The sequence below is a fragment of the Aethalodelphis obliquidens genome, unplaced genomic scaffold (genome assembly GCF_003676395.1).
Source record: "Aethalodelphis obliquidens isolate GAN/ISIS:26980383/991018 unplaced genomic scaffold, ASM367639v1 scaffold17, whole genome shotgun sequence".
In the NCBI taxonomy this organism is placed as follows: domain Eukaryota; kingdom Metazoa; phylum Chordata; class Mammalia; order Artiodactyla; family Delphinidae; genus Aethalodelphis; species Aethalodelphis obliquidens.
Window position 1 is genome coordinate 16,412,760 of NW_020837961.1, and position 72,089 is coordinate 16,484,848.

The 72,089-nt window shown below is 40.0% G+C and overlaps 1 long non-coding RNA gene and 1 other non-coding gene across 2 annotated transcripts; one reads left to right on the forward strand and one right to left on the reverse strand.

Annotated features, from left to right (window-relative positions):
- Window positions 1–24,676: 24,676 nt before the first annotated feature.
- Window positions 24,677–59,347, reverse strand: LOC113625986 (uncharacterized). Its single transcript, XR_003434982.1, has 3 exons — window positions 56,617–59,347; window positions 36,729–36,890; window positions 24,677–25,716 (listed from the first exon to the last, which is right to left on the reverse strand). It is a non-coding gene; the product is annotated as an uncharacterized LOC113625986 (long non-coding RNA).
- On the forward strand, window positions 38,351–38,457 carry LOC113626139 (U6 spliceosomal RNA). Its single transcript, XR_003435049.1, has one exon. It is a non-coding gene; the product is annotated as a U6 spliceosomal RNA (small nuclear RNA).
- Window positions 59,348–72,089: the final 12,742 nt, after the last annotated feature.

A 72,089-nucleotide genomic window follows, 5' to 3' on the forward strand; every position in this document is an offset into this window, starting at 1 on the left:
AAGTACGTGTGTCCTGCTGCCCCAATCCAACAGCTGCCCTCACACACCGAGCACTGAAGAATCTTGCCGGTTGAGGACATGTGTGTGCAGGTCTCCAGGATGTTCTTCAGGTTGGAACCGAGGCCCTCCTTTCTCTCCAGGATTCTGTGAAAGGCCCTTAGCATTCCCAGCAGGTAAGACAGACCCTCTCCAGGGTTATCTCTGGTTGAGGATCAAACATCTGCTCACCACTGTCTCAGCAGAATAAAACGCTTCTACTGAAGCAAAATTGACACAGTGGCACAAAACAGATAAGCGTGCGTTGGGCTGTGAGAGGCATGGTTATCTGGAGTACTGTTCCTTACCCAAGAGAGAAGTATTTATCTGAGGAGTACTGTAACCGTGTCCTTTGAGATAACAAAATTTTCTAGGGAACCCTTCGTATCAGCAGCGATTCTCCATCCACCCCCCCAAAAAAAATGGTACATATTTCTTTGCCGTATATGGCTAAGAGGAAGCGTACGAGTGTAGGCAGAGAGGAGGATTTCCAAGAGGTTGTCCGCTGTGTGTTCTGGTCCGCGAGCTGAGCACAGAAAAAGGGCGAGCCATGAGAGATGTCGGCGGGAACTGCCTCACAATGGGAGGCAGAGATGAGGTCTGGCTTGAGGGCCCTGAAAAACTACCCCCCTGTTCCCTCCTCCCAAAAGGGAGTTCCCTGGTGATACTGCCTTCAATTCCCTCATTAATGGCTCTTGTGGGCTAATGCAGCAGGTTTCACTCTGGGCTGCATGCAGCTCTAGGGGTTCCAGGACAAGCAAGGCCAGGAGAGGTGGTGTTGTACCCTTTCCCTCACCTTTAAATAGGGGCGCTCCTAATTCCTCTATGTTACATATCAGGCTTCCCTTTGAGATTCCATTTAAAAAAAATCTTTTTTCTCCTTAGTAAGTAGGACGGTTAATTTTATGTGTCAACTTGGCTGGACCACAGTACCCAGATATTTGGTAAATCGCCAGTCTAGATGTCACTATGAAGGTGTTTTTTAGATGAGATTAACATTTAAATCAGCAGACTTTGAGGAAAGCAGATGACCCTCCCCAGTGTGGGTGGGCCCCATCCAATCAGCTGAAGGCCTTAAGAGAAGAAGACTGAGGTCCGGGATTCTGTCTCAAGTTGTGACATGAACTCTTCCCTGAGCCTTCAGCCTGCCAGCCTGCTCTGCAGATCTTGGCCTCGCCCGCCTCCGCAACCTCGTGTACCAACTTCTTTACATAAGTCTCTATTTCTTCACACCCGATTTGTTCTGTTTCTCTGGGGAACCCTAACTAATATAGTAGATCTGTTCAATTTAGGGGTATGGGTGAAACAATTTGGGAAATATTTTAGATGTAATACAGAATTGAGCAAAAGAATAAACGTGTTGGTCTTGTTGGGTTCTCGCTGTGCAAGAAGGGCCGTACAAAAATGGAATGGGGCAAGGCCAGAAAGAATGCTCTGGGGATGGGTGGGAACGGGAGGTACTGTGCTAACTCAGGATTTCTGAAATACATATACGAGTATGTATATACACCTGTAGATGTCTACGTATGGGTGTTAACGTGTGTGCATGTGTAGGCACGAGTGCATCTACGTGCTTATATTTCTTTAGTTCTCCCTGATGAAAATCTCAAGAAGCAAATACACCCCAGCAGCAGCAATGAGCACACTTAGTGCCCAGATAGTGGTCTCTCATATTCCCCACCAAAACTGACCAGGACTACACAGAAAAATTGTTGATTCTAAGGCTAGGGCAGGGTGGGTACAAGATGAGTCTGGAACATATTGTTAAGCCAGAAAGAAAAGAAGTGCACACAAAAAATAATGCAGCATGTTACAAGGACTTGGGAGGCAGCTCAAAGGCTTCCCACAGGCCAAATCAGGTACAACTGGAGCACGAGGACATTAAGCACAATAATAAACTCTTGAAAAAGCAATCCATATCACTGTTTTAAAAGACATATGCGGACTTCCCTGGTGGCACAGTGGTTAAGAATCTGCCTACCAATGCAGGGGACACGGGTTTGAGCCCTGGCCCGGGAAGATCCCACATGCCGCGGAGCAACTAAGCCCATGCGCCACAACTACTGAGCGTGTGCTCTAGAGCCCACCAGCCACAACTACTGAGCCCGTGTGCCGCAACTACTGAAGCCCACGCGCCTAGAGCCCATGCTCCACAACAAGAGAAGCCACCGCAATGAGAAGGCTGTGCACCACAACAAAGAGTAGCCCCCGCTCGCCGCAACTAGAGAAAGCCCGCACGCAGCAACAAAGACCCAACACACCCAAAAATAAATGAATAAAATAAATACATAAACAAATACATAAATTTAAAAAAAGACATATGCATAAATAGAGGAGAAGGTTATTCTGCTTATAGTAGAATGCTAAGGGCCAAACAGCCAATGTGCAGGGAGTGCTGGAGAGGGAAAATCATCATTTTGCAGCTACAGAGTAGAGAGTAGGTCAGCAAGAAACACCGATGGATGCTAAATCCAGGGGGAGATTTTGAAGAGGAACAGGATACATGCCTTAAAGTGTCTCCTCGCAGACTGCTTATGAGTTCAAGGGAGAAAATAAAACCTAATAATTATTTAGCAGCGATCAGAATTACCTTCACCAGTGCATAGTGTGTGTCTCCTGACGCACCACCCTGTGAAGGACACAACTTCACCTGTGCGGCATTATGGCCAGCAACACATAACCCCAGTAGAATCATCAGACAGACAAAACATCAGGACTGTTCTGTTTTCTAAAAGAAAGGTACATGTATGGGAGGGGGGACTCTATTTTTCAAAATGTCAATGTCACAAAAGACAATGAAAGGCTGTGGAAGTGTTTCAGATTAAAGGAGACCAAAAGAGCGTGACAACTAAATGCAGTACCCAACTCTGCACTGAATCCTGTGCTGGAAGAGAATGAAGTGCTGAAAAGAACATTATTACATCAACTGACAAAATCAGGATACGGCTGCCAGATTAGATGAAGGTATTCCATCAATGTAAATTTATGAAGTTGATAACTGTACTATGGTTATGTAAGAGAATATTCTATTCTGAGGTAATACACACTGAAGTATTTAAAGGGAAAATACCATATGCAATTTACCTTCAACTGGTTCAGAAAAAAGAATTCTGTATTCACACACATATGTGTGTGTGTCTCTATATACACACAGATGCATGGATGGATGGATGGATAGATAGATAGATGATAGAGACAGATAGAGGGAGGGAGGGAGGGAGGGAAACAGGGAGGGAGAGAGAGAGAGAAAGAACAAAGTTCCTTGGGGAAAGAGAGAGCTCTGGGGGAAGAGAGACATTTGTTCCCTGTGCCTGTAGCGCATATTAAGGCTGGATGAACTAGTCCTCTGGCCTGAAGAAATGACCAAAAATATACGAAGTGAATTTGGGGCACTGGTTAGAATCAGATTTAGACTCAAGTGAATACACCTAATGCACTAGCTCCCTTTCAGTGTCCATGTGCTATGGTACATTATATACAACTCTAGCTTAATCACTGTACCAGTCAACTTTCCAGCAGGAAACAGATGGCAGGCTGAAACTAGATAATCCAGGACAGTTTAATAAAGGATATTTACCAAAGTGGGGGACAGAATTAGAGAAACCAACAAGGGAAGGTGCAGCTCCCCATGAAAAGCAGCAGTGAGGAGCCAGTGCTGTCAGAATAAATGAAGGGAGAGAGCAGTTCCCTGAACTCGAAGCCCAGAGAAAAGCTGTGTGGAGACCTGGTCTGGCCACTTGACAGGAGCTGTGGTCTCTGGTAGAGGGATGCACCTGACTCTGCAGCCAACCCTCAGCAACCCAGCAGGGAGGGAGCTATAGGGAACAAACACCCCGACTGTACTTTCCTTGCACCCTCTGGTCTCCTGCCAGGGTCTCCCATTGGCTGAATCCCCCTGGCAGCCGGCAGGGAAGAGAGCCTACACACGTCAATCTCCCAGGGCTATACTGGGTGATTGTAGGGTGGAGGAGGGTAGAGAGTGAATCTTACAGGGGAGATGGATTTAGCAGTGATTTGGGGCTGCAATGAATGTTTAACTTTGTAGAAGCACAGAGAGCTGACATTCAACATCACCAAGCAAAAGAGTTCTGATTGTATGGAGAAGATTCTTGGAACTGGAGTAGTTAAAGAGTTTGATAGGAAAGTTGAAAAAAAAAAGTGCTGTTTTCCTGATTTTTGGAAATAGGATTTTTTCAGTCCTTACTTTCTCTCAAAAAGTAATTTTCTAAATTGTCAACCATGGCCAGTAGGAAGATAAACATAGGAGAATTCATTAACAACGTAGCAGTTACATTCAATCTGGATGGAGAAATTCTCCCATTAATTTTTCCTGGAAGTAGAATACCTATTGGATTTGACAAAGTGCTAAGTTTCTGGAATGCTCCACCAAAGTGTGGCCCAGCATAGGTGGTATATTCAGTGGGGGTCTCTGCAGAGGGCAGGAGGACAAGGCAGGATGTTAACAGCACGGGTTGTTCCCAAAGGAGATTCAAGGGGCAAGATGAAACTAACGACTGAAAGATGAATCATAAAATGAGAAGCTGGGAGGTCTGGAGGAAGAGCAGGGGGTGTGGCATATGACAACACCTGGCCAGTGATTTGGGACAGGGTTGTGAGAGGCCAGTGCTGAAGTGTCGTTAGCTGTTTGTTTTGGAGGCAGGACTCACTGTGGAGAAGAGAAGAGGACAGACCTCACTGCAGGACGACTAAGACCAAGCTGACTCTTCCCAGCCCATCACGTCCTCTTTTGGGAGACACCAAACCCAGCCACGATTTCCCGATACACAAAACTACACTGAGTTCTGTCTTTCCAGCCCCACGTCCCACCACTCCCTAACTCCTTTCTCCATGCTCCAGTCACAAGGATTTCCCTGAACATATCGTGTTGTTTCACACTACTGTCTTTGAGCATTACATTAGACTTCAGGTTAAACTGCTGTAACAAAGAGAGAAAAAAATAGAGGACACTAAATTAAGTTTTTCTCCCTATGAATGGCAGCGCTGCTCCCATTTAAGGAACCAGGTTCCTAACATCCTGTTATATCATCATCTCCTGGGGTACTGCCATCATCCACAGAGTTGAAGTGGGCTTTACCTTCATGTCTGGCAAAGAGAGAGTCCAGGAAAAGTAACTTTCTCTCTAAAGAGATGGCTCAGAAGTTACACACGTAACTTTTGCTCACTCTCTATTGACCTGAACCTAGTTACATAGTTATTTCTAGCTGCAAGGGAGTCTGGAAAGTATACCCTCTACCTGGTGGCCCTGTGCTCTACCCAAACATATCACATTCTTTCATGAAAGGGGGACTAAATGGAGGATGTCACCAGAACTTGGGTGACAGGTCAAAGGGGACCCACTGGCCCCCAAATTGCATACAGTTGGAGCACTAAAATATTAAGGACAATAATAAACTATTTTAAAATGGGAATGCATCAGACCATATCAATGATTTGAAAAGGTACATAAATAAATAGGGGAGACGGGAGGGTTCTTGTTAATGGTACCCATCTGCCACCAGTCTGCCATTTTCTCAGGAATGGACTTTGCTCACCTTCATCACATCCCTGAACCTCCCTTTCTGCCCTTTTTTGACTTAGTTAAAATTAAACTTTCCCTACTCCCCAACCCCAGCATTTTGTTATCTCCTCTCTGTTATAATTATCTGTGTACAACTTAGACTGTGAGCTGAAGAAATCAGCAATAAATTACCAAAATCACTCCCAAAATAGAACAATTTTTATAGAGTCTATAAAAGTCAGTTATTGCAGTCTTCACTTGGTCACCCTTCCTAACAGTATTGTTGTTGAAGGAAAATGGTTTCCAATCCTGATCATACTCTTTCATATACTCTCAAAGTGAAATATCTTCTGTGACCAGGAAACGGTCTCTCAGGCAGTGACTATACTATTCCTCTTAGTTGTTGTCTCTTGCAGCAAGTTGTGTCCCCCTCTCCACGGTCCTACAATAGGACCTGCTCAACTTTACAGACCAGACATTACTGTAATCATAAGCTGCTCTCATCCGTATCAAAATAAAACTTATGCATTGACCAAAATCTAACAGCTCATTTGTGAAAAGTTTGTGCTGTAGAGAGCTGAGGTCTTTTGATGAAAGATCACGGAAGTAGGCACTCACTGAGTATTAACTGAATGAATGATTCATTCATTGAACAAATGAACAAATAAGTGAAAGAACAAAGTTGGTCAATATTTGATCCAAAAGCTAGTTATAAAAAACTTTAATTTGAAAAGATACATGCACCCCAATGTTCACAGCAGCACTATTTACAATAGCCAAGACATGGAAGCAACCTAAGTGTCTATCAACAGAGGAATGAATAAAGAAGATGTGGTATATATATATATACATACACATACATACACACACACACACATATACACACAATGGAATATTACTCAGCCATAAAGAAGAATGAAATAATACCATTTGCAGCAACATGGATGGACCTAGAGATTATCATACTAAATGAAGTAAGTCAAAGACAGATATATGATATCGCTTATCTGCGGAATCGAAAAAAAAATGATACAAATGAACTTATGTACAAAACAAAAATAGACCCACAGACATAGAAAACAAACTTACAGTTACCAAAGAGGAAAGGTGGGGAGGGCAGATAAATTAGGAATTTGGGATTAACAGGTACACACTACTATTTATAAAATAAACAAGGACCTACTTTATAACACAGGGAACTATATTCAATATCTTGTAATAACCTATGATGGAAAAGAATCTGAAAAAGAATATATATATATATACTTATAACTGAATCACTTTGCTGTACACCTGAAACTAACACAACATTGTAAATAAACTACACTTTAATTTTAGAAAAAGTTAGTTACAAAGAGTCTGGTTCTTTCAGTTGTCTTTTTTTTTTTTTTTTTTTTGCGGTACGCGGGCCTCTCACTGTTGTGGCCTCTCCCGTTGCGGAACACGGGCTCCGGACGCACAGGCTCAGCGGCCATGGCTCACGGGCCCAGCCGCTCCGCGGCATGTGGGATCTTCCCGGACCGGGGCACGAACCCGTGTCCCCTGCATCGGCAGGCGGACTCTCAACCACTGCGCCACCAGGGAAGCCCCTTTCAGTTGTCTTAATCATCAAATGGCATTTGCAGGTCACGTGAAAGCAATTGTATTGCCTAGAATCTGATCTTGATGAAGGGTGGTACCAAGTTTCATGATTTCTAGAAGTCTTGGAAATTAAAAGGAATAAATTCTGTTGGACTGCTGGTGTAGAAGGTGGTCTAGGTAGAATCTGCTTTTTCAGGCTTGCAGGACAGTCCTGCTATGGCTTTCCCCCAACCCTTTTGATACAGTCCTTATTTAAGGTGGAGCAATGACAGCAGAACACACAGCCCTCCTGTCACTTCAGAACCCACCCAGGGCTCCTGCATGTGGTGGGAGATCCCAGTAGCCATCAGAATTATAGGCTGGCAGCTCTATGCAAAACAGGCTTGCTTGAGCCTGAAGGTTTAGGACGACAAGATAAGTAAGAAAAATGATCTAACATCAAGGATTTATATTTAAAGACAAAACAACCCACCAGCTACATCTTGGGATCAATAAACATTCAGCCCTGTCTCCATTAATATCCAACAGACTCCATGAAAAGCATTGGTTCCGGTAATGACATAGCTCAGGCGCTGTAAGACCCCAAATCATCCTAGATCCAACCATGTTCAGAGTCCTATACTTCCCAAACATTGGAATATGAGCTTATAGAGTCTAAATCAAAATTTCACTTTTACTCTATCCCCGGAGTTTCCTGAGTTCATTTTATTAATGAAACCTGTTTCTTCCCAAACAAAATAGGGTCTGGAACCTGCCAACGTCCTAAACCCCTAAAATCTAGAGAAATTCCAAGCTACTTGGTACAGTCCCTTATCAAACTAGATGTTTGGTGTGTTTTCTCCTAAGAGTAACAAGAAACATCCTAAAACAGGAGTTTAAGTTTTTTACGACCACCCTAAAAACTAATTACAACCTTTGAATAACTACAAAAGTATCAACTGAACTATAAGAATTTATGTCACACTTTTAACAGGGGGAGAAAATGCCTTTGCAGACTAATACTGGGGAGACTGTCACATAAATAGAAGTACAATAAAGTTTAATGAAAGTGAAGGGAAAGGTTGTTGACAAGAAGGCCAAATATTCTTGTACAGGCAGACCTCGAAGACATTGCAGCTTCAGTTCCAGACCAGCACGATAAAGCAAATATTGCAATAAAGTGAGTCACACAAATTTTGGGGCTTCCCAGTGCATACAAAAGTTATGTTTACATTATACTTCAGTCTATTAAGTGTGCAATAGCACACATCTAAAAAAACAATGTATATTCCTTAATTTAAAAATACTTCATTGCTAAAAAAATGTCAGTCATCTGAATATTCAGTGAGTTGTAGTAGTAACATCAAAGATCACTGATCACAGATCACCATAACAAATATAATAATAATTAAAAAGTTTGAAATGTTGCCAAAATGTGACAGAGACACGAAGTGAGCAAACGCTATTGGAGAAATGGCACCAATAGACTTACTCGATATACGGTTGCCATAAACCTTCAGTTTGTAAAAAAACACAATATCTGCGAAGCACAGTAAAACAAAGCACAATAAAATGAGGTCCGCCTGTAATGAGATTTCCGAACAGATAAAATACTATGTCCTATTACAGGATACTATAGCTGATGTCTGACGTAGGACCCAAATGGGATTCAAACACATCTAATGTAACTGTTGAGTAGTAGGCAGTCCTTAGAGTTAATAATTTACATAAGAAGACCGAGAGTCTGTCATACAGAGTGAAGTAAGTCAGAAAGAGAAAAACAAATACCATATGCTAACACATATATATGGAATCTAAAAAAAAAAAAAAAAGGTTCTGAAGAACCTAGGGACAGGACAGGAATAAAGATGCAAACGTAGAGACTGGACTTGAAGACACAGGGAGGGAGGAAGGGTAAGCTGGGATGAAGTGAGACAGTGGCACTGACATATACACACTACCAAATGTAAAATAGATAGCTAGTGGGAAGCAGCTGCATAGCACAGGGAGACCAGCTTGGTGCTTTGTGACCACCTAAAGGGGTGGGATAGGGAGGGTGGGAGGATACGCAAGAGGGAGGAGATATGGGGATATATGTATATATACAGCTGATTCATTTTGTTATAAAGCAGAAACGAACACACCACTGTAAAGCAATTATACTCCGATAAAGATGTTAAAAAAATTTACATAAGAAGAACTGTGTGTGGCTGAAGGAGTGAAGAGGGGCTGGGGCACACGTGCCTGGGAGTGCATGATGTCAGTGCCCCAAACAGCTGGTCAGACATGAGACTCAGAAGACACCATTTAGTGAAATGGACATACTACAAGGAGAAAGCAAAGTGTATATGAAACATTCTGGGCTGCAAACCTGGCCTCTAATCTATCTTTGCCTCGGTGTCATTTCTCCAGGATTCCTTTTCCTCACGTGCCATGTATTTGGCTTGGGCTAGATGATGTCTGTGGACCTTCCAGTTACAGTGTTCTCCGACTCTAAGGAGAACCGTGACCAAAAAGTTAATAAAATAAAATAAGATGGTATGGTATAGTAAGTATCAAAGTCAGTAAAGAAATGGCAGGCAGAAAGGCATGGAAAAGAAGTGGCCAGGAATGTCTCCTTTATCAAATGGAAGAAGGATCTGAAATCCACTTCTTTGGACACAGACAGAGGGCAGCAATAGCAGCGGAGTCATAGATTTCTGTCGTGTCTACAAATCCCAACAAATTCTTGTTTCCATGGGAATGAGGAAACAAGGCTGCTTCCTAACAGATTGGTGATTTTAAAATCCCATCTCTTCTGAAACTTTCCTTCCATCTGTTTCTGCTGTGCTGCACTCTGCTTTGGTAGCATGAAAATGGAAAGACAAGTTGCACCTGAAAGAAAAAGAAATTGTCCCCTCCTACTCTTCCAGTACATTCTATTCAAAAGATGGGCAATGGGGAAAAATGAAACCAAATAAAATGATACTGAAAATTCTGAATGTTATTTTTTTTCATACTCCATGTGAGTTCACAAATCTGTTATAATTGTCAATCAAATCCTTAACATTTTTATCTCCTTTCAATCTCTTCTCACTCCCTATATTTTAGTACTATTTTGTGAATTCTCCTACCATGCTCTTGCCCTTGAGATTTTCTCAATACCCTTTTACCTACAAAAAAAGAAATATATAGCACAGTGATGAAAGGAATGGTATGGACAGACAATGAGGGAAAAAGATGGTCCAAAAATACCCCAGCAATACTAAATTCTTATCTGCAGTTGTCTCTTGCTAATGACAGTCGGGTGGAAATGGAAGGTGGTAGAGAGAAAGCAAAACACACTTTCTTCACCCTTTGCTCAGCTACTATGTGTGTCACTTATTATGAGACCCAATTCTTTCAAGGAAAATACAGAGTGGAGAGTCTGCTCTCTGACATTCCTAGATTATTTTGCTCTAAGATGACTGACATGCCCTAAAAGTAAGTAGATGTGGAAGAAGATGATTAGTGTAACTTACTGGTGAATTATTTGAAGAATTAAATGAAGATAATAGCAATAATTAAGGGTAATGTTGTATATTGATTGCACTAATGAGCCAATCCTTCATGCCTTCTTATATCCATGCTCTTGGTAGTGCCCTATACACACTGACTTTCTGTCACATAACTTGCTTTGGTCAGTTGGGTTGTAGCAATGTTGATTCAAGTAAGGGCTTTGAAAAAATCCTCTCATGTTTCCACCTCCTCTCTTGTTCTCTGTCATCATCATGAGAACTAGTCTGCTGGTGGATGAAACTCATGTGGTAAACCCAACCATGGTCTATCATGATAGCTGAGGCCATCATAGATTAGATGACAGGCAGATGATCCCCATACATGTGAGTGAGCCCAGCGCAGCCCTGATCAAAAGAGATACCAGACAACCCATAGACTTGTGAGAAACAACTGTTGTTTTAAGCCACGATAGCTGTGTAGGGTGATTTGTTACATAGCAATAGCTAACTGATACAGATAACAATAATAATTTTTTGAGTATTCACAATATGCCAGGGACTCTTTCATGCTTCTTTCAAAAATCATTTGATCCTTATAACATAATAGTACTATTACAAGCTCAATTTTTTAGTTCAGCATATTGAGTCTGAAATATAAATCTTCAAAATAATTTTTCACATATCTTTAAGCATCACAGATATCCTGTGCCACAGATAAGGAAGATACTACTTTCTCCACTGAGATCTGTGAGACAAACGGACACATTAAAAGTGAGCACTGTGTTCACTCCTGCTTTCTGCCTAGAGATACTTTCCAAACCAAACTGCAAAATGATGAAGACCAAGAGAAGAGACGTGACATTACTGAGCTTAGGAGGCAGAGATGAGAGTGCAGGGCTGCCAATGTGGCTGGACTCTGCCAGGCAAGGTACCAAAGAGGAGAGAGCTGCCCAAAAGGGGGTCCATGGAAGTCTACATGGGCATTCACCTAGGTTCTTAATTGTACGTGGTCAGTGAGAGACATCTTGAGGCCCAGCAGAGAATGAGCTTAAGAGCTGAACAGGGTTACCAGGGGTTGTATAGTCCTGGAAGACATTGGAGTTCTGTTTCAGCCAGAATGAAGACACCCACACTAGCACCTTGGGCATTTCAATGAGACCCCAGAAAGGTCACACTTTAGGAATAATGACCATGCACTAGGAAAAGGGTCACACCTTAGGAATAAGAAAAATATCAAAATAGATCCTAACAAAGCCTAAAATCAAGCTTGAAAGGATTTAGAAACAATCTTCCAGTAAATCACCTACCTACCAGAACAAAACTCCATCCTTTCAACAAGAAATCATAATTTAAACTCCCTACAGAATAACATTCACAATGTTCAGCATACAATATAAAAATTTTAGACACGCACAAAAGCAAGAAAATATGATCCGTAATCAAAAGAAAGGAATCTCAAGAAGACCCAGATGTTGGACTTATCAGAGGAGTATTTTAAAACTATTATTAATATATTTAAGAATAAGTGAAGAGATATACATAATAAGTAAATAGATGGGAGTCTCAGCAGAGAATTGCAACTACAAAAAAGGTAACAAATGAAAATTCCAGAACTTAAAAATAAAACATCTGAAATGAAAATTCAAAGGATGTGTTTGACAGAAGATGTTACAGAAGAAAAGGCCAATAACCTTGAAGACAAATCAATAGAAATTGTCCCAACTGAATAACAGAGAGGAAGAAAATTTTAAATAATGAAGAACAACTCAGACACATCAGGTAGTCCAACATACATGTGATTCAAGTCTCAAATGAAGAGGAGAAAGGATACAGTAGAAAATATTAGAAGAACTAATGGCCAAACATTTCCCACATTTTGTAAAAAAAATACCAACCTACAAAGAAACTCAGAAGACCATTAGTTGAATACAAAAAAAAAAAAACCAAAACACACACATTTAAGCACACTATAGTTAAACTCGTTGAAAATTAAAGATAAAATCTTCAAGTCAGCTAGAAAAAATTCTTAAATGATGTTACAGAGGAACTATAAGAATGATATCTGACTTCTCATCAAAAACAATGGAGGCCAAAATACAACAGAATGACATCTTTAAGAAAAGGGAATCCTTGTACACTGTTGGTGGGAATGTAAATTGGTGCAGCCACTGTAGAAAACAGTATGGAGATTCCCCAAAAAGCTAAAAATATAATAAAACTACCATATGATCCAGCAATTCCACTCCTGGGTATATATCCAAAGAAAACTAAACACTAATTTGAAAAGATACATGCACCCCAATGTTCATAGAAGCATTATTTACAGCCAAGAAATGGAATCAACCTAAGTGTCCATCAACAGATGAATGGATGTGGTATATACATACACACACACAATAGAATATTACTCATCCATAAAAAAGAATGAAATTTTGCCATTTGCAACAACATGGATGGACTTGGAGGGTATTATGCTAAGTGAAATAAGTCAGACAGAGAAAGACAAATACTGTATGATATCGCTTATATGTGGACTCTAAAAAATACAACAAACTAATGAGTATAATGAAAAAGAAACAGACTCAGAGATATAGAGAACAAACTAGTAGTTACAAGTGGGGAGAGGGAAAGGGGGGCAAATAGGAGTAGGGGATTAAGAGACACAAACTACTATGTAGAAAATAAATAAGCTACAAGGATATATTGTACAGCACAGGAATATAGCCAATATTATAACTATAAATGGAGTGCAATCTTTACAAATGGTGAATCACTATGTTATACACCTAAAACTTATATAATATTGTACATCAACTATACCTCAATAAAAAAATTTTTAAGGGGACGGGGGTGGGCAAAATGGGTGAAAGCAGTCAAAAGGTAAAAACTTCCACAAATAAGATTAAATAAGTCCTGGAGATGTAATATACAACATGATGACTATAGTTAACAACACTATATTTTATATTTGAAAGTTGCTAAAACAGTAGATCTTAAAAGTTCTCATCACAAGAGAAAAAATTTGTAACTATTGATATATGTGGTGATGGATATTAGCTAAACTTATTGTGGTGATCATTTCACAATATGTACATATACCAAATCATTATGTACACCTGAAACTAATATAATTTTATATGTCAGGTATATCTCAATTAAAAAAACATATTTTGATGTATGAAGCACATCAAAAAAGAAGTGAGAAGATATTTCAAATATTAGAAAATGAAAGTCAAAACGAAAAAGACATCTTTAGCGCTAAAAGGGGAAAAAAATCAATCTTGAAATATATACACAGTTAAAATACACTCCAAAAATGAAGGGGAAATACACATTGTCAGGTATATGAAAACTAAAAGAAGTCATCACCAGCAAACCTCTACAAGAAATGCTAGACAGAGGGAATTCTTCAGGCTGAACAGAAATGATAACAGATGAAAACTCAGATCTGCAGGAAGTAATGAGGAGCACCAGAAATGTAAATATGTTGGTATATATGAAAGGCTATCATTTTCCCTTTTATTAATTATGTTAAAAGATAAATGACTCTTCAAAAAGATTATTTTTACCATTTACAATTTGTGGAGATATAAAATATTGTATATGACAACAATAACACAAAGTACAAGGGTATAAACATTTCAGAAGCCTCAATTTCTGGTGTCTAACATTTACTTTAATTAAACGCCTCCTTTTTTTTTTTTTTTTGGCCATACGCAGGCCTCTCACTGTTGTGGCCTCTCCCGTTGCGGAGCACAGGCTCCGGACGCGCAGGCTCAGCCGCCATGGCCCACGGGCCCAGCCACTCCGCGGCATGCGGGATCCTCCCGAACCCGGGCACGAACCCACGTCCCCTGCATCGGCAGGCGGACTCTCAACCACTGCGCCACCAGGCAAGCCCTAAATTCCTTCTTATCATGCCTAAAGTTTGCTACTTGCTATCTCAGTAGCCAACCAGAGGAACAACAGAAATAGGAGACGTGGTCTTTGACATCAAGGATCATACACGGAGTTGAGAAAGCAAAATATGCAACAGTGAAATACCTCAGCAATCATTACAAAGCAGTGACCGGAAGACACAAGAAGAGACAAAATGCCTAAGTTTTCCTAGGGTTCCTGACACAAAGGAGTGATAGAACTCACTCCTAGCCCATCTGGAGAAGTTTTGTGAAATAGGAGGGGGAAACCACGTTTCTCCTCATCGTTGGACAAGGATGTGTGAGCTTGAATTTCAGCCCCGCCAGCCCTCAGTGGGCAATGAAACTGCACAGGCAACCACAGTGGTTCTGATCTCAGCAGATACAGAAATAATTAGGAAAGACTTCCAGGGTCCTGAGCTCTGCTTCATGAATATGGTCTGTCCTCATCTCCAAAGGAAAGAAAATAACTTCCACATTAATTTTCAGAAAGAGCTTCAAAGGATCTCAAGCCTGGTATATTTTTGGAAGTTCACATCCAGCTTGATTAAACTTTGCTCTGTCTTTCTAACAATCTTATGGAAATGTCTTACATTTCATCTTTAAACTTCTTTGTTTTAGGAGAAATTGTGAAGACAAGTGTTCAAATGACAGAGAAAATATAAAAGTTTGTACTTGTTAATTTGTATTGAATTTAAGTAGCCCAAAGAATATTTTACTAAGCAGTGACTCTCAGGAATGATCTTTTTTTAAAAAATAATATTTATTTATTTTATTTTTTAACTGCATCAGGTCTTAGTTGCGGCATGCAGGCTCTTCATCGCGGCGCACGGGCTTCTCTCTAGTTGTGGCACGTGGGCTCCAGAGCACGTGGGCTTGGGCTCTGTAGTTTTGGTGCATGGGCTCTGTAGTTGTGGCATGCAGACTCCAGAGCACATGGGCTCTGTAGTTGTGGCGTAGGGGCTCCAGGGTACGTGGGCTCTGTAGTTTGCAGCACGCAGTCTCTCTAGTTGAAGTGTGCAGGCTCAGTAGTTGCGGTGCTTGGGCTTAGTTGCCCCGCAGCATGTGGGATCTTATTTTCCTGACCAGGGATTGAACCCGAGTCCCCTGCATTGGAAGGCAGATTCTTAACCACTGGACCACCAGGGAAGTCCCAGGAGTGATCTTTAAAGGAGTCTTTTTCCCACCTTTCCTATTGAACACACTCATGTATGCATATACACATAGTCCATCTGTGCTAGTACAAATATTAAAATTTGGCAGTATGATTTTTCTCATAGTAAGTCATCGATTGCCAAATTGGGAGTTAACAGCTCCTGTCATTTAAATTATCATTAGTTTTTTTTTAAAGAGTGTAGAAATTTTAATTTTTAAACTATGGGGAAATGATATTGTTTGTTATCTTAAAGAAAGTAAATAAAAATTGTAAATCATTATTCTTTTTTTTTTAATCTTTGTTTCTGGCCTCACTGGGTGGCTTGCGGGATCTTAGTTCCCAGACCAGAGATTGAACCTGGGCCCACAGCTGTGAAAGTGCCAAGTCCTAACCACTGGACTTCCAGGGAATTCCCTGTAAATCTTTATTCTAATTGTGCCCTCAAAATTCACAAGTTTGTTAATTATAAAATTGTTTATGTACACTATAGTGTTGTGTTTCAAAGACATAAAGAAGAAAACTTTCAAATTCACAGTCCAGTCACTTAGAAATAAACAATGCTAATGTTTTCGCTTTCCTTCTGGTCTATCTTTTCTGCATGAAGAGGCATGCCCAGACAATATCATGAAAAGTTATTTTTAATAAATTTTAGATTATATTGAATTAAAAGTTTTGAATCCTTTCTTTCAGTTAACCTATTATTAAAGATCTTTCAAACACCTTATTTTAGATATCTGCCATAATTATTTGTCAGTCATTGTGGTAGCCAGCCTCCAAGATGACCCCCAATGATTATGGCCTCCTGGTATTCATGACCTTGTGTGGTACTGCCCCACATTGAATAGAGGTGATCTGTGTAACCAACTCAGAAGTAATAGTTTGACTTCCAAAACTCTGTCATAAAAAATATTGCAGGGCTTCCCTGGTGGCGCAGTGGTTGAGAGTCCACCTGCCGATGCAGGGGACATGGGTTCGTGCCCCGGTCCGGGAAGATCCCACATGCTGCAGAGCGGCTGGGCCCGTGAGCCATGGCCGCTGAGCCTGCGCGTCCAGAGCCTGTGCTCCGCAACGGGAGAGGCCACAACAGTGAGAGGCCCGCGTACCGCAAAAAATATATATATATATTGCAGTTTTCATCCTTTTTGGTTTACTCAGTATAGGAGAAGCAGGCTGACGTGTCATGAGGAGTCCAGCATCCCTGTAGAGAGGTCCAGGTGGTGAGGAATTGAGGTCTCCTACCAATAACCATCACCAATTTGCCAGGTATTTGGGTTCAGAAGTAGATACTCCCACTCAGGTTCTCAGATGACTGCAGCCCTAGCTGACACCTTGACCGCAACCTCATGAGAGACTCTGAGACAGAATCACCAAGCTAATCTGCTCCTGGGTTCCTGACCCATAGAACTGTGTGAGTTAATAGATATTTATTGTTTTAAACATTTAAATGTTGGAATGACTTGTTGCACATAGATAAATAATAATGATTTGGGGACCGGGAGTGGGGCATTACTATAACAAAAACCTAAAATGTGGAGGTGACTTTGTGACAGGAAAGACTGAGAAGTAAAAGCATAAGGTACATGGAAGAAACTTAGCAGAAGCCTGGTGACCTTCAAGGATGCTATTGGTAAGGACTTGGAGAAAAATCTGGAAAATATTATTGGGAACTAGAAGATAAGAGATCCTTGTTAGGGACTTCCCTGGTGGCACAGTGGTTAAGACTCCGTGCTTCCATTGCAGGGGCACAGGTTCAATCCCTAGTCAGGGAACTAAGATCACGCGTGCCGCGCGACACAGCCAACAAAAGAAATTTAAAAGATGGATCCTTGTTAGATACGATAGAAAATTAAACACCACTGTCACATGCAAAAATATGGGGGGAAAAAAGAAAATATGTTTAATGAACTAAGTGATCTAGCTAAGGAGATTTCCAGGCAGAGTGTGGAAAGTGCTGCTTGGTTTCTTCTTTTAGCAAAATGTGAGAGGAGAGATAAGCTGAAGGAAGAACTATTGAATTGAATAAAAAGGAGTCAAGACTCTCTGCTTCTGAAATTTTCCAGATGACAGAAGATGCTAAAATTGTAAAATAGCTTCCAGGCAAAGATAAATCCGGGGCTCTTCCAAGAAAACATGGTCTAAAGATGAAGTTGAGGTTGACTGTAAAATCCCATTTAATGATTAAGGAAAACCTAAGGGAGTGCTTCAGAGAATTCTAAGGCTTCTGAGCAGCTTACAGGCAATGCTCCTCAGCAGTTTCAACAAAAGCCCAAGGTAGAAAAGGGCTTGTCTTGAAGAGGTTTATGGTGTGGTTTTTGTCTAATGGAATAAACGCTACCTACTACCCTATTGCAGATGACCTACAAAGTTGTGTTTTTTTTTAAATTAATATTGGCAGAAACATTATCAGGTTGGACTGAATGGACAGAAACCATACAAAGCGAAAAGAGACCTTCAGACTCCCAAACTTTGAGAGGCAGGAAGCAGGCTGAGACTATCTCTTAGCTGCAAATCACGGGTTACCTTTAATGGAACAGGAAGGAAGAATCAGAGGGTGGAACCAATCAGAGGGCAGAACCAGGAGCCATGGAGAATCATTCCCAGGAAAGAGTAGACCTGAGTCCTCATTAAGGAACTTTCAATATTTGCCTGGGTGAATGTTAGAATTTCTGTGAAGCAGTACCCTCTGCGTGCCTCCTGTTCTCCCCGTTTTGAATGGGAATATCTACAGCAGTACTGTAAGGCTGTCCCACCAGTATATATCAGGTGTGGGAGGGGGGCGGATAACTTGTCTCTGTAATTCATGGGTCTTCAGGGCGACAGGAAGTCCATTTGAACTGTACCTGGAACCACATACTGAAGAAACTGTACCCAAAGAGCTTCATCTGCCCCTGGACCTGATTTAGCTGGTGAGGCTCTGGACTTGGAACTGATGCTGAAACAGAATGAAACTTTTGAGGAACTTGTGAAAGGGTGATTGCATTTTGCAAGAGTAAAGGATACGAATCATTGGAGGCCAGAGCACAGACTCTGACTGTGGTAACCACCCTCTCCAATGATCCCCAGTAATTCTTGCCTCCTGGTTTTCATGTCCCTATTGAGGTCCCTAACCCACTGAATAGAACCGATCTGTGAAATGCAACAGTATATTAGAAAATAACAGAGTGTGACGTCCACAAAGAGACATTGCAGTTTCTACTTTGCTCTCTCTTGGATCACTCGCTGGAGGAGAAGCCAGCTGCCACGTCACGAGAGAACAACTCCAGTCCTATGCAGAGGTCCACGTGGGGAGGGACTGAGACCTCCAGCCAACAACCAGCACTGCCTCAGCAAGCATGTGTGTGAGCCACCTGTGAAGCAGAACCTCCAGCCCCAGTCAAGCTTTCAGATGACCACAGCCCTGGCCAACAACTTGACTGAAACCTCATGATATGTCTTGGGGCAGAACCATCCAGCTAAGATGTTCCTGGGTTCCTTCTCCACAGAAATTGTGTGAGATAATAAATAGTTATTGTTTTAAGCCACTAAGTTTTGGGGTAATTTGTTATTACTAGTAGATAAATAATTCAGTCTTATCTTATCATGCGGATGTACCATAATTCAGTGTTGAACATTTAGATTTCTTCTAATTTTTCATCATTACAGAACAATGCTACTATGAAAAACCTGATAAATAGTAAATTGTCTGAATCTCTAAGTGTGACTCTAGACTAAATCCTTGGAAGTGAAATTACTAGATATGAACAATGTAGGTTTACAGCTGCATTATACAAGAGTATTTGTTTTACTGCAGCCTCTAGTTATGCTTTTAAAAACCACAGGACAAGGATATCCATTATCAGTATTATTATTTAACACTGTACTGTAATAAACACACATAGGAAAGAAAATGAAATTAAAAGCATAAAAGTTAGAGACGAAAAACTTAAACCTCCACTATTTTCATTTGATATGATGAGTATTTGGAAAACACAAGAGAAACTATTGAAAACCTATTATAAATGATAAGAGAACCCAATAAGGTAACAAGAGACCAAAGAACTTCATCGCTACCCTAGATGCATTCAAGACGCTTTGAACAGAGGTCTGACCAATTGTGTTTATTGGCAGAGGTAGGAGGAAAAAGAGCTGCCTCTTGACTGTATCCTACTGAATTCATCTCATTCAACAAACAAGTTACACAAATACATACAATAATGTCAGCTGTATAACACTTGAGTATCACATGTACACCTCTCAAATGTGCACACGGTGCATTTATAATCCCTAATTATCGGGAGGGGGAATTGTTGCTGATTTTGAAACTACAACTAGCAAGAGGGAAATAAGGGAGCACATGGTGACTGAAGAGGTTCAACCTGAATTACCTCATTCCTTACCTCAATCCCTGAAGTTTCTCCTACTCCATCAATCTTCTCTGAGACTGACAGACCAGGTCTTCGGCATTTAGCATCTCGCTTCCTGAGTCACGGCTTAGTCACTCTCCCACTCCTGGCAAGCTCCTCCCTGTGCGAGTTTCTGTTAAGCTCCTATCCTGAAGGGTATGTTCAAGCCCAGAAGCCTAACCAGACTGATGCTGCTAGCTGTCAACTCGCCCTGGCTACAGGCCTCAGGAACAGGGGGATCTTGATGCTGAACCACAAGCTAGATTCTGCCCTTGCGATTCACCCTTCTTTACCAGATCAACTAGCAAGGGCCAGAGTTAATCAGGATGTTGTTGCCTCCGCTCACTCTATCACACGTTCCCTGAAGAAGACAGCGAGGATTATCTTTTTTGGATAAAAATAAGGAAGGGAATAAGGAGGGAGAAAGGGCCCGTCGCGTGAACGGCAAATCTCTGGACCACGAGGACTGAACGAGATCTCACTTGGCACTTTGGGCTCCACCCGCAGGCTCAGAGCCCTGGCAGGAATGTTTTATACGCATGTGGCCTTCCTGCCAAGTCTGACAAATATTCCTAAGGCTAAAGTGTGTTAAAACACAGGAAGAGATCGTGGGTTCATTCCTGCAGAAAGACCTCAGAGAGCTGAGTGCACCAGGCGCTATGAGGAGACTCCAGATCTCCCCTTCCCTGTCCCCTGCCCTGCAGGATGGGGTTCGGGCACGAGCAAAGAGGAGGGGTCTGTACGTGGCTTTTCAGCACCCACAGAGAGAAGCCGCTCTCCACAGGCCAGGAGGCAAGTTGCCACAAACCCAGATGAGCCTCTTGCAGCAATGCGTGCTCTCTTCCCAAAGTGAACCACAGAGGTCCTACCCTCCAGTTTCAGCAAGTGAAGGCGGGGCTTCTGAGAATCTCTCATTCACAGCTTGGAGAACTTGCATGGCTGAAGCGCATGCTGTATTCACTCACATGAAACTGCAAACTAGGCCTATAGAGAACAGGGCAATTGATTTCTAAACGCGTAGGAAGAGAGAAAATATACGAAAGTCATCCTCAGCATTCCCGCATCTAGGAAGCCATTAAAATAGTCACATCCTGGAGTCTCCAGAGTGTGAGTTTCCATCAGGTTTCACCACACCTTTCGGCCTCTTTATTTACCCCATGAGGTATTAAAGAATTCACAAAACAGATTTACAATTAATTTTATTTCAAATGAATATATAGCAGATCGCATTTGGTGAGTCAGAGAGGAAATCTGAAATAAAATAAAAATAGAATGTGGTGATCTAAAAAATAGTGCAACTCATAGCTCTCCAGACAAAACTGGCATCTTAAATGGACACAGAGCAGAACAGTGCATCACTGTCCTTTTTGAACGTCATAGATGTTTGTAATTCTTCGTTTGGGGTTTTAACCTCGATTCATATTAAATTTCAAAAGCACAGTCTCAGTTCACGATCCAGTTTGATTTACCTTCTCCTACGTGCTTGGCACTGAGCTAGGCACTAGTGAGACAGAGGAGAATCACACACATCTGCCCAGAAAGAGTCGAGAAGTTGACATTCTTGCTCTTTTGCTCTCCAAAAGAAATAATGCACCAAGTTAGTGCAGCAAACATTTTAGAGAGCTGACTGTAAGGTCCTGTGCGAGGCCCCAAGAAACCCCCAAATAATGCCAGGCCACAAGTGGCTTTTTAAAGCCACAGTACATATTGACTCTGTAACACGGAATGTTCATCTGGGTAGATTTATTTCCCTAATTATGTTTTGTTTGTGCTAATATTAAAATGAGCCTGTATTCCCTGATCATCTTCAGAGGAAGAAGTGCTTTAGAAGCATGCTGGGCAACAAGATAAAAAAGGATTGAAGATGCCCAAGCCAAGAAACATGGCTCCTCTGTCCCGCTCTCTTTTCCTTCCTCTCCATGCTTTGTTTTCTTTCTTCCTTCCTTCCTTCCTTTCCTTCCCTTTTTTTTTTGGAGGAATTATATGTGACTCCTTCGGAATATGAAAAATGTTTATAGTCATCTTCATAAAGTCATGGGAGGAAAAAGAAAACATTTTAATTTATTGAGCCCCTGCTAAGGGCTAGATATTGTACTGTTTCATAAGTTATCTCTTTTAATCCTCCCTAGAGCCCTGTGAAGAAGGCATTGTTATCATCAGTTTAGAGACGAGGACATTGAAGTACGAAAGTATTTACATAACTAATAAAAGATTGAACCAGAATTTGAATACGGTCCACCAACGTTAAGACCTATTTCTTTCTATTGTCCAGTTCACGCTAACCTTTTTTTTTTTTTTTTTAAGATTTTTTTGATGTGGACCATTCAAAAGTCTTTACTGAATTTGTAACAATACGGCTTCTTTTTTATGTTTTGGTTTTTCAGCCACGAGGCATGTGGGATCTTAGCTCCCCAACCAGGGATCAAACCCACACCCCCTGCATTGGAAGGCGAAGTCTTAACCACTGGACTGCCAGGGAAGTCTCCATTCTAATCTTTAATATCCCAATTTACCAACAGCCCAATAGAGAAATGGGCAAAGGAGAGGACCAACAGTTTGCAGAAAAGGGCCTTAAACATATATTTTTTTAGATGTTCGATTATACTCGTAATAAGAGGAATGCAAATTACAGCTTCACCCACCACCATGGCAAAGCTAAAGAACACCTGGTATCACACTGTAGTGGTGAGTATGGGGGAAACAGCTTGCCCTTACATTGCTGGTGAGAGTGAAGACTGACATAACTGCTCTGAAGGGCACTTGGGTAAAATTCCTATCAAATTCCTCTTCTGTGACTTCTTCCTCAGGTATACTTGCATTTGCAAGAAATGAGATATTCACAAGATTATTCACTGCAACATTGTCTATAATAGCAACAGATTGAAACAATCTGATGTTCATTAATGGGAGACATAAATTATGTTCATCCATACAAAGAATTATTTACAACCATAAAAATGAGGGGGCTTCCCTGGTGGCTCAGTGGTTGAGAGTCCGCCTGCTGATGCAGGGGACACGGGTTCGTGCCCCGGTCCGGGAAGATCCCACATGCCGCAGAGCGGCTGGGCCCGTGAGCCATGGCCGCTGAGCCTGCGCGTCCGGAGCCTGTGCTCCGCAACGGGAGAGGCCACAACAGTGAGAGGCCCGCGTACCACCAGAAAAAAAAAAAAGAGAGAGAATTATTGTGGATATAATTTGCTAAGTTAAAAAAGGAAGATGAGAACAGCAAGTGCTATGTGCTTCAATTTGTGTGAAGGGGGAAATATATACAAGTTTTGGTATATAACTAGACTATTAAGAAATTAGTAGCACTGGTGGCCTCCAGACAGGCATGGGATGGTGAGACTGGGGAGGACAGGAGAATTATTGCTATACACCCTTTGTGTCATTTGAATTTTGAACCATGTTAATACAAAACCTATTTTTTTAAGTAAAACTTATTTTTTTAAGTATATTTTAAGTAAAAAGCTAAAAAGCACACCAATTAATTGCCTTTCATATTTAACTACTGCATAATAGAAGAGGGCAATGATACTTTACTGGGTTAAACCTGAAAGTTGTTTAAAACTGAAACAAAATCACCACCAGCTTGCTTTCTCTTTGGCGATTCCTGCTGTTGGAATTACTTCTTCCTTAAATTGTTGTTTAAGCCTATGACTTAAACTCTTTAGTTGTCTTCCTTCTCCTTATAACAATAATATAACAAAGATGAGAACAATTTATGGAAGGACTGCTATTTGTAAAACTCTTGAGTTTAGAGCTGTGGTTGTATTGTTTAATCTTCCTGATAATCTTATACAGTGGGACTATCAACCTCATTTAAAAAAACTGAACTATAGTTGATTCACAATATTATGTTAGTTTCAGGCATCCAACCCCATTTTTAAAATAAATAAATAAATTTATTTAATTTTTGGCTGTGTTAGGTCTGCGTTGCTGCGCACGGGCTTCTCTAGTTGCGGCGAGCGGGGGCTACTCTAAGTTGCGGTGCACGGGCTTCTCATTGCGGTGGCTTCTCTTGTTGTGGAGCACGGGCTCTAGGCCTGCAGGCTTCAGTAGTTGTGGCTCACGGGCTCTAGAGCACAGGCTCAGTAGTTGTGGCGCACGGGCTTTAGTTGCTCTGCGGCACGTGGGATCTTCCTGGACCAGGGCTTGAACCTGTGTCACCTGCATTAGCAGGTGGATTCTTAACCACAGTGCCACCAGGGAAGCCTGAACCCCATTTTAAAGGTGAGAAAATAGAAACTTAGACAAATTAGTATTTTCTATTTTAATTGATTTCTAGATACTATGGAGCAACTGTTTTCTAATGTGTATGGCTTTGAGAAGAGAAATTTAAAAAAAGAAAAGGCCTTTGAAAGTCCATCATGCCACCCAGAAAACGAAGATGCTGACACACAATTTATTGCACAGAGATTACTCTATTTACTCCACAGAGACACTTCTCACATTCAGGTGCTATTCAGAAAAAAATAGCCCATGTGTTATATAAGAGATTCTAATATTTTAAAGGAAGAAAATTCCTGTATAGCGATGGTACCTCCTCTTTCCATTCCTTTCCATTTCTCAGCTGCAGTGCGTACAAAGCAAATGCTCTGTTTTGACACAAGAGAACCAATTTTTTTTTTTTCTCACCAGACAATGATAAAAATCACATAGTCTCTCCCTTCACCAGCCCTTGGCACTAGCCTCAAGCATCTTCTCACAAGTTAGGATAGAGTCCAGGATAAAAGCCTGACATACTAAAAGGTGTATCAGAAACTCTCCACTAAAATATACTTGATATTTTATTATTGAAGTAAAGACAACAAAATAAACCATTCAGCCTTGGGCTTTTCCCCCGTCACCGTGTAGGAGGCTTGAACTGATGTTATGGTGCTTACAAAAAACGCTTACAAGAAGGACCTTTGATTCCCTTTGCCCCAGCTGACATCCTAATCAGCCTGTGTTCTCCAGCCCCCTCTCTCTCAGCCATGAAGGGAGTCACAGCTCACTAAGGAGCTCCCAAGAGAAGGGGCACTGTTTCTCGTTCCAAAATGAAGGAGGCTGAAAGCAGTGTGCCCATAAAGTTGCCATTTGGGCTCTTAGTGGGTTTTCATTGCACTGTGAGGACAGCACCTGAATTCTGACTTCTTGATGATAAAATCTCCTTGTTGATCTTGGTGAGCTGGAGTGACTGAACTGTTACTCCAAGGGTAGAAGATGGCATGTGGGCACAGGATAAGGACATCATGAAAATCATTTTATCTCTCCTTTGGCTTCTGGTGGATACGGACTTTGTTTATTGCTTCCACATGATTCAATACAGTAGGACCTATTATATTTGTCCCCTATTTATGGCAAGGAATTGTCCTAGGCACGGAGGACACAGGCAAATACAAAACTAAGACCTGCCCTCTAGGAGTTTGATATTCTACTGGAGGATACAAAAAATACACAAGTCAGGTAATTGATGTATGACACGACAGACAAAAAAACAACTGAATAAGGAAGTGGAAACCAACAAGGGGTGTGTTTTCATTAGGATGGCAAGGGATGGAGTCTGAGGAGTGGCCACTTCCGAAGAGAACTGCATGAAGTCTGTGGCTCCCCAGGAGAAGGGTCCAGTACAGAGGGAACAGCAAGGCCAAGGCCCTGAGATGGAAGTGGGTTTCACAGGAACAGTGGAGGCCTGTACAAGAAAGGAAGGAAGCAAAGGGGAGAGTAGAAGAAAAAGGGGTCAGAAAAATTGCGGAGATCCTTGAAGGGCCTCGTGGGTCATAAGGACTTTGGACACTGGGAAGCCATTGACAAGTTTTGAGCAGGTGAGCTCCATGATCTGATTTACATTTTTATTTTTATTTATTTATTTTTTTTTGCAGTACACTCACTGTTGTGGCCTTTCCCATTGCGGAGCACAGGCTCTGGATGCGCAGGCTCAGCGGCCATGGCTCACGGGCCCAGCAGCTCCGCGGCATGTGGGATCTTCCCAGACCGGGGCACGAACCCGTGTCCCCTGCATCGGCAGGCGGACTCCCAGCCACTGCGCCACCAGGGAAGCCCTGATTTACATTTTAAAACGACATCTTTGGTGGCCAAAATACCAAAATGCCTATTGTATTTATAGACTAAAAACTGCGTGTAAAGCCTTTTCTGTTAATCCTACTCTTAAAGATGATATTCTGTGTGACCAGAGAAATCTTCCTTTGAAACAACAGAGGTCACCTTGGTGGTTACTTTTTCTGAACAGCACAGGTGAAATAATTATCACTGGGTAACAAAGAACCACTGTATGTACCCACGTGTAATTCTAGAAGTGGACCTCCCTCTCCTTCATTTAGTTATAATATCCACTAGACCAAGGCTATTTTTCTTTAATATAAACAAAAGTACATTTGAATAAAATTTTAATAAGTTGTAAAAAAATATTCTATGTGACCAAATATTTGGACTCATTCTGGACTTAGGCATTTCAATGTTCTTGGTTTTTTAATTTAACTCTTTTCACAGCCATGTTGAGAGTAAAAATAAATAATTTCTGTCTGTCTTCCATTTCAAGTATTTCTGGATAAGGGATTCAAAAAACTAAAACTGTTTTTGTTTATAACATAAAATATGGAATTGATCTTTCCAGGGTCAGAGATGATTAATGTTTTTACTTTTATACATTATTTTCTTAAACTAGTTCACATATAAACATTTTTATATGTTTGTAAGCAAATATGCTTTCACAGCATACCTTGTGTATGTGTAAAGATAAGTATTTAATTCTCACTGTTCACTTTTAACTGACAAAGAAAAAAAGTGAAAATGACAGAAACTGTGGTAGAACCTTACTTGCTGTTCTGGTCCCGGTTGTACCCGCCTTTGGCCAATCCCATAGCTATTCAAGAAATCTTCCCAACAGAGTACAACAGGATGAGAATCTGAAATCATTTCTGATATTCCCTACTAGATATTGATTGTTATATCAAGTAGTAAGTGGTAAAACTTTTAATTGACAATTAGTATAACTGTGGGTGGATTCTGATTTTGTTTTTAATTCTGTAGATTGTGTTTAAACAATTCAAAAGTATGTTCCTGATTTTGAGATACTAAGTGATAGTGCACAGTTGTCACTTTATTGAATGTGTACAACACTCCCATGAAGTTTATAAGTGTACCTTTGTATAGCTTCAGCTGCTAAAATTAAAATTGATCTGTTATGACACACACAATAAAGACATTTTTGGAATCTATCATTATCTCAAAATAAACAGTTTAAAAAATGCTATCACTGGCTGTTGGGTGGAGAATAGACCACAGGGGATGTAGGCAGACTCTTAGATGGCCCCCAATGACCCCCACCTTCAGTGTTCCTGCCCTTCTATAATGCCTCCCCTTGAGGACAGTCTGCTATCATGGACTCATGTGTAATGAATAGAATGACAGAAGTAATGGCATGACACTTCTGAGACTAGGCTACAAAAAGACTGTGGCTTCCATCTTGAGCATTCTCTCTTGCTTCCTCTCTCCCTCTCCATCTCTTAGATCACTCATCCTGGAGGAAGCCAGCTGCCATACTAATGAGCCACCTTATGGAGGGGTCCACACGAGGTGACAAGGAACAGAGGCCCACAGTCCAAAGCCCATGAGGAGCTGAAGCCTGTGACAGACATGTGAGTGATCTTGGAATTAGATCCTTCTGCCCCAGTCTTATGTTGACGTAATGGCAGCCCTGACCCACAGGTGGGCTGCAACTTCACGAGAGACTTTGAGCCAGAGGCACCCAGCTCAGTGGCAATTCCGATTCACAGAAATGGTGTAACAATGTATGATCATTGGTTTTGCCATTATGTTTTGGGATAATTTGTTACACAGCAATTGATGACTCATACAGGGGAAATAAGAGTAGAAGCAGAAAGACCAATTAAAGGCCATTGCTGTAATCAAGAGACAACTTAGAATAGGGTAGTAATGGTAGAAGTGGTGAGAAGTGGGCCTGGGCAGGACAAAGGAGATAAGAAAAGCAACAACGTGCTCTCTGTGACCTGGAGAAAGAAAGTGAAAAACTATGGCCCTGATTTCCACTCAGTGGAGAATAACCAGCAAGTCCCACAGTGGAGCTGCATGTTGGCATGACAGAGAGAATAACTCCGGAAGGATTTTGGCTCCTGTGGGAAGGCACGGGGACAAGAAGTCTGAGGACATGGCCTGACCTGAGCCTTGTCTAGCACCCTGTAGCAGGACTGAGAAGCTGATTCCAGGAGCTGGGAAAGGGAAAGGGACAGGATCTGGCATCAGTCTGAATTTACAAACCAAAGATGATTGCAACGGGTCCAGAACACCTCTGTTTGGTTGAAGTAATCAGAGAAACTCACCTGAATAAATATGTCAGTCCAAGTCCTATGATTAAAAATTGTAAAAAGCCATATTCTTTTTTTTTTTTTTTTTGCGGTACGTGGGCCTCTCACTGTTGTGGCCTCTCCCGTTGCGGAGCACAGGCTCCAGACGTGCAGGCTCAGCGGCCATGGCTCATGGGCCCAGCCACTCCGCGGCATGTGGGATCTTCCCGGACCGGGGCACGAACCCGTGTCCCCTGCGTCAGCAGGTGGACTCTCAACCACTGCGCCACCAGGGAAGCCCAAAAGCCATATTCTTAAGTGCTCCTCTATCAGGGCAGATCACCAGGTCCTGCACCTCCGGGACAAAGAGGCAGGCTGTTACCAGCCATGCAGACATTGGCCCTGGAGGCAGTTATCCTAATGGTTAAGACTATGGGTCTTGGGGCTTCCCTGGTGGTGCAGTGGTTAAGAATCCGCCTACCAATGCAGGGGACATGGGTTCGATCCCTGGTCTGGGGCGATCCCACATGCCGAGAAGCAGCTAAGCCCGTGCACCACAACTACTGAGCCTGCGCTCTAGAGTCCATGAGCCACAACTACTGAGCCCACGTGCCACAACTACTGAAGCCCGCACACCGCAACAAAGAGTAGCCGCCGCTCGCCGCAACTAGAGAAAGCCTGCGCGCAGCAACGAAGACCCAACGCAGCCAAAAATAAGTAATAAAATAAAAAGTTTTTTTAAAAAGCTTCATATCTATTAAAAAAAAAAAGACCATGGGTTTTGATGTGAGGAAGGCTGAGGTGGAATTCCAGCTCCTCTCTTGCCGTGTGACCTCAGCAAACATTTAAATTCCTACAAGCTTCTGCTTTCTTGACTGCAAAATAAGGATACTAAAGGCACTTACCCCTATTACCTTTAGTACAACAATGAATGGTTGGAAGGATTGGATAAGATAGAGTATGTATTTTTCTTAGCACAGTGCCTGGCACATAGTAAGTTCTCGGTAAATAAGCATTGAGCTGCCACGATGTGAATTGTCACCTGCTGCTGCTGTTCTAAGTCCCTGGAGGAACACACAGGGTGACTGAAGGAGGTGGCAGTGCCCTTTATCTTAAAGCAAAGCTGTACTGCTATGTCTGACATTAAAAACAGGAAGGTACACACATCCCTGTATAGCTATTCTAGGAAAATCTTGATCAAAAGCCCACTTTACCCCATCAGTGAACACAGCTGCTGGTTCCCTCTGCCCTCTTCTCACTCTTGATAAGCGAGCTTTTAACACGCCTTAAAGGCAAGTCCTGCTGCCGAAATGAAGGCGGCCCAAATGGGGACAGGGCGGATTCATGGAGAGTGTCACTCTTTTCAAGCAGCCCTGTGCACACTGTGTCATCACATCTGCCCCTGACATTCACTGGCCACTTTGTGACTCACTGATGTACAAAGAGACAACCCACCGAATAAGCAGGTCAGGAGGGTCACTGGAGGACAAAAGGCCCACCAAGGCACTCACAAGGCATAGGCTAAGCTCGGGGTCTGTGTGTCATGTCATAGCTGCGAGGGATACTCCTGCCCAGATGGCATACCCCATGCCTGGGCATTCAGGGTCCTGTCACTAAGAGCTAACACGTGACACTGAAGGCAAGACAGACTCAGCAGCTGCTATGTTCAGACACAAAAATCATCACAACCTAAAGCCACCAGCACAAACTCTGCTGGAAAGAGTGGTCACCGTCATGGATGATAACACCACGCCATGAATACGGAGAACAACGTTATCAACAACCCAACAAACATATGCAAGTATACACAAAGGTACATCAAACGTTATAACCAAAAACTGAATACTAACATTAGTAACAGGAAAGAACAAAACGTTTGTCTTATGAATACATCTCACCTCAAAGTCCGCTGTTTAGTGCAAGATATCCACCTGAAGCCAAGAAAATGTCATCATTTTCTCAGCTTGGCTTCCTGTTCTAAAATGAAAGACTTCAGAAATCCAGACATACTTATAAATCTAAATGCTTTTCATTTAGATCTATAATTAAGCCATAACCCCCTGCTAACACACATAAACAATTCATATTTGGAAATAAAAGTATCAAAACTTATACAATATACAAATTTTCTTAATATTCTTCCCCACAGTGGATCTTTGCCAGCATTCTGTCATTTCTAATCTATAGCGTCAGATTGACAGTTAAATCCAGCAAGAGCTAATGATTGTGACAGGGGAAAGTAATCAGCACATCCATTCATTAGCAACCTGCTCACACATTCATTGTCAATTATAAATATTTGCTTGGGCTAAACTCTGCCATCATCATAGGAGCCATTACCACCTGTAACCACGTGATACATTTGAAGAGTCAAGCTTCCAGCATTTTGCACCTGGGACTCAATAATCAAAACGTTCATAAACTAACACTTGGGTCCCAGCAGAGTATCTTGCTTGAGTTAACAAATGATTATCCTAGACAATGGAACTACAAGTCTCTGATTCATGAGTTTCCCAATTATGTTTCTGGGCTGTATCCATTAGCTTTTGTTGAAAGCCATTTCACTTGCTATTTGGGAACATTTTTAGGGGACATTCAAGTACACAGTTGGCCTTGTACATCGGCAGATACTGCAGGATTTGGAAGGGGGGGGGAACTCCAGACCCTACTACATGTAATGGAAGCTGTCCGGTGCCCCGCCCAGATGCCCTTTAGGGGCCGGCGTACCCATCCCTCAGCTGCTGTGACTAGAGGTTGCCAATGGCTCACAGCTGCCCTCTGCTCCGGAGGCCTGCTCTCCAACAAACCCAAACCGTCTTGACCTGGAAGCCGTGTCCTCCCCACTTTAAAAAAAAAAAAGACTAAATTCTGAATTTATTTCACCTCCACATCTTGTAATGAAGGTCGGGTAGTAAGATTTGTACAAACCGTGGTAATAGTTTCAACTTAGATATGGAAATTAACGTGTATTTTTCTGTAAGTGCACAATGGAGCCAGAAGCAGGGCTCATGTATATAGAGCTATATTTGTTAGAATGTATCCTTCAAAGTGAAATCTTAAACAAAGTTAACAGTATATACTTCTTGTGCCGCTCATAAAACGTATCAGCCAGAACCGCCTACCGGGTGGATATGAAGTCTGAGTTTGCTTTTACATGCATTCATAAATTACTATTTCAGGGCAACCAGGTGGTACCTGATTTCCAATAATGTGTAATGTTTTGGTTTTGCCAAATATATATATTACTGTGGATCTCATGGTACCATATTACATTTTTCCACCAAGGACTTACCGAAATGGAGTACAAAGAGCAAGTTGCTTCTCTCAAGGGAGGGACAGCCGGCTCTGGGGGGCAGTTCATGCTCTGGAGCTTCCCATGGGGCCCAGCTGAAGCTAGTCGCCCACGGAGACCACATTCCAGCTTAGTTTTCCTCCTTTGACCTGTCCTGGTTCTCTCACTCATCTTCTCCTGAGAGGACTCTGGAAATTAATCGCTTGAAAAAGAACCTCCACCTCAGCGTCTGCTCCTAGAAAGCCCGACACTAAGAACTTCTCTTTACCCTGGATGGGACTGTGCTCCTTCCAGGGCCTCCGTGAGCCCTAAGTCCCACCCTTGAGCTGGTTGCTATTTCCCAAATACTCGAAACAGGTGAGTCTTTCCGTTTGCTGTGTCCCATCCATCCCTAGCACCTGGCACAGTTCTGGCAGAATTCCTCATCACAGCCCAGACCAACGAAATCCTTCTCAACCTTTCTTAGAAATCAATTAGAAAAAGACTCAAAACCCAACAGAAAAATAGGTGTAGGGGATGAATAAAAACAGCCCACTGAGATGGAAATGGAGGCGTAAAAACATAAGAGATGCTCATCCTCACTCAGAATAAGTGAAATCTGAATTAAAACTACACTGAGATACCATTTTTCAATTATTAAATTGGGGAAGATCTGAAATATCGTTTTTTATTCTATCTATATATCCAGTCCAGCGATAGTGGGTTTTTTCTTCCCCTGTTACAAATAAATTGTTAGTCCAAGAAACACCCCTCTGGGATTCCACTGCTGGGAAATGAATCTGATAAGGCTCTACAAAACCCTTTAGGGCTGTTGGTGAGAGGAGGGTGCAAACCTAAATTATTAACTTGAACATCGACCTCCTCAGGAATGTTACATACTATTTTATGTTCCTTCTCCAGGTCTTAAAGAACGTACTGCTTTCCTTATTTCCTCTGCTTATCCTACCCAGGCAAGTGTCCTTATTGCCATTTTTATCTATTTCTCACTTTTACCTGAAATCTTTTTTTCTTCAAGACCACAAAATGTCTTGATAGCATCAGGGCCATACCCTTCAGTTTGCTATATATTTCCTATCCATCTTAGTGTAAAGTGGGATTAAATGGAGTATGCATTTTCCTCTATTATATTGTGCCTGGTAGTTAACTGTACAGGTCCACAGATCTACGTGGTTTATTGCATGACTTTTTTCAAATATTCGCTTCCTCTCTCTGCAGAAAGATTGTACCTCTTTGCCCCAATAATGTCAAGTTTGGTCTTATAACTTGCATTGGTCAGTGAAATGTGAGCAGAAATGACAGAGGCAACTTCCAGTCAGAAGCTTTAGGACTTATCACGTGGTCCCAACCATCCTGTTATTTCCTCCACTGCAAGACCATCCCCAGATTAGCACAGCTCAGGAAAGGTTTGTTCCTTTAGCCTGGTCCCGGAATAAAGACGAGATAGAGCAGAGACACGAAGGACACAAAATGTGAGTGAGAAATAGACCTTTGTGGTATTAAGCCCCTGAGATGTAGGAGCCGTTTGCTATCGCAGTATAATCTTGCCCAGCTGACTGCTAAATCTATAAGCTCTGATGCATTTTATTATTATTATTATTTGTATCCCAAAGAGCACCTAGCATAATCCTTTGCCCATAGTGCACATTTAACAAAAATTGGCTGAATATTATTTTTCTCTTACTCTTTCATTTCCCTTCCCTTTCTTTTCTAAACAATTCAGTCCGAAAGCCATTATAAGGGGCAGAGGAAGGTAGGCGTTTGGCAAAGGTGTGAAGAGGAGCTGTCATGACACAAAGCAGGGTGTCAGGGCTTCCCTGGTGGCACAGGTTGAGAGTCCGCCTGCCGATGCAGGGGACATGGGTTTGTGCCCCAGTCCGGAAGTTCCCACATGCCACGGAGCAGCTGGGCCCGCGAGCCACAACTACTGAGCCTGCGCGTCCGGAGCCTGTGCTCCACAACGGGAGAGGCCACAACAGTGAGAGGCCCGCGTACCGCAAAAAAAAAAAAAAAAGCAGGGTGTCAGAGCCTGAGCAAGACCAGGAGGCTTGGTCAAATCAGTAACTATATTATGGATAGTGGGAGTCAAGTTTCTCACTATCAGAGAAGGGAGTTACAAATATGGATAGGGAGAAGATCAGAATAGACCCTGTTTAGTTGGACTGGAATTGGAGATATTAATGTGAACACATGGTTTTCAATATATGTAGATAGATAAATATAATTGTAAACATGTGTATATATATAAATTGCCTCGTTCTTGAAGGGGCTTGGGAGTAGCAACTTCCCAATGGAAATGACCACACCCAGCACCAGGTCTTGGCTTCTAAATACTATTCTACACTAAAGGAATCAGGAATCCTTGGGAAAAGAGCTGATTCCAAAGCTGAGACAGGGAAAGTAAGAAATGAGCCTGGAATATCCTATTCTGCCATAACTAAGGAAGTGCTCAAAAAAAAAAGAGAAATGATGTCAAAAGGAAACAGAATCCAGTTTGAAGAGGCTGCTACTGGCTATATCTGAGTCAGAGCATCAAAATAAATAATGAGAGTAATGAATTAAAACCCAGGAAACAACATAGGAATTCATTATATAAATATCTAGATAGATAACTGGGGAAATTGAAAGTTTGATGAGGAACAGGGCATTTACATAACCTCAAAGTACCACCCCTCAAAATACTCAATTATTAAGAAAGACGTAGTAAACTTACATTGGAGAAGCCTGGCAACCACCACCCTAACCAAGTGATCATGGTTAGTATCACCAGTAATGGAACAAAGTATTATAAAATGTGTGCCCTAACAGGCTGCAGTGAGCCACACAGGACCACTTCTGTGATATCCCTGCCAAAGAAACATAACCAGAATCTACTCATGAGGAGGCATCAGACAAACCCACACTGAGGGATATTATAAAAAATGATTGGCCTCCGATCTCCAAAATTCTCAAGGTCATGAGAGTCAAGGGAGGACTTCAAAACTATTCCAGATTAAAGGTGATGAAAGAGAAATGACAACTAATGTGGCTGGGAAGGCAGAGATTTGGAGGGATGCAGCCACACGTCAAGGAATGCTGGCAGCCATCAGAAGCTGGAAGAGGCAAGGAATGAATTGTTCCCTACAGCCTCTGGAGGGAGCATGGACCTGCTGACACCTTGAAGCTTGTTTTGGATTTCTGTGGAAGAAAGTATTTCTGTTTCAGTTTATGGTTATTTGTTACAACAACCAATGAAACGAATTCGGAATCATTCCCTAACACTTAAAGTCACCACGGTAGAGATGATGGCTGATCAAGAAGTAGATGTTGCCGTATCTGGCTACTCTCCGTTACCAATGAATTGAAGCAAGACTGGGGATATTCAACATTTCCCGTATCATCATGCTTGAAGATCCAAGGAAAATCACAGATCTAGTACACTGTTAAAGTGGGTTTATCTTTAAAAAGAAGGCTAACAGGAAAATAGTTAATATTCCTGAAGAGGTAGATGTCCTTGTTAATAACTAAGGATTGTACTCTCCTTTCCTCCACAGCTTGAAATGGTTTTACACAACTTTATTAAATTTATTTCCCGGTAGTAGAATGCCACAGGGGTATCACTTGATCTAACAATTCAGCTGTAGCAGGGTGTATTAGTCAGGGTTATCCAGAGAAACAGAAGCTACAGGATGCATATATATATAGAGAGAGAGATTTATTTTAAGAAATAAGCTCACATGATTTGGAGGCTTAGCAAGTCCAAAATCTGCAGGGTAGGCTGGCAGGCTGGAGACTCAGGGAGGAATTGCAGTTTGAGTCCAAAAGCCGGCTGCAGGCAGAATTCCTTCTTGCTTGGGGAAGTCAGTCTTTTTCTATTAAGGCCTTTATATGATTTGATAAGATCCACCTACACTATGGAGGGTAATCTGCTTAAGTTAAAGATTTAAGTTTTTTTAATACTTTAATTTTTTAACTGAAGTATCATTGATATACAATATTATATGTTACAGGTGTACAATATAGTGATTCATATTTTTTAAAGGTTACATTTCATTTATAGTCATTACACAATGTTTGCTATATTCCCTGTTTTGTACAATATATCCTTGTAGCTTATTTTATACCTAATAGTTTGTACCTCTTAATCCCTTACCCCTGTACTGCCTCTCCCCACTGGTAACCACTAGTTTGTTCTCTAAATCTGTGAGTCTGCTTCTTTTTTGTTATGTTCACTAGTTTATTTTTTTGATTCCACACATAAGTGATATCACACAGTATTTGTCTTTCTCTGTCTGACTTATTTCACTTAGCATAATGCCCTCCAAGTCTATCCATGTTGCTGCAAATGGCAAAATTTCATTCTCTTTATGGCTGAGTAGTATTCCATTGTGTGTGTGTGTGTGTGTGTGTGTGTGTGTGTGTGTGTGTGTGTGTGTGTGTATCACATAAACATTCAAATGTTAATCTCACTAAAAAAATACCTTCACAGAAACATCTAGAATAACGTTTGACCAAGTATCTGGATACTGTAACCTAGCTAAGTTGACCCATAATATTAAACTTCACACAAGGAAAAAAGAACCCACTGTCATTGGGTTGGACATATGCATAGAATAAGAGCTCACCTTTTTGGATTCAAGATCATTTACTTTCATCTCGTGTCATTCAGTAATGTGTACACCTTTATCTCATTTTTTTTACCTGGTTTTCATTTTCAGCAGGAAAAGCAGCCTTGAGTATCATCAAAGTTTGGGACTCATTTTGCCACCTGGCAAATGCATTTTGTAACCATCTCACTAGCATAAAACATGTGGGGAAGTTTCTTACTAGCTATTCATGGAGTGAGAAAATCTAGGCCCATCTGCTTTACAGACCTGAATCAAGAAAGGCGACTCTCAGGACCCGGTCTTAAGGGCGCTAGAGAAGAGATCTAAGACATAAGGATGTTTTCACCTAAAAGTTTTTGACTGATTTTATTTAGAACAGTCTAACACATTCACTATAGAAAACAAAAGATCAGAGTTCAGCTGTGGCAGGAATCCACTACAAATTACTCATTCTGTTTCAGAAGATGATGTAATTTCTTCTCCCAGGGAGAGAAATGACACTCACCTTGGATCATGTGGCCATGAGCAGGAAAACAGAAGTCAATCCTCGATGGATCTGAGAAATGTCTCTTCCCTCACGCCTTCCTAGTTCTTTGGTTTCTTAGGAATATCAGCTGGGAAAGGCTATGTATCGCAACCAAGAGAATCAGGGGGATTGTGAAGTGACCTGTCAATAACATAATAATGATGAATTAAATGTCTATTTTGTACCAGATGCTGTCCTGGTTACCACGGAGACAAGATGACAAAACATGGCCCTTGATCCTCTCTGTCTAGTGGGAGCAACAAATAAATGAGTCACTGTGATGCATGAGGGAGAGAGCTGCAGGCAAAGAGTTGACAGAAACAAAGGAGGGAGTGACTAACTCTGAGGGTCTAGGAAGACTTCACAGAGGAGGTGACCTTTGACCTGTACCTTGGAAGATGCTTAAGAGTCTAGCAGGAGGAATAACAGGAAACAGAGGATTCCAGAAACTGGGAGTTAACTTTTTGTTTATTTACTTACTGGTTTTATTACTGATTATTAAAATACTGAAGATTCACTTAGAAAATATGGAATATACCAAAAAATTATAAAGAAGTAAAAAAAAAACCAAAATGACCCATAACTTTAATATATAGATGCAATACAGCAGCAATAATTACTCTGCCATAATTCCTTATTTTCTTTTTCTATTCATTTTAACATAAAATTGTATTTATTCTATAGCTATAACTTTGTATATTGTTTACTCTCAAAACATGTTCTATCATTTAAAAACTTGGTAAACTAATATTTGATAGCTTCTTGAAATCTCACCAAGCAGATTTATCACGATATTTGTAAAAGCACTAGTTTACTGTCGATTTCTGTGCTCCAGGTTTTCATTCATATAAGGCATGTCTTTGTGTGTAAACTTTTGTCATATTTTAGAAGTGGAAACCCTAGGTTAAAGTATTTGAACATTATTAATGCTCTTGATTACTAGCCATATTGTTTTCTAGGACAGTTGCAACAAATTATCACTAACAAAGTTGGAAAGTGCCTTTCTTACTAAACTATCAACTTTGCACAGAATTTTTAAAAATAGATTTTAGCATGCATTCAGTAAAGTGCACTAATCTCAAATGTATAGCTACTGGAATAGTATCACTTTTTACCTATTTGATAATGTAACAGGAAAAATTTTTGTTTCTTTTAAAAAATATGTATGTTGTATTTGTCGTATTTGCTGTAAATATTTTTCCCAGATTGTTGTTTCTTTCCATTTTCTTTGTGATGTTTTCTGACAATCAAACATTTTATTGTTTGTGTTGTCAAGTTTTCCTGTCTTTTCTTTTGAGATGTCTTTCAAGTAGAATTCAAAATATTTCTAGATTTTTTTGAGACTTCTTCTTTGACTCATGGGTTATTCAGAAGTGTGTTGTTTAATTTCCAAATAATTTGGAGGATGATTCAGCTATATTTCTGCTACTGATTTCTAGTTTAATTCCATTGTGGTGAGAACATTCTTTATATGATTTCTAAGTTTGTTAAGGTGTGTTTTGTGGCCTATCTTGGTGAATGTTGCATGAGCTTAAGAAGAATGTATGTTCTGCTGTTGTTGGATAGAGTGGTCTGCAGGTGTCAATAAGATCCAGTTGATTGTGCTCACTTCGGGAGCACATATACTAAAATTGGAACGATACAGAGAAGATTAGCATGGCCCCTGCGCAAGGATGACACGCAAATTTGTGAAGCGTTCCATATATTTGTCTGTCATACAGAGTGAAGTAAGTCAGAAAGAGAAAAACAAATACCGTATGCTAACACATATATATGGAATCTAAAAAAAAAAAAAAAATGGGGCTTCCTTGGTGGCGCAGTGATTGAGAGTCCGCCTGCCGATGCAGGGGACACGGGTTCGTGCCCCGGTCCGGGAAGATCCCACATGCCGCGGAGCGGCTGGGCCTGTGAGCCACGGCCGCTGAGCCTGCGCGTCCGGAGCCTGTGCTCCGCAACGGGAGAGGCCACAACAGTGAGAGGCCCGCGTACCGCAAAAAAAAAATGGTCATGAAGAACCTAGGGGCAGGATGGGAATAAAGACGCAGACCTACTAGAGAATGGACTTGAGGACACGGGGAGGGGGAAGGGTATGCTGGGACAAAGTGAGAGATTGTCATTGACATATACACACTATGAAATGTAAAATAAATAGCTAGTGGGAAGCAGCCGCATAGCACAGGGAGATGAACTCGTGCTTTGTGACTACCTAGCGGGGTGGGATAGAAGGGGAGGGGGGGAGGGAGATGCAACAGGAAGGAGATATGGGGCTATATGTATATGTATAGCTGATTCACTTTGTTATAAGGCAGAAACTAACACCATTGTAAAGCAATTATACTCCAATAAAGATGTTAACAAAATACACAAGATCCAGTTGATTGATAGCGCTACTCAGGTTATCCACATCCTTACTGATTTACTGCCCGCTTGATCCATCAGCTATTAACAGAGGGATGTTGAAGCCTCTATTTAAAATAGTGGATTTGTCTATAACTCCTTTCAGTTCTCTCAGTTTTTAACTCAAGTATTTTGGTACATATTTAGGTGCATTCTTGTTTAGGGTTGTTATGTCTTTTTGGAGAATTACACCCTTCATCATGATGTACTGCCTCTTTTTTTTTTCTTTCGGTACGCGGGCCTCTCACTGCCGTGGCCTCTCCCGTTGCGGAGCACAGGCTCCGGACGCGCAGGCCCAGCGGCCATGGCCCACGGGCCCAGCCGCTCCGCGGCATGTGGGATCCTCCCGCACCGGGGCATGAACCCGCGTCCCCTGCATCGGCAGGCGGACTCTCAACCACTGCGCCACCAGGGAAGCCCAACTGCCTCATTTATTCCTGATAATCTTTCTTGTTCAGAAGTCAGCTTTGTCTGAAATTAATATAGACACTCCAAGTTTCTTTAGTTAATGTTATCATGGTATATCTTTCTCCATCCCTTTATTTATAATCTCAGTCTTTATATATAAAATGGGTTTCTTATAGTTAGGTCTTGTTTTTCTTAATCCATGTTAACAATCTCCGTCTTTAACTGGTGTATCTAGACCATTCACATACATAACTCCACCATGAAAATCTGGTAGCATTCCTGGAGGTAAGAACCACAAAACTGTGGGGACTTTCCCCAAACACTGTGGTCCCAGGAGTTTCTCACTCGTAACAGTCCATATTCAGCCTCTGGAATTTCACTCAAAATTACCATTCAAGTATACAATTCTTTTTTTTTCTTCCAGTTATATGCTATAATTTATATGATATAATTGACAGCACTGCATAAGTTTAAGGTGTATAGCATAAAGATTTGATTTACATACACTGAGGAGTGACGCTCACAATAAGTTTGGTGAACATCCATCATCTCCTATAGGTACAAAATTAAAGAAATAGAAAAGTTTTTTTCTTGTGATGAGAACTCTCAGGATTCAGTCTCTTAACTTTCTATATAACATACAGCAAGCAGTGTTATATTTATGTTGTATATTACATCCCTGGTTCTTCTAATGCTTCTTGACTTGTGTGTAAATGCCACCTGTTTTCTCTAAAAATTAAATCATAATCTATGAAATTATGACAGAAAAGAATTACAAAATTTATTGTCGTTAGAACTCATGGTGCAAAAGTCATGATAGGTAAAATAGCACATTAGCATGAAGCCAGTGCTGATATTCATTGTATTCTTCACTGCCAGTTCCTCAAGTGTACAATGCTTAACTGACCAACGTCATTGAAAATCTGGACCAAGGAGATAAAGATTTAGCACATCTAGAAAACCATTTCTTTAAAGATACACAACCATGGCATAAGCATATTGTCTAAAAAGTGTCTATGAAGTATCCTTTTAAAATGGCTTAGTTTATATGGACACCAAGAGCATGCTACCACTGTAGGCCTACAGAAGATCTCACAGAGCCAAGTCTTGGGAGCAGAGAGCCAAGGAGGAGTGACTTGGAAGGCAGAGTGGCTAAGCAAGGGTAGCCTTTACTGCACCCCTTGGGCTGCGCGTCTGGGAAGAGCATCTCTAAAAGCTTCTCAGAAACAGCAAACTAAGTGTGAATTTTATATCTGATACCCAAAGCACCCCCCACCCCTTTATCCTGCTAGTGGCTTTGTCTGTATGTATTCAGAGCTGCTCAGTTTACAGGTCTGGTCAACGTCACACCATGTTATTATGCCCTAAAGGAATTTCACAGTCCCTGTGTACACCTCCTACATTCCTGCTGTGGCAAGTGAACAAGGTTCCAGTCCAGTTTGGAGCAAATAAAAATCTGGACCACGCTGCATGAGGTCACCTGGACAGCCTCTTGCAGCTCACCACTAGGACTACTAAATGCACTGTGTTAATTATATTGCTGAAAGATTCAAGCCACAACAAAACTATAGTAATCAAAACAATTTAGTACTGGCTTAAAGATAGACATATAGGGACTTCCCTGGGGGCGCAGTGGTTAATAACCCGCCTGCCAATGCAGGGAACAATGGTTCGATCGCTGGTCCAGGAAGATCCCACATGCTGCGGAGCAACTAAGTCCGTGTGCCACAACTACTGAGCCTGTACTCTAGAGCCCGTGAGCCACAACTACTGAGCCCGTGTGCTGCAACTACTGAAGCCTGCGCACCTAGAGCCCGTGCTCCACAACAAGAGAAGCCACCGCAATGAGAAGCCTGCTCACTGCAATGAATAGTACCCCCACTAGCCACAACTACAGAAAACCCCCGCACAACAACGAAGACCCAACACAGCCAAAAACAAAATAAATAAAATAATTTTTTTAAAAAAGATAGACATATAGATCGATGGGAAAGAATTGAGAATCCAGAAACAAATCCTTACATTTTTGACAAGGATGTCAAGACAATTCAGTGGGGAAAGAATAATCTTTTCAACAAATGGTGCAAGGACAACTGGATATCCAAATGCAAAAGAATGAAGTTGGATCATTACCTTGCAAAATACAAAATACAAAAATTAACTTAAGGGGAGCTTCAAGATGGCGGAAGAGTAAGATGCGGAGATCACCTTCCTCCCCACAAATACATCAGAAATACAGCTACATGTAGAACAACCCCTACAGAACACCTACTGAACGCTGGCAGAAGACCTCAGACCTCCCCAAAGGCAAGAAACTCCCCACGTACCTGGGTAGGGCAAAAGAAAAAAGAATAAACAGAGACAAAAGAATAGGGACGGGACCTGCACCAGTGGGAGGGAGTGGGGAAGGAGGAAAGTTTTCCACACACTAGGAAGCCCCTTCGAGGGCGGAGACTGCGGGTGGCAGAGGGGGGAAGCTTCGGAATCACGGAGGAGAGCACAGCAACAGCGTGCGGAGGGCAAAGCGGAGAGATTCCCGCACAGAGGATCGGGGCCGACCAGCACTCACCAGGCCGAGAGGCTTATCTGCTCACCCGCCGGGGCGGGCGGGGCTGCGAGCGGAGGCTCGGGCTTTGGTCAGAGCACCGGAAGAGGACTGAGGTTGGCGGCGTGAACACAGCCTGCAGCGGGTTAGTGCGCCACGGCTAGCCGGGAGGGAGTCTGGGAAAAAGTCTGGACCTGCCGAAGAGGCAAGAGACTTTTTCTTCCCTCTTCCTTTCCTGGTGCGCGAAGAGAGGGGATTAAGAGCGCAGCTTAAAGGAGCTCCAGAGACGGGCATGAGACGCTAAGGCTGCTGCTGCCGCCACCAAGAAGCCTGTGTGCGAGCACAGGTCACCCTCCACACCCCGCTTCCGGGAAGCCTGTGCAGCCCGCCACTGCCAGGGTCCTGGCATCCAGGGACAACTTCCCCGGGAGAACGCACGGCACGCCTCAGGCTGGTGTAACGTCACGCCGGCCTCTGCCGACGCAGGCCCGCCCCTCACTCCGTGCCCCTCCCAACCCCCCCCCCTCCCACCCCGCCTGAGTGAGCCAGAGCCCACGAATCAGCGGCTCCTTTAACCCCGTCCTGTCTGAGCGAAGAACAGACGCCCTCCGGCGACTTACACGCAGAGGCGGGGCCAAATGCAAAGCTGAGCCCCTGGGAGCTGTGAGAACAAAGAAGAGAAAGGGAAATCTCTCCCAGCAGCCTCAGAAACAGCGGATTAAAGCTCCACAATCAACTTGATGTACCCTGCATCTGTGGAATACATGAATAGACAACGAATCATCCCAAACTGAGGAGGTGGACTTTGGGAGCAAGGGTATATATATTTTTTCCCCTTTTTCTCTTTTTGTGAGTGTGTATGTGTATGCTTCTGTGTGTGATTTTGTCTGTATAGCTTTGCTTTTACCATTTGTCCTAGGGTTATGTCTGTCCGGTCTTTTTGTTGTTGTTGTTTGTTTTTCTAGTATAGTTTTTAGCACTTGTTGTCACTGGTGGATTTTTTTTTGGTTTGGTTGTTCTCTTCTTTCTTTTTTTAATTAAAAAATTTTTTTATTACTTAAAATATTTTTAATAATTATTTTTTAGTTTAATAACTTTATTTTTTTAATTCTATTTTATCTTCTTCTTTCTTTCTTTCTTTCTTTTTTTTCTCCCTTTTATTCTGAGCCGTGTGGATGACAGGCTCTTGGTGCTCCAGCCAGGCGACAGGGCTGTGCCTCTGAGGTGGGAGAGCTAAGTTCAGGACACGGGTCCACATGAGACCTCCCAGCTCCACGTAATATCAAACGACAAAAAACTCCCAAACATCTCCAGCTCAACGCCAAGACCCAGCTCCACGCAGCAACCAGCAAGCTACAGTGCTGGACACCCTATGCCAAACAACTAGCAAGGCAGGAACACAACCCCATCCATTAGCAGAGAGGCTGCCTAACATCATAATAAGGCCACAGACACCACAAAACACACCACCAGATGTGGACCTGCCCACCAGAAACACAAGATCCAGCCTCATCCACCAGAACACAGGCACGAGTCCCCCCTACCAAGAAGCCTACACAACCCACTGAACCAAAATGAGCCACTGGGAGCAGACACCAAAAACAACGGGAACTACGAACCTGCAGCCTGCGAAAAGGAGACCCCAAACACAGTCAGTTAAGCAAAATGAGAAGACAGAGAAACACACAGCAGGTGAAGGAGCAAGGCAAAAACCCACCAGCCCTAACAAATGAAGAGGAAATAGGCAGTCTATCTGAAAAAGAATTCAGAATAATTATAGTAAAGATGATCCAAAATCTTGGAAATAGAATGGGGAAAATAAAATAAACGTTTAACAAGGACCTAGAAGAACTAAAGAGCAAACAAACAGTGATGAAAAATACAATAAATGAAATTAAAAATTCTCTGGAAGGGATCAGTAGCAGAATAACTGAGGCAGAAGAACGGATACGTGACCTGGAAGATAAAATAGTGGAAATAACTACTGCAAAGCAGAAAAAAGAAAAAAAAAGAATTGAGGACAGTCTCAGAGACCTCTGGGACAGCACTAAATGCACCAACATTTGAATGATAGGGGTCCCAGAAGAAGAAGAGAAAAAGAAAGGGACTGAGAAAATATTTGAAGAGATTATAGTTGAAAACTTACCTAATATGGGAAAGGAAATAGTTAATCAAGTCCAGGAAGCACAGAGAGTCCCATACAGGATAAATAAAAAGGAGAAACACGCCAAGACACGTATTAATCAAACAAAATTTAAATACAAAGAAAAAACATTAAAAGCAGCAAGGGAAAACAACAAATAACACACAAGGGAATCCCCACAAGGTTAACAGCTGATCTTTCAGCAGAAACTCTGCAAGCCAGAAGGGAGTGGCAGGACATATTTAAAGTATGAAGGAGAAAAACCTACAACCAAGATTACTCTACCCAGCAAGGTTCTCATTCAGATTCGATGGAGAAATTAAAACCTCTACAGACAAGCAAAAGCTAAGAAAATTCAGCACCACCAAGCCAGCTTTACAACAAATGCTAAAGGAACTTCTCTAGGCAAGAAACACAAGAGAAGGAAGACCTACAATAACAAACCCAAAACAATTAAGAAAATGGTAATAGGAACATACATATCAATACTTACCTTAAATGTAAATGGATGACATGCTCCAACCAAAAGACAGACTGGCTGAATGGATACAAAAATAAGACCCATATATATGCTGTCTACAAGAGACCCACCTCAGACCTAGGGACACATACAAACCTAAAGTGATGGAATAGAAAAAGATATTCCATGCAAATGGAAATCAAAAGAAACATGGAGTAGCAATGCTCATATCAGACAAAATAGACTTTAAAACAAAGACTATTACAACAGACAAAGAAGGACACTACATAATGATCTAGGGATCAATCCAAGAAGAAGATGTAACAATTGTAAATATTTATGCACCCAACATAGGAGCACCTCAATACATAAGGCAAACACTAACAGCCATAAAAGGGGGAATCGATAGTAACACAATCATATTAGGGGTCTTTAACACCCCATTTTCACCAATGGACAAATCATCCACAATGAAAATAAATAAGGAAACACAAGCTTTAAATGATACATTAAACAAGATGGGCTTAATTGATATTTATAGGACATTCCATCCAAAAACAAGTGAATACAATTTCTTCTCAAGTGCTCATGGAACATTCTCCATGAGAGATTATATCTTGGGTCACAAATCAAGCCTTAGTAAATTTAAGAAAATTGAAATCCTATCAAGTATCTTTTCTGACCACAACGCTAGGAGACTAGATATCAATTACAGGAAAAACTCTGTAAAACATACAAACACATGGAGGCTAAACAATGCAGTACTTAATAACCAAGAGATCACTGAAGAAATCAAAGAGGAAATCAAAAAATACCTATAAACAAATGACAATGAAAACACGATGACCCAAAACCTATGGGATGAAGCAAAAGCAGTTCTAAGAGGGAAGTTTATAACAATAAAATCCTACCTTAAGAAACAAGAAACATCTCAAATAAACAACCTAACCTTACACCTAAAGCAATTAGAGAAAGAAGAACAAAAAACCCCAAAGTTCGCAGAAGGAAAGAAATCATAAAGATCAGATCAGAAATAAATGAAAAAGAAGGAAACGATAGCAAAGATCAATAAACTAAAAGCTGGTTCTTTAAGAAGATAAACAAAATTGATAAACCATTAGGCAGACTCATCAAGAAAAAAGGGAGAAGACTCAAATCAATAGAATTAGAAATGAAAAAGGAGAAGTAACAACTGACACTGCAGAAATACAAAGGATCATGAGAGATTACTACAAGCAACTCTATGCCAATAAAATGGACAACCTGGAAGAAATGGACAAATGCTTAGAAATGCACAACCTTCCGAGACTGAACCAGGAAGAAATAGAAAATATAAATGGACGAATCACAAGCACTGAAATTGAAACTGTGATTAAAAATCTTCCAACAAACAAAAGCCCAGGACCAGATGACTTCACAGGCGAATTCTATCAAACATTTAGAGAAGACCTAACACCTATCCTTCTCAAACTCTTCCAAAATATAGCAGGAGGAACACTCCCAAACTCATTCTACGAGGCCACCATCACCTTGATACCAAAACCACACAAAGATGTCAAAGAAAGAAAACTACAGGCCAATATCACTGATGAACATAGATGCAAAAATCCTCAACAAAATACTAGCAAACAGAATCCAACAGCACATTAAAAGGATCATACGTTATGATTAAGTGGGGTTTATCCCAGGAATGCAAGGATTCTTCAGTATACACAGATCAATCAATGTGATACACCATATTAACAAATTGAAGGAGAAAAAACATATGATCATCTCAATAGATGCAGAGAAAGCTTTTGACAAAATTCAACACCATTATGATAAAAACCCTGCAGAAAGTAGGTATAGAGGGAACTTTCTTCAACATAATAAAGGCCATATGTGACAAACCCACAGCCAACATCATCCTCAATGGTGAAAAACTGAAACCATTTCCACTAAGATCAGGAACAAAACAAGGTTGCCCACTCTCACCACTACTATTCAACATAGTTTTTGAAGTTTTAGCCACAGCAATCAGAGAACAAAAAGAAATAAAAGTAATCCAAATCAGAAACGAAGAAGTAAAACTGTCACTGTTTGCAGATGACGTGATACTATACATAGAGAATCCTAAAGATGCTACCAGAAAACTACAAGAGCTAATCAATGAATTTGGTAAAGTAGCAGGATACAAAATTCATGCACAGAAATCTCTTTCATTCCTATACACTAATGATGAAAAATCTGAAAGTGAAATTAAGAAAACACTCCCATTTACCATTGCAACAAAAAGAATAAAATACCTAGGAACAAACCTACCTAAGGAGACATAAGACCTGTATGCAGAAAACTATAAGACACTGATAAAAGAAATTAAAAATGATACAAATAGATGGAGAGATATACCACGTTCTTGGTTTGGAAGAATCAACATTGTGAAAATGACTGTATTACCCAAAGCAATCTACAGAGTCAATGCAACCCCTATCAAACTACCACTGACATTTTTAAACAGAACTAGAAGAAAATATTTCACAATTTGTATGCAAACACAAAAGACCCTGAATAGCCAAAGCAATCTTTAGAAAGAAAAGCAGAGCTGGAGGAATCAGGCTCCCTGACTTCAGAGAATATGGTAGTGGCACAAAAACAGAAATATAGATCAATGGAACAGGATAGAAAGCCCAGAGATAAACCCACACACATATGGCCACCTTATCTTTGATAAAGGAGGCAAGAATATACATTGGAGAAAAGAGATCCTCTTCAATAAGTGATGCTCAGAAAACTGGACAGCTACCTGTAAAAGAATGAAATTAGAACCCTCCCTAACACCATACACAAAAATAAACGCAAAATCGATTAAAGACCTAAATGTAAGGCCAGACACTATCAAACTCTTAGAGGAAAACATAAGCAGAACATTCTATGACATAAATCACAGCAAGATCCTTTTTGACCCACCTCCTTGAGAAATTGAAATAAAAACAAAAATAAACAAATGGGACCTAATGAAACTTAAAATATTTTGCACAGCAAAGGAAACCATAAACAAGACCAAAAGACAACCCTCAGAATGGGAGAAAATATTTGCAAATGAAGCAACTGACAAAGGATTAATCTCCAAAATTTACAAGCAGCTCAATAACGAAAAACCAACCCAATCCAAAAATGGGCAGAAGACCTAAATAGACATTTCTCCAAAGAAGATATACAGATTGCCCACAAACACAGCAAAAAATGCTCAACATTATTAATCATTAGAGAAATGCAAATCAAAACTACAATGAGATATCATCTCACACTAGTCAGAATGGCCATCATCAAAAAATCTAGAAACAATAAATGCTGGAGAGGGTGTGAAGAAAAGGAAACTCTTGCACTGCTGGTGGGAATGTGAATTGGTACAGCCACTATGGAGAACAGCATGGAGGTTCCTTAAAAAACTACAAATAGAACTACCATATGACCCAGCAATCCCACTACTGGGCATATACCCTGAGAAAACCATAATTCAAAAAGAGTCGTGTACCAAAATGTTCATTGCAGCTCTATTTACAATTGCCAGGAGATGAAGCAACCTAAGTGTCCATAATCGGATGAATGGATAAAGAAGATGTGGCACATATATACAATGGAATATTACTCAACCATAAAAAGAAATGAAATTGAGTTATTTGTAGTGAGGTAGATGGACCTAGAGTCTGTCATACAGAGTGAAGTAAGTCAGAAAGAGAAAGACAAATACCGTATGCTAACACATATATATGGAATCTAAGAAAAAAACAATGTCATGAAGAACCTAGGGGTAAGACGGGAATAAAGACAAAGACCTACTAGAGAATGGACTTGAGGATATGGGGAGGGGGAAGGGTAAGCTGTGGCAAAGTGAGAGAGTGGCATGGACATATATACACTACCAAACGTAAAATAGATAGCTAGTGGGAAGCAGCCGCATAGCACAGGGAGATCAGCTCGGTGCTTTGTGACCGCCTGGAGGGGTGGGATAGGGAGGGTGGGAGGGAGGGAGATGCAAGAGGGAAGAGATATGGGAACATATGTATATGTATAACTGATTCACTTTGTTATAAAGCAGAAACTAACACACCATTGTAAAGCAATTATACTCCAATAAAAACGTTAAGGAAAAAAAAACAAAACAAAACCAAACAAACTAAACCCACCTCTTCTCTCAGACGCTGCAGCCTAGAAGCGGCTTCTGAAGCACTCCCTCAGCCATGCACATGTACCTGCCAGGACCCCAGCCTCCCAGGCAAGGAAGCCCCTCACACTCTATCAGAAACAGTGGCTGTTCCCTGGACCAAACGAGTTTTGTAATAAAATTGTTCCTTGTCCATGTGAAACTGAGGAAAATGGGAGCAACGGACTTAACTTTTTATGAAGCTAAAATTGAAATAACTCTTTTATTCTGATGTTATGCCCTTTTTAAATTTGTGATGTTAAAATGTTCTTTTTTTCACCTTATGGAGATAGTAGATGCTGGTTCTTTTTTTGTTTGCTTGTTTTTTGGGGGGGTTGCTAGTCACTTTTAAATTTCCAAGGGGGAAATACATTATTCAGGATCTTCTACACTTGCCTGATTATACAACTCTTTCACTGAAAAGCACTTAATAGAAACTATTTTTCCATTTACTATTTTTTTTCTATTTTTCTATTAACTATCTTTGTTAGTTGCTTTCATTTTGCCCCATTTGGCAAAATTAAATGGTTGGGAAACTCCCCTCCGCAATTTTAGAAATATATATCTTACTGACCCATTAAATACAATAACCTGAGAAACAGTGATTAAAAATGTCTTTCAAAAAAAAAAAAAAATGTCTTTCAAAGGAGCACCACAGGAAGTTGAATCCAGTGTCAATAAAATGTGTTCAAAACAGATATCATTATGGTTACAATGTACTTCAAATGAATACCAAAAATTAACAGTGGAGCAGCTTAGCAGGTATAAAAATAATCCTTTAAAACTGCAAATGATGTGCAAACATGTCACTCCTCAAAAACCTTGGCAGGAAGAGTTAATGGAAAATCTATTTATTATCTGGGGACTTCCCTGGCGGTCCAGTGGTTAAGACTCCATGCTTCCAATGAAGGGGGCACGGGTTTGATCCCTGATGGGGGAACTAAGATCCCACATGCCGCGGTGCAGCCAAAAAAAAAAAGTCTATTTGTTATTAAAGACTGCTGGTCTCATAAATCTTTTTCCTGCTTTAATAGTTTTAACAATCATCCTTTTAAAAAAACAATTTACTTTAAAAAAATGTTTATTGGCGTATAGTTGATTTACAATGTTGTGTACAGCAAAGTGAATCAGTTATATATATACATATATCCACTCTTTTTTAGATTCTTTTTTCATATAGGCCATTATAGAGTACTGAGTTGAGTTCTCTGTGTTATATAGTGGGTCCTTATTACTTATGTAGTTTATATATAGTAGTGTATATATGTCAATCCCAATTTATCTATCCCTCCCTCACCCCCTGGTAACCATAAGTTTGCCAAACAATTTACTTTTATTTTAACAACTTCAGTAAAGTCAGAGCAAAATATTAATGTAAAGTCTAAAATTGTTCATTCCTATGGTCAGAAAAATTATATTTTACCCATAAATGGTAATAATGTCAGTAATGGTATAAGTCTCCATGTGTCTCTTCTGACATATTTTAGGATTCAAGTCTACATTACTAAAAATTTGTAAGCCCATTTACCTGCATCTCTTACTCCCTGGACAAATTTCTGTGACAGGAGACTTAAAGTCTGATACTGAGATGTGAATATGGTCCCTAAAGGATTAGAACAATGGCCTGGATATCATTATAGAATCATGGTATTTTTCATAAATTTCTTGGTTCAGCATTTCTCAACTGTGTTTCTATTAAGCGCTTTCAATAAAAGAGTTGTATAGTCATGCAAGTTTAGAAGATCCTGAATAATGTATTTCTCCCTTGGAAATTCACAATACACACTGGCACATTAAAGGTTCTAAGAAGCCCTGCCCTAAAAAAACCTCTTCAGCTTGGTTTAATACAGTTTTCCCAAACTTTCTTTAGCATTTAACATTCATGAATGGAACACACTTGGAGAAACAATGATCTAATTCAGGGTATTTTATTGGTTGTAAAACTAGGACCAGAGAAAGGTTAAGAGACTTTGTTCAAGATTGCCCAAGAAAGTAATAGCCATCAGGACCAGAAACCCAGGTTCCCCCAATACTCTATTCTGACATGCTGCCTTTGTTCGGCCTCATAAAAACTTTGGAAATTATTATGGAAAACCTGTTATGAAAGTGAAACAGAGAAAACCCAGGTGGATACAAAGTGCGTTCTTATCAATTTCCATTCCTTTCCAGTTGATGTTACCAGAACATTTTTTAAAACTTGGTGGTGTGTGCATAAGGGGAGGCTTGTAATTGGTGAATGGTGGAGAGAAATTGCTTTTTCTTCAGGCTACTGTTATTCAGATTATGTTTGAATGTATGAACATTTAGAACAAAGATGTTAGCTTCTAAGTAACACACTGAAGCCCTCTGTATCTAAGGATCAAGATATAACGGGTTGAGATAGTATGAACTTGGATACTCTGTGTCATAGATTATGTATTTTGGACAATTTATCTAACAACTGATCCTTAGAACATAAAATAATACACTATACAACAGCAGTCCCCAACCTTTTTGGCATCAGAGATCGGTTTCGTGGAAGACAATTTTTTCACGGACGGGAGTTGGCGCGGGGTTGGCGGGGGGATGGTTCAGGAGGTAATGCGAGTGATAGGGAGCGGCAGATGAAGCTTCGCTTGCTCACTGGCTGCTCACCTCCTGCTGTGCAGCCCGGTTCCTAACAGACAAGGCACCCTTCCGCGGCCTGGGGGTTGAGGACCCCTCCTATACAGTGTAAGCACTCCACAAAACCTATTCATGTTTATTTAGTAATCCCTAATACCTTTTTTCATTTAGAAATTTCTAAACTTTAATTTAATCAACCTCCATTTAAAAAAATACTTTTAAAATGTTTGAATAATTGTCATGTGGCATTACTGTCTCCTATCAGAATAGAATTAGTCACATACTTTCTATTACTTTGGAATATTGTGAGATGGTTAATTATAGTGTACCTGAATGATTTCCAGTAGTCCCTTGAAAAAGGCCTCAGTGATCCATTTTGTACCAATGGGTTAAGAAAAGCAAAATAAACATACTTCCAATTTCATAGTTCTTTTTTTCTGTGTAAAAACCACTTTTTAAAAGAGATAGTCATTAAGAAAGATTTGTAAGGGGTTAGGGGATTAGGAGATAAAAACTATTATGTATAAAATAAGCTACAAGGAACAAGAACCTACTGTATAGCACAGGGAACTGTATTCAGTGTCTTGTAATACCTATAATGGAAAAGAATCTGAAAAATAATATATATATATATGTATATATATATATACACACACACACATATAAAACTGAATCACTTTGCTGTACACTTGAAACACTGTAAATCAACAATACTTCAATAAAAAAAATAAAATAAAATAAGGTACAAAGATATAGTATACAACACAGGGAATATAGCCAATATTCTATAATAACAATAAATGGAGTATAACCTTTAAAAATTATGAATCACTACATCGTACACCTGTAACTTACATAATATTGTACATCAACTATACTTCAAAAAGAAAATACTCAAAGATTTGTAAATGTTTTTTCTAATTAATTTTTATTAGAATATAGTTGCTTTATAATATTGTGTTAGTTTCTGCTGTACAGCAAAGTGAATCAGTTATACATACACCTATATCCCCTCTTTTTTAGATTTCCTTCCCATTTAGGTCACCACAGAGCACTGAGTAGAGTTCCCTGTGCTATACAGTAGGTTCTCACCAGTTGTAAATGTTTTTAAGAAACACATCTCCAAATTAACCCACATAAAAATCTTGTAATGGTCAGAGAATAGAACTTCAGAATAGTCTTCATATAATTCATATAATTAATGACAGAAGTGGTTAGTGACACTTTGTTTCAAAAATGTGCAATTTAATATTCATAACTTACAGCCCTCCTTTTGTTTTCTTTTAATTTTCTATATGAGGACAATTTTTTCCCCCCACTGAGACTATACTTATTAATATTTATTTATTTTTTCTGTGCTGGGTCTTATTTGTGGCACACGGGATCCTCACCATGGCATGTAGACTTCTTAGTTGCAGCATGCATGTGGGATCTAGTTCCCTGACCAGGGATCAAACCCGGGTCCCCCCGAATTGGGAGCGCGGAGCCTCAGCCACTGGACCACCAGGGAAGTCCTGAGACTATATTTAAATTACAGAGGAAGAACATGTTAAAATTTCTTTATAGCCTCATGTCACTTCTCTGTTTATTGTACACTCCACCTTCAGAATCCTGTCCTTGTTCTTCTAAACTTCTGTTGCAGGCAGAATTCTAATGTCCTCCATGGTCTCTGTCCTCTAATGGTTTCCCCATCATTATATAAGTTACATAGCAAAAGGATTTGACAGGTGCAGTTAAGTGTATTAATCTGTAGACCTTAAGCCAGAGAGAGGATCTAGGAGGGCTTAACCTAATCACATGAGCCCTATAAAAGCATAGAGTTTTCTCCAGCTGGTAGTAGAAGTCAGAGAGGTTCCAAATATGTGAAGGATTTGACATGCCATTTCTGCCTTTGAAGATGGAGTCGGCCATGTGGTAAAGAATATGAACAGCTTCTGGGAGCTGAGAGCAGCCCCCAGCTGACAGCCAGCAAGGAAATGGGAATGACAGTCCTACAACCACAAGGAACAGAATGCTGCCAACAACCTGAAAAGGCTGGAAGAGGATTCTTCTCCAGAACCTCTAAGATAAGAGCCCAGTCCAGCCTATACATGAATTCTTAAAAAAATATGTTAAAGAGATGTCTACCAATTCTTGTATTATTAAGATTTTTTTTTTAAGAATGTCAAATTTTGTAAAATGCCTGTACACATCTGCAAAGATACTCCTATCATTTCTCTCCTTTATCTATTAATCTAGTTAGTTATTATTGTTGCCTTAGTAATTTTCCTTGTATTCCTGGTATGAATCCAACGAGGGCATAGATTGTTACTGCATTAATTTGCTACTGGATTCTAACTGTCCTTTATGGGACAACCTGGGTAATCTTAAGGAGAAGAGGTTAATTTCACTTCTGTCTCCTATAGGAAATCTCTTAAGGCATAGGCAGCTGCTGAGGTTATTTTATCACTTTTTCTGTTTTTCTACTGTAGAATAAGTTATAATACTGTGTTCATTACAGATGTGGAAAAGTAAAGTAATCAACAAGCAGGGGCCATCCATAATGACAATACCCCAAGTATAATAGCCAGCCTCCAAACTGGCCCCCAATGATCACTGCCTCCTGGTATACGTGACCTTGGGTAGCCTCCTCCCATATTAGGTAGCCATAGGATATTGCAAAAAATAATAGGTCGTGATTTCTAAGCCTAAGTCATAAAAGATGTTGCAGTTGCAGCTTCTGTATTGTTCTCTCTCGAATCACTTGCTCTGGGGGAAGGCAGGTGCCATGTCGTGAGGTCATGCAAGCAGCCCTACGGAGAGGCTTACATAATGAAGAGCTAAAGTCTCCTACCAACAGCCATGTGAATGAACCATCTCGGCGATGGATCCTTAAATACCAGTGAGATTCCAGATGACCACAACCACAGCCAATGTTTTGCCTGCGACCTCATGAGACATCCCAAGCTAAACCATCCAATTAAGCCACTCCTTTATTTCTGACCCACAGAAACGATACAATAATAAATGTTTGTTTTTTAAGTCACTGAGTTTTAGGGTCATTTTTTTTACTCAATAGATAACTAATACCAAGTTTCATATAGTTTCCTCCCAACAGAACTGCTGAAAGGTACCTACCTCTCCAAAACCTTTCTTTCCTCATAATGGATCTTTTTCATTACTTTAACCTGGTGTCCAGTGGCTAAGACTCCACGCTCCTAATGCAGGGGGCCCGGGTTCAATCCCTGGTCAGGGAACTAGATCCCACATGCCGCAACTAAGAGTCCGCATGCCACAACAAAGATCCCGCATGCCGCAACTAAGACCCAGTGTAGCCAAATAAATAAATAAATAAATATTTTTTTTAAAAAAAGATAATTGCCTCTCACCCAGGCTGTGAAAGTGAGAGTTCCTCTTCCTGAATGATGGTCTGCCCTCACCATTTCCCTAATGACTATTTTCCCAAATAATTCCCATACAGTGGGAAAATCTTGGCCCAGAAAAAAATCATCCAGAAACGTAAATCTTAGAATACTTATTTCCCTGTGGTTATCTCTTTTTTCCTCTCTGTCAAGATATAAGTATAATGTGAATAAATTGTTAGAGAAAGGAGCAAATGTGCCATTATCCTTGGTTCTGAGACATAATTATACTCTAAAGCATTTATCTCAATCTTTCTGAATAACCTAGAGTTTTATAAAATACAGGCCCCACGCCTAGGCCTCACTCTAATGGCTCTGATTCAGTACGTCTGAAGTGAGACCCAGGAATCAGTGGGTTTTTTTAATTGCGAAATTATTCTGATGATTATCCACTGTTAATTTGTCTTTTTACTAAAACCACACGATTTCCTTATTATGTTTATCTGTCTCCTCCCTCTGAAATATAAGCTCTATGAAGGAAGATATTTTTGTCTATTTTGTTCACTGATGCATCCCCAGCAACTAGTACTATGCCTGGCACATGGTAGGTAATCAATAAATGTTGAATAAACAATTGTAAAAGTTGATGAGCTGTATGGGAAGAAACAGATCTGGGAATGCAACATGGAGTATTTATAATTTTAAAGAGTTATAGTAGGATAGACTTCATTGAGAAATGACTTGAGGATATAACAGAGTGTACCATATGAACATCTGGAGGAAGAGGGTTCCAGGCAAACGAAAAAGCAGTACAAAGATCTTGAGTCTGGGATAGTCCCAGAAACATCAAAAAGACCAGAGTGGCTGAAGTGAAATGAGTAAGGAGAGGACTGGGAGACAGAAAATCAAAGGAGTAAATGGGGCCAGATCACACATGGCCTTATAGATACGAAAGAACGCTGGCTCTTATTTTAAGAAATGAAGAGCTATTGCAGTGTTTTGAAGAAAGCCATTGCATATTTAAAAGCTCACTCTGGCTGTTTGTGTTGAGAATAGAACGTCGAGCACAGATGGAATTAGGGAGACAAGGCAGAAGGTAGGCTGAGCCTTATTTAAGTGACTTCAGGAAAAATTGGAAGAAAGAAATTGGATACAATGAGTAAACAGAGCCTTTTTGAGGTTTGCTGAAAAGGGGAACAGAGAAATGATTCAAGCAAAGGTTTTATGTTTTAAGATGGTAGACATAATAGTGTCATATTTGTATGCTAACGGAAATGACCCAATAGAAAAAAACATGGGTGGTTCCAAAACCTGGGATTCTAAACTCTAGGAGAGACAAGGAACAATTGACAGAGAGAGCAGAAGAGCAGGAAAAATATAAGGGGCTATTAAAGAACAATATGTAGACATGTAGACTCTAGCTTCAGATTGTAGCCACCAAAAAACCCATTTCCCTCTGAACATCTGAGAGTAGGGGAGCGTATCTCCACCCCCTTCCACATAACAATTATGTGTCAGGAGAGAATAGTTTCCCACAGAAGTGAGAGAGAGTTTGTCAACTTTAATCTCCATGGTATGTGGGGGGGGTACTGTGACCCCTTAGTTCACATTACCATCTCCTTCAGTTCTTGATTTTCTTCTCTGGTAAACTGATGTGATTTATCTTAACATTTAAATCCTACCTCTCCACCCCACTGTAGCATATTGACTCATCAAGGCATCTGCTGTCTGCTTGCTCTCTTGATTTGCACATACCATAGCAGAATTAAATGGGTGAGTTACTTACCTGAATATCTTTCTTTTGGAGAAAGATGTGACCATCTAGATCAGGGTTTCTTAATCTCTGCAGACTGACATCTTCGGCTGGATAATCCTTTGCTGTCTGGTGCAGTGTAGGGTGTTGAGCAACATTCTAGGTCTGGACCCACTAGAAGTCAGAGGCACCTTCCTCTCTGTCCCACTTCCTGCCCCAGTTGTGACCAAAAGAATGTTCCAGACGTTGTCAAATGTCCCCCAGGAAGTAAAAATCACCCCCCACCCAGTTGAGAACCACTGATATAGATGTAAAGTTTCTCAATACATTATTAATAGATCCTGGTGCTGTCAATGATAAAACATGGGATAAAGCCGGGGGTTTGTTACCTATACCTTTATTCTGTGCTTTTGTCATAGATAATCATTGTTAACCCTCCACTTCTTATCACTATTCTCAAAATGAACATTAAGGACCTGGTATAAAGAAATAACTTCACGCTCACTTTAAAAACTGGTACATTTCCACACATGATTGGACTGGGGAGAATGAAGGAATGAGAATAGGTGAACTATGGACACTTAAAATACTATTGGTGAGATTTTGCCATCTGAGGCTTTTCAAAATACTTGTTCAAGCACCATATAGATATTTTTTTTCCTATCAACTGATTGCTGATAACATAAAATTGGCCTTATCTGCATTGGGTGCATCAATATGTATTACTTTGTGGTATCAAAAAACATCAGGACCAGAAGAACCCAGTCAAGCTTGAGAAGAACGTATTTGAATTCAAGACATAGTACAAAGTTACAGAAGTTAAGACAGTGTAGGATTGGCACAGGATATACAAATAGACCAATGGAAGAGAATAGTCAGAAAAAGACCCAGTTTATGACAGATATCAATGCAAGTCTATAAGGGAATGAATAGCTTTGCAATAAGGGGTATTGGAACACGTGGATATTTTATGGAACAAAATGGAACTTGACCCCTACCAAACAGGGTATACAAAATTTAATTTGAGATATATCACAGTTCTAAATGTGTAAAACAATAAAGCTTTTAGAGTAAAACAGGAAAATTTCCTCGAGACAGTCCTAAATAGAAGACAAAAAATACTAACCATAAAAGACTGACTTCATTAAAATTAAGAACCATACCCATCAAAAGACACAATTAAGCAGGTAAAAAGGCAAATCACAGACTGAGAGATCTTCATGACACGTACGTCCAACATCTCTAAATCAGTAAGAAAATGACAATAATCCAACTTTTTAAAATGAGCGAAATTCCTGAAGAGGTCTGTCACAAAAGAGGCTATTCAATGGAATACTACATAGTAATTTAATTAAAAAAGAAACTACTGATACTTGCAACAAAACAGATGAATATTACAGACATTATATTAAGTGAAAGTAGTCACAACAGTACATACTGATGATGCATTTATATGTAGTTTAGGCAAAACAAATAATGATGGAAGTCAGAATAGTGATTACCTTTTGAGGGTGTGTTGACTAGGGAGGGGCATGAGGAAACCTTCTGGAGAGAGAAAATATTCCATAAATTTATATGGACGGTGGTTTCATGGGCCCTATGGAACATACAGATAACTCTTTTGAGGAGTTTTTCTGCCAAGCAGAGAATCAAGGCAGTAGCTGGCAGAGAAAGTGAGGTTAGGAGAAGTTTCCTAAAGGATGGGGAAATAACATATGTATATGCTCATAGGAATAATTAAGTAGCGAGGGACAATGGTGATGGAGGGAGAATGCTGGCGTAATGTCCCTATGCAAGGTGGGAGAGGATGAGATGTTCTCCCTATGTGGAGGAAAGGGAGGTTCTATAACAGCAGGAAAGATGCTAGACTACATGTGAGTGATGGTTTGGATTGTATAGTGTAGATGTGATGAGAGCCTAGGAAGTTCTTTTCTGATTGTTTCCATCTTCTCAGAGAATTAGGAAGCAAAACTGGCAGAGTGAGGATAGAGGAAGTGACTTGGAAATAGGGGAAAAGAGAAGTGTGAAATAATCCAAAGAGTAGCACAGTGAATGGACCAAGAATCTATATTTCAACCGTGAGGTATCACTGAGGCCCACGTCAGGTTAGGGTGATGAATTCAGTTAGTGTGGTGTGTTTTTCTCCAGGTAAGTCCATCTTCATAGGTGCAGGCACCTGAGGGGTACAGCACTGGATTTAACCAGCTTTGCAGTTTTGCCATAGAGTGCCAATTTTGTGAGTGAGATCATATATACCTGGGAATCTTATTTTTACCAGTTGGGGCATCATTAATTCTATGTTCTTTCCATGGACAAAACTAGGAAATGTTCTTAAATATTTTTAAATGAGTTCATATTAATATTTATAATCATATTTGATATTACAGGGATTTTTATGAACTTCTGGGTTTATATTTGTGTATATTTTCTCTGGCAGTGAAAGTCTTGGGTCCTCATAATTCTATTCATATCAGCAATAAAATTACCAAGATTTCTTTGCAGTTTCAAGATTTCTTTGCAGTTCTTTTCGTCCTTAGAATGTATCCTATTAAGGAAGTACAAATGGAGTATTATATTCAACATTCATTGGAATAATTATATTCTCTGTATAGATCCTACCAAAATGAAATAAAAATAGGCCTTTTGATTGTTGGAGTTAAATTTGGATATTTACATTTTATATTCCTTCTAAACTTAATTTTGAATATATAAAACACATTAGTAAGAGAAAATCAAAACTATAAGAATTACACTCATATATACATATGTATAATTCAATCACTTTGCTATACACCTGAAACTAACACAACATTGTACTATACTTTAATTTTTTTAAATGGTTAAAAAAAAGAAAAAAAATTATACTCAGAGAAGTCTTGCTCCCATCCTTCTCCTGTTCCCATGGCCTCTTCATCCCTTATAGGTAAACATTTCTTCACTCTGTAAAGAATTAAACATTTATCCTGCCTTTGGGGAAGAACTATTATTTATCTCCTGTTGATGAGGGAAACTTCTTCTTTAGAGAAAAATGCCAGCTAATAAATGTAGGAGGAATTACTTAATTGGAAAAATCTTTTTGCAGTTCTTATTGAAATAATTAATTCAGACAGGATGTTAAAACCATTGGGTAAAGGTTTTTGAAGATGATATTGGCACAGAACCAAATATCACCCCACAGATTACTTGCTTATTGTAAAGGAAAAACATATCTTACAACTGATTGAGCTGGCATTATCATCTTAGCCAAGTGACAAACTTGACACTTTGTGCTCACTGATGGGATGCAATATTAAATATACAGCTTTAACCATGAAGCATTCTTGCCAAGAAATGTTTACCATGTTTCCAGCCAAACCTTTGGGCTAAACCTCCAGTTAATAGGAATATGGGAGTTAAAAGAACAAGTTAAACAATCAGACAAATCAAGAATGTGGGACATCTTACTAGACAAGTGATCTGGTTTCTTCCAATGGCAATGTCAAGGAGGAAAGGTGGCAGAGCTGTTCTAAAGAGACTAAATAAGACTAAATTTTAAAATGACATAATGATTCACAAATAGTAAGGTATTCACAAATAGTAAGGTATTCACACCAGGTACATAAAGTTCAACACTTTGCAATATTAAGTAACTTATTATTACTCTTACAGTTGTGTATAAATAGTTGTAAAAATAACAAGTAACGTGTGAAGTGTTACTGGCTCTTTACCTTATCAACAAGATGGACGTTGAACATTAAAATTGCAAGGAGTTTTATTTATAAAACCATTTAATAACATTTCATTAAAGTTTCAAAAATTATTTAAATTTTATTTAAAATTGAGACACTGGGCTTCCCTGGTGGCGCAGTGGTTGAGAGTCCGCCTGCCAATGCAGGGGACACGGGTTCGTGCCCCGGTCCGGGAAGATCCCACATGCCGCGGAGCGGCTGGGCCCGTGAGCCATGGCCGCTGAGTCTGAGCGTCCGGAGCCTGTGCTCCGCAACGGGAGAGGCCACAACAGTGAGAGGCCCGCGTACAGGGAAAAAAAAAAAAGTTGTCTTAAAATATTCAAAGTTATTAAAGCTAAAAGACAAAATATGAACACTAGCTGTATTCATATTTTGTCTTTTAGCTTTAATAACTTTGAATATTTTAAGACAACTTTTTAAAACAAAAATAATTTTAATATTTATTTTAATTTCCATTTTAATGAAATATATTTAAATATTATACACTTGGAATACATTTTTTATACTTTATGTTAGTACCAACAGATATTGTGAAAAAATTCTTATAAGAATATAATTAATGATTTTGTTAGAATGAAAGCAAAACAAATGAAAAAGTTTCTTCAGAATAAAGATTTGAAAAGACAAGAAAAGATAAAAGCAACGGAAGAATATCCAAATATATAGAGAATAGAATCAAAATAAGCAGCATTCCTGAAGGAGAGACCTGAACAAAAGAAACAAAAACATTATTCAAAGGCATATGACTTTATTACTCACCCAGACACTGCTGTTGAACACCAAGATATGTGCAATAATTAAATTCAGTCCACTTTGATATTTTGTACTTTGTCATATAAAAACCATAGTGCTACCCATCTTTTTCAATTTTATTGTAATAAAAATTTATTTGCCAAGGTAAGAGGATGGAATATATTTTAAGTTTGTTATCATGATTCAAACATTTAAAATATTTAGATATATTGTACATGGATCTCCATTTGAACTCTTGCCTTGGATCCTGTAAACATTAGGGGTGGGCCTGACTGCAATTTCAAATACCAAAATAATTAAGCAATATCTATAAAGTTCTCAAAGAGAAAACTGCAACCCTAGAATGGTAAACCACTTATGTCTATTCAAGTTTCCTTCAACATGTAAAAAGAAACAGATGATTTCAGATGAGCTGAGAAAATAAAGCATCCATGAGTCCTTGAAAAAGTTACAAAAAGATGTCTAACAAATGACCCAAAGTTAAGAGCTCAACATTGGGAGATTTCAGGGAAAACAGCCGTGTGAATTAGTTCCTACTGCTCAACTCTTTCAACTCCAGCCCAAATACCAACTACTTCCCCCAAGCAAGCAGGTAGAGTGTATAAGCTAAACTTCAAGTCTGCTTAGATCTCTTCAAAAGAGATTAAACTCTGGACTTTCCCTTTCAGGCCAGATAAAAACCTTGGGGTCCTGTAGAAACAGCAAGAGTCCTGGTGTGAGGATTGAAAAGTCACTAATATATGATCATACCAAACCTCATTCCTTTTCACCTGTCTGGCCCTTAGGGATAGTGGGGAATTGACAAACTGACTGAATCCTTCCTGCCCCAGAATCAGGAATCCAGAGAGCAGAGAGTTCTCAGTAGGGGATAAACAACCTTCTGGCTTGAGTGCCAGCAGGCTGCCAAGACAGAAAACACCAGTGCCTCTCAGAACTAGTGGAGTTGCCCTGGAGGTACACCAGCAGCAGGACTTGAGCCCTGAGCAAGGGTGGGACCCCGTGGAGGCAAAGGAAAATAACAAGGCCCCTAATCTAGCAGCCAGAGTGAGGAAGCAGCAGCATACCCAGCACTGAGATCACCTCCTGAAACAGAGCTACTGGAGGGCAAAGCACCGACCTTAAACATACAAAATGAAAGTGCTTAAGGAAATTTGATTACAAATCACAGATGATGGATTTAAATTTTTTAAATTAAGTAGATAAATGAAAGCGGAGAAATGTCACTATTTAGACCTTGATTAATTAAAGGTCAAGTCAGAGACCTACCTTTTTTTTTTTAATTTATTTTTTGGCTGCGTTGGGTCTTCATTGCTGTGCACGGGCTTCTCATTGTGGTGGCTTCTCTTGTTGCGGAGCACGGGCTCTAGGCACGCAGGCTTCAGTAGTTGTGGCACGTGGGCTCAGTAGCTGTGGTGCACGGGCTTAGTTGCTCCGCAGCATGTGGGATCTTCCCAGACCAGGGCTCGAACCCATGTCCCCTACATCGATAGGTGGATTCTTAACCACTGCGCCACCAGGGGAGACCCAGAGACCTATCTTAAAACATTGAGCAAGCATGCAAAAAAAGGGACTCGAGAGAAAAGATGACAACTGACCTGGACAGATCCAAAGGCATCTCTCATAAAAAAGTCACGGAGTGCCAGGAGAAATTCACAAAATATAGATGAAGGAAAGGCAATCATTAAATAAATTAATAAAAGAAAATATAAGCCTGTAGATTGAAGGGGTTAGGAGCCACAGTTAAGGTTGTTTGAGAAAATACACACCCTAGATTAGCTTCATAAAATTCTCTATTACTTCAAGGATAAAATCATACAAGCTTCAAGAGGGAAGAGATATGGGAACATATGTATATGTATAACTGATTCACTTTGTTATAAAGCAGAAACTAACACACCATTGTAAAGCAATTATACTCCAATAAAGATGTAAAAAACAAAAATCATACAAGCTTCTAGGCTAAAAGAACAAAAGATTGAGAGAGAAAAAGAATCATCCCACCCCCAAAAAAGATCAGTACTGGATTCTTTTTAACAATGCAAGGTAAAACTAGTTTAGCTTCTTTCTTAATTAAATTTGAGTCTTTTCTTGAGTATTTTGCTAAGATGGTATAGACAGCTGGTAGATTTTCTGAATATTTCCCTTTCTGAGATTTTGTTTTTTTCACTCAGCTAATGAAGGATAACAGACACTTGTAGAATACATAGTGTGCCAGGCATTGTTCTAAGCACTTTAAAAGTATTAACTCTTTAAACCTCATAACAACCTCATGAGGTAGATGTGTTATAATCCCTATTTTATAGATGAGGAAAGAAAGCATCAAGAGGTTTAAAAGTTTGTCCAAAGTCACAAGCTGGTGAGTGGCAAAATCTTTTCTCTCTACTAATATCAGCCAATGTGCAATATAAAATTAAAAGTCATAAGCAGAATAAAGAGACACCTTATAGAAAAGGCAACTCATGCAGATACAATGGTCATAAATCTGTAAACACTAACACCATGAATAATTTTGACTTCAAAAAAATTCACAATTTGTGGATGAGAAAAAATACCATAACTCAAGTCATTAAATGATATACTTGTAAAAGTATTTGTAATACAAAACAAATAATTAAGTAATCTCATAGAAAACAATAGTAAAAAGCAACTTGACAGGAAAATGGACTATGGATATAAATATGCAGAAGAGTAAGTATTAATAGGCAGAAGAGGCAATCCAAAGACACAGATGAAAATATTTTAAAAACACTATTATACAGAAAAATACAAAGTATCAATGACATACTACTTTACATCTATCAGAGCATCAAGAATCAAGAGCCTCAGTTAACACCTTACCAAAGTCCTTACTATGGCTGACGAGGCCTAACCTAGCCTACACTACCCCTTCTGACCTCATTTCTTTTCACTCTTCTCCTATCACTCAACCACACTGTCCAGCTTCAAACCATCCTCAGACGCAAGAAACATCGACCCCCTCTGCCTAAAACACGCTCTCCTTACGTATTATCATGGCTTACTCCTTCTTACATCAGGTCTTTGCCCAAAAGTCAATGCTCAGAAATTTGCCCTGATCACCCAATACAGAATCCTTCTCCCACAATACTCCCTCTCATCTTATCCTACTCTATTCTTCCTTATAACACTTACCAGTTACCTAGTATAACTGATTGTTTTATTGTATTGGTGCAATATTTATTAGATCGTATTAGTGGTTGTACTGCATTTGCTTATTACTTATCTCCCTCAGTAGACTCGAAAGTCCAAGAGAGCAGAAACTTTTTTGACTCTAATGTCTGGAATAGTGCCAGACACATGGCAGAGATACTCAAAATTTGTTGATGGAATGAACAAGCATACAATGAGCAAACAACTACCACTAGTAAAGGTGCTAAGAAAATGGAACTCTTCTAAATGGGGATATGTGGATTTACAATAGCATTTTTGAATTTATGTATAATTATGCACATCTATGACAACATCCCTTTTAACCCAGCAATGGGTTACCATCCCCATAATCTAAATAAAGCTCCAAAATATAAGGACATATGCTTAAGAAGAATGTCTGGAATGGTACTACTTGTAGAGGAAAAAAACAAGAATGAATGCTCGGGACTTCCCTGGTGGCACAATGGTTAAGAATCTGCCTGCCAATGCAGGGGACATTGGTTCGAGCCCTGGTCTGGGAAGATCCCACATGCTGTGGAGCAACTAAGCCCGTGTGCCACAACTACTGAAGCCTGCGTGCTTAGAGCCCGTGCTCCACAACAAGAGAAGCCACCAAAATGAGAAGCTAGCGCACCACAACAAAGAGTAGCCCTCGCTCGCCACAACTAGAGAGAGCCCACACAGCAACGAAGACCCAACTCAGCCAAAAATAAATAAATAAATAATAAATAAATAAGAATGAATGCTTATCAAGAAGCATATGTTTGGATAAAACACGGTACATACACAGCACAGATTATGTAAGCTTTAAAATAACTGAAACTAGATCTGTGCCCATTAGGAGGATTTGTACTAACTAGTAAGCAAGAAAAGCAAGATTCAGATAAATGTATATAATGTGAGCCCATTTTATAAAACAATGACTAACCTTTCACTCTATATGTGTGTGCATATATAAGCACGATAAAGCGTGAGGTAACAGATTTTTTAAAAAATTTATTTATATTTTATTTTTGGCTGCGTTGGGACTTCGTTGCTGCGTGCGGGCTTTCTCTAGCTGCTGCGAGCGGGGGCTACTTTTCGTTGCGGTGCGCGGGCTTCTCATTGCAGTGGCTTCTGTTATTGCGGAGCACGGGCTCTAGGCGTGTGGGCTTCAGTAGTTGTAGCACCCGGGCTCAGTAGTTGTGGCTCACGGGCTTAGTTGCTCCACAGCATGTGGGATCTTCCCGGACCAGGGCTCGAACCTGCATCCCCTGCACTGGCAGGTGGGTTCTTAACCACTGCGCCATAAGGAAGTCCTAGATTTTTAATAATGATTATGTGGGGTGTGAGTATGGTAAGGAAAACAAGAATTCTTTTGAAAAAATGTCCACACCAAAATAAACACAAGACATGGCCACTTTACTTACAATGATACATGTGACAGATACTGTTGGCTATCTATCCAACAGCTATTCCCCACCATTCTTTCGTGCTTTCAAAGTCTACCTCTCAATATAGTGGGTTGGCCAAAAAGTTCGTTTTGGTTTTGCCAGCTTATGGGAAAACCTGAACAAACTTTATGGCCAATCCAATAGAAACAGAAAATGCCAGAAGCACTCTTTCCCAGCCTCCCTCACAGTTGAGGCATGGCCATGTCATCTGACCAACGGAAAGTAAAAATCTGCTAGGGTCTCCTAGGAAAGATTTCTTTGCTCCTTGAAAAGACAGACACAAGGAGAAGCAGCTTATTTCCTTATTTCCTATTTTTGAACAGAGTTATCTGAGGAAATTATGGCTAGAGCTGTGAGAGCCATCTTGTGACTATGAGAGGAAAGCCAAGAAAATCAAAAGAAGCCAATCCAAAGTTCTGACTTTGGTAAGCCGCTATAAATTCTGTAACTGTCAACCTCTAGCTTTAGTATTATATGTTATATATTTAATTAATAAACCTCTATTGTTGATATTAATTTTAGCAATATATCTGGGTCAATTATAGCCCAATATCTTAAACAGCCCTGTGTTTATGTGGGTATTATGAATGTATTAAAATGTGACCAACAAAATATTAACAATAGCTCTCATACTTTTATAAATTGTTCAAATTGTTTGAATTTTTACTGAACAACTGTCATTTATATAGTCAGATCAAAATAATGAAGCTGGGCTTCCCTGGTGGTGCAGTGGTTGAGAGTCCGCCTGCCGATGTAGGGAACACGGGTTCGTGCCCTGGTCCGGGAAGATCCCACACGCCACGGAGCGGCTGGGCCCGTGAGCCATGGCTGCGTCCGGAGCCTGTGCTCCACAATGGGAGAGGCCACAACAGTGAGAGGCCCACGTACCGCAAAAAACACCAAAAAACAAACAAAATAAAAAACAACAACAAAAAAATAATGAAACTGATTTCATTAATTTTAAAAGTGATGACCTTAGGATCAAAGATAAATATTAAATACTGAAAATGTGATTATAAAACAGTGTAAATTGTCAAAATTACTACTCACTGAGAAAACTGACAGTGTAAAAAAAGTAATAAAAATAATCTATCCTCTGAAAAAGACTTAAAACTGTAAAAGTTTAAGCATTTTCTTAAAAAAGGGCTAAAGATATTACCTGTGATGTAATAGTTAACATTGACAAAGAACACAAGTTAAAGAATTCTTTGAAAACTTTAACCACTGCAAGAATCAAATATAAAATACACATTTTAGAAAGACAAAAGCAAAGAAAATAGTTTAAAGCAAAACACTGAAAAAAGAAGTAGCAATCAAGCATTTAAAAACAAATAAAAAGATGACTATCACCAAAGCTATCAATTATAACAATAAATTAATCTTCTGTAGACAGATGATCTCAGAAAGGGTTAAAAATGACCAAAATCTGGTTTCAAATTGAAGATAACAGACTGAGGGTAAATTTATCTCCCTTCCTTCCCCAAATCATAATGAAATAACAATGAAGAGGAATAACAACTTCTGATGTGAAATAGCTGATCGAATCAAAATCAACATCTTTCCCTTTCTCCTCCTGGATACTCAACAAAAACAACAAGAATATAGGAGGAGGGAAACTGTGACTTTCCTCAATGAAACATAGGAAAAGTGTAATCCACAGACACCAAAACATAGATAAGTACTGCCAAAAGCACATACAGTTGTGCAGAAGTGAATAGAGATGGCACAGTGACGGCAGATCTCAGAGAGCACCAGGAAATATACACTTGTGTCATAAGATGCATTTCCTTCTTTAGAACAACCAGTGCAAGAAGTGAGGTTGTCACAGGCAAAGGGGAATGGAAAGCTTAGATGCTATCAATAAGGCCCAGTAACAGAAAATATAAGAAATGCCAGAAAAGTACTCTTAAATTGCAATTCACTAACATTTTTAAATGATCACATCAAAAATACTGTCAGAACTAAAGTGAAAAAAGAGCAAAACTAACCATCAGATGAAGAATACTCCTCCAGAGAATACGAAAAATTATAGTAAAAAAGAATTAAATGGTTATTTTCTTTAGGCTATTCTGATAGCAAGTTAAATCTGACTAACTTAAAAAGGGGTGGCAGATTTATTTGCTCACACAATGCAGAAATTATCAAATAAAAAGTAGAAAGAGTAGAGAAATAGATGGGTTTCAGTAACAACTGGAATCAGAAACCCCAAAAAACCAGTTCTCAAGACTCTCCATATTGATTCTGGGGCATGCACATGTGCACACGTGCGCGCGCGCGCACACACACACACACACACACACACATATCTTGGGAAAGAACTACAAATGTGGCCAAAGTAGAGAAGTTTTATAAGAACAGAGCAGCAATTTTCAATCCTGGCTGCACACTTAATTACCTGGTGACTACCTGAGGAGCTATCAAAAATGCCAGAATGGAAAAACTTGGTAATAAAAGGGGCAGAAGATATGAACAACTTTAAACATACACACAGCCTGTAAAATATATTCAACATCACTCAAAATAACATTAAAACTATACCATTTCTCCTGTTACCACTGACAAATATTAAAGTATTTTTAAAAATTTATTTATTTTGGCTGCACCAGGTCTTAGTTGCAGCTCATGGGCTCTTTGTTACAGCATGGGGACTCCTTAGTTGTGGCATTCAGACACTTAGTTGCGGCATGCAGACTCTTAGTTGCGGCATGCATGCGGGGTCTAGTTCCCAGACCAAGGATCGAACCCAGTCCCCCTGCACTGGGAGCATGGAGTCTTACCCACTGGACCACTAGGGAAGTCCCAAACACTAAAGTATTAATAACATAGTCTGTTGGTGAGGCCGTGGAGAAACAGGCACCCTCATACACTGCAGGTATCAATGCACATTGATGAAAACCTTAAGGAAGGGACTAGTATAACTACATACACACTTAGCTTTTAACCAAACAATCCCATTTCTAGGAGTTTAATCTGAAGATACATGAAAATTTAACTACAAGATTATTCATTGCAGCATTGTTTGTAATTACATATACTGAAAAGCATATGGTCATATATAGGAGAATGGTTGAATAAACTATGGGACAGACAATGGAGTAGTACACTGTAGCTGTAAATAAGATCTCTGTGGATTGATGTAGAACAATTTCCAGCACACACTGTCAGGTGAAATAAGCAAAGTGCAAAAGATACCTTCAATATGTTACTCATTGTATAAGAAAGGAGAAATAAGAATATACACATGCATCTACTCCTTTGTGCCAAAGAAATAAAGATACCCCAGAGATGCATGAATTTGGTTTACAGGAGGAAGGGCGGAATGGGGTAGAAAGGACAGAAGGAATTAGGGGGGAGGGAAGGATGTAATTTTTGTGAGTTTAACTTTATAAACTATTCTGACTTTTGGAACCATGTTACTGTTTTATACATGCAAGGAAGAAGAAAGGGAAGAAGGGGGAGGGGGAAAGAGAGAAAGGAGGAGTAAAGGGAGGGAGGAAAAAAGGGAAAGGGAAAAGGAAAGGAGGTAAGGAAAAAGAGAAGAAAAAAGGAAATGAAAAAGAAAGAAGGGAGAAGGGAGGAGAAGAGAGAAATAAGAAATGATGGGGACAGGAGGTCCTAAAATGGAATACAAACAGAAATGAATGAATGAAATATTTTGAAAGGTAACATAGCTACACCAAAGGAAGGGAAGGGTGGGAGGGAAAACGGAAGATCTGAACAGTGTTTGAACTAAATGCCCTAAATCTAAAGATAAAAATGAACTCTAAACATACCTTGAATTCTTAGGTTTCCTTTTTGCAAAGGAATAGGCTAGCAATTATGAAATTATTTTCTGTTGTTTCTAGCGCTACACAAATAAATATATTGGGGATGATATCCTGCTTCCTCATTGTACACAGAAAATAATAACATATATGGAAAGAGAGAATAAGACTCCTATGATATTGGGTTGGAATGAGATATCGGTGTGAACTCATGGATTTAAGGGGTGTGTGTGTGTGTGTGTGTGTGTGTGTGTGTGTGTGTGTGTGTATTAACATGATTATAGAAAAAAAAAAGTATTTGTGGGTATGTATACAAACAAATTTCTATTTCCTAGCCCTGCTGTGAGAACTTACAAGCAATGTCACCCTGGTAGTAATGAGTATACCAACTGCCCAGATCTTGGTTACTAAATTCCATTCTCTACTAAAAGAATCAGGGCTCCATGGAGACATCATCAATTTCAGGGCTGAAGTAGAGAAAGTACAAGATGAGTCAAGATAAGCCTGAGACATCCTTTTGCACCCAAAACAATGATGTGAGCATGTCAAAGCATAAAGAGGCAGCTTGAAGGGGTTCCCACTGGCCGAATCTGGGACAATATGAACATCAAAATAATGACAGTAAAGGATTATCAACTGAATAAAACAGAAACCTCAGTCTACACTGAAATTAATTAAACAAGGGAAAGCTATTTCTTACAATAGGAAGCCAACTGGAAGTAGAAAAATCACCATTTGCTGATCATAACTGAAAGTGAGACCATCAATAGGTACTAAAACTCTGTGGGTAATAGTTATGGAGAAACAGGAGGTTGTGCTATATGATACTTAACTACTATAAAGTAAAAATCAGCAAGTTTATAATGGAGACACCCACAGAGATCACCTTAATCAAGTGATCAAAGTTAACATCACCAGTAATGGAAGAAATTTGTATCATGTATTCCCTGGTATAATGCCCTGAGAAACACACATGACTTCTGTTGTATACTTGTCGTAAGTTCATAACCTGATTCTAATCATGTGGAAACATTATTCAAACCCAAACTGAGAAATATTCTACAAGATAACTGGCATGTACTCTTCAAAAATGTTATGTCCAGGGCTTCCCTGGTGGCGCAGTGGTTGAGAGACCGCCTGCTGATGCAGGGGACACGGGTTTGTGCCCCGGTCTGGGAAGATCCCACATGCTGCGGAGCGGCTGGGCCCGTGAGCCATGGCCGCTGAGCCTGCGCATCTGGAGCCTGTGCTCCACAACGGGAGAGGCCACAACAGTGAGAGGCTCGCGTACTGAAAAAAAAAAAAAAATTTATGTCCATAAACACAGAAGACTGAGGACTTTTTCCAAATTAGAGACTAAAGGGATAGGACAGCTGAAAGCAAGTTATAAATGTAGGCTTTCATTTACTATCAAGGAAACTGTCCAGTAAAATAATGATGGTAAAATCTGAATAAAATTTATTGATTATATTACTGTACTAAGGCTAATTTCCTGATTTGATCATTGTATGCCCTTGCTTTTAGAAAATATACACCAAGAATTTTAGGAAACACACTGAAGTGTTTAGGTCAGAGGGGGAACGTTGGCCTATTCTCAGGTACTTTAAAACAAATGGCAGGAATTCCATGGCAGTTAACACTGCACACTTCCACTGCAGGGGGCACGGGTTTGCTCCCTGGTTGGGGAACTAAGATACCACATGTCGCACAGTGCGGCCAAAAAAACAAAATAAAAATAAAATGGGTAAAATGTTAACATATGATGAATCTGGGTGAAGGGTATATGGAAATTCTTTGTATTATTCTTACAAATTTTCTGTAACTTTGAAATTATGTCAAAATTAAAAGTTTAAAAATGCCTATCTGGAGTTCACACATAGATAACTCCTACTGGTCTGAAATGAAACCTATTCATTTAAGAGTCAGACCCAAAGCCACATGGACCTCAGGGAGTAGAAAGAGGCAATAGTTCCTAGAAGCAAAGTGTTCAGGGCAGGTAACACCAGTGATGTCTACTGCAAAGGAAAATTAGCCATTTCTCTATGTGATAAAGCATTCAATTAACAGTGTAAACTGTCATCTTGTAGCATCAAATAACATTGAATTGTATACAGCAAAAGCTGTTAGAAATACATGGAGAAAACGAACTTATCTACAAATCAATGGGAGCAAAAGCTTCATTAGGTGATTTTCTGTTCTGCTTTATTAGTGTAAACTAGCCTGGCACATAGGAACCATTTAATAAGTGTATTTTCACACACTTACATTACATAAACTCACAGATTATAAACACGATTAGTGTGGAATCATGTCTATTTTGTTCTCCTCGCTCTATACAACACTTAGCAATGGCTGGCACATAATAGGTACTCAATGAATATTTGTTTAACGACTAATAACTGAATCTACACTTTAATACTTGTGGGAGATTGAGTAAAAAGAAACATCTTTAATAGATTAGAATTACAGATCACAACTAGCTGCAGGACAATCATCGACAGGAAGATACTGGAACTCACAAAAAAAGATACCCCACATCCAAAGACAAAGGAGAAGTCACAATGAGATGGTAGGAGGGGCCCAATCACAGTAAAATCAAATCCCATAACTGCTGGGTGGGTGACTCACAGACTGGAGAACACTTAGACCACAGAAGCCCA